This window comes from Dipteris shenzhenensis, chromosome 4 (genome assembly GCF_047967505.1).
Source record: "Dipteris shenzhenensis isolate YYH24624 ecotype China chromosome 4, Dip_SZ_1.0, whole genome shotgun sequence".
NCBI classification, from domain to species: Eukaryota; Viridiplantae; Streptophyta; class Polypodiopsida; order Gleicheniales; family Dipteridaceae; genus Dipteris; species Dipteris shenzhenensis.
In genome coordinates this window covers 29,193,540-29,265,628 of record NC_141599.1, presented here as the reverse complement: position 1 = coordinate 29,265,628, position 72,089 = coordinate 29,193,540, and the positions used below count along the sequence as shown (strand labels likewise).

Here is a 72,089-nt window from a genome sequence, read left to right as displayed (position 1 = left end):
GAGTAAAGGGCAAGCTGCCACATAGCATGGAGGAGATATCCCACATGTGAGCAAGCATATGAATGTAAGTACCCTCACCTATAAAAGGGAGGTTCATTTGAAGTAATATAAATCAAGCACTTTGCACTATCTCAAGATTCTCTTTATGAGTCCAAGCTAATCTATCTTGGAACCTAATTGACTTGAGCTACATGTCATGAGCACTCTCTTCATCATGTCTCCACATAGGTTCTATCCACCTTAGAGTGCTCCATAGATCCTGAGGCACACATGTTTTGTCAACATGACCCCATTTGGATTTGTAAATCAAAAGATACAGGACGTCGAAATTGTCATGTTTTAACGCACGACGTTAAAACATGAGAATTTCGATGTCCTGTATCTTTTGATTTACAAATCCAAATGGGGTCATGTTACATATCAAAACGAATGGCAAGGCATGATTTAGATGATTATCATGACCTTTTGCACCATTTAGTTAAACTTCATGCATCAAAATGTGAATTTAATAAACAGTTAGCCAATTTCTTGAGGAAAGTTTACCTAATAGGGACCATGTCAATATGTTGTCTATTTTGGCTTCTACCATTGATTTCTATAAGCAAAGATTGAATTGTTTTGGAATTTAATTCATTTTAAAGAAAGGGATGTATTTACTCTTTCGATTTTGTTGGATTGGTGGGATGTAAGAGTGATTCATTAGGAAGGGTTTTTTTGGCAAACAGAAAAACATGGGTTTTGTTCCAAGAGTGAATAGACTTTCAAAAAACCAAGCATTTGCACATGCATGTAATGTGGACTATTCCATTCAAGAAGTACTATGAAACTTTTGACTTGTGTGGAAGATTTCATTAGTGATCTCACTTATGTTAGTGGAGAGAGGGACCTTGATTATGGAGGATTACAAAAAATTGAATGAGTAAAAGTAAGCGAAGATAGGGTGCATCGTTACTAATGCCTTGGCAATGATATAAGTGCAACTTCCTCATGGACTTTTGAAGAACTTAGACAGTTGCAAAAATAAGGATTTGTCAACCTATTATTGTTTTTTTTTTATTGTTTTTTTTTGCTCGCTCACTTTTTCTTTCTTGCTTTTTTTGGTTCGCACTTTTCCTCACTCACTTTTTGGTAGTCCTCGCATGACTCCATGCCTTCCCTAATCATAAAAAAGAATCCATATTGTTAGGCCTTTCTATAAGAAGAATAAGATTAACTCATCTTTTGTATCTAATGCACTACGTGAAAATGTAGATTAAAGTGTCTAAAGCATTTGTTCAATGACAAATCCAATATGAAGCAACAAGATTACTTGAGATTGAAGTAATTATACAGGAACACTTGGTCAATAACAAAAAAAGGCAAGGTCAAAATACCAAGGTTATTTGCCAGGGTGGGGATACATATGTCAAGATCATGATTGTTAGCATGAAAGCCCAATAAGACACATAGCTTAACCAAAAAAAGTTTCTAGTCATATAATTATAAATTCAAATTGTTTGTTTTATGTGATACATCTCAATCATTAGTATTGATATGTAAACTTCGTATACATGCTACTATGTTTGCTCACAATAACATTGCAGTCTTACTTTTAATGGAAGAGGTTAGGAATGGCATGAATAAGTTGTGCTCCTTTGTAGGTATGCATCTTGGGTGTATCTATTTGTCACTAAGCTTGTGTATTTGAATGTAAATTGGTTAATTGTTGGGTGATCCTAACCCCACTTAGCCTTTTATACACACACACACACACACCTATGTGCGCTTGCATGTGTGCACACACACTACAAGCATGTGCATACTCATGCATGCATGCACAGGCACATGCATGCATGCGTTCATGCACATATACGTACTCGCATGTGTGCATGCACATGCGTGCATGAGCACACACACACACACAAATGAATCCTACAAACATTTCACGGATTCAATTAAGGTCAAAAGAAAATGTCATATGGTGACCATTTGATTGGTTAAGAGATTGTAGAAGGAACCAAGGGTTAGGGGGTAGTTCCCAATGGGGTTTTGGGAGCAATGTCCCTAGTGGTGGGGTTCAAGGACTACCAATTTTCCCCAATCTCATATGGTATGACCTTCATTGCATTTTCAAGAGTGCATAAGTGTGAATGTGCTTATTTGCACGTGGTTGGCGGTCAATGGCAAAATTAAGCAAACATATGCCACCATCCTCACCTTTAGTCGTGTGGTGGGCTAAGTCAAAATGTGCAACCCATAAGTAGGTGGAACTAGTCAACTAGGAAGGCTGATATAAGGAGACCACTACTCAAGCCTTAGCATCATACACCAATACCCTTTCCCTCAAGTCCTTAACCATCCAGAGTCTATCTAGATCAGCATCAAAGATCTGTTGGAAAGTGCACAGGTAGAAAGCACCATCAAGTGTATCTTGCTTGGTGATAAAAAATATATCCTGCCCCATTGTGTCTATTCTTTGGTTACCGTACTATCATTGTTGCCAGACAATTCTTTTTGCTTTTTCATATTTCTATAAGTAATACCAATGGTTTATTTTATTATCAAGTTTAGACTGAGACTCACCTTTTTTTTATAAGTAGTAGTCTAGTGTTATTGGTGGTAAATGTTTGTATAGTAGCTTTACCATCTACTAGAGGTATTAGTCAAACTACAAATAGTAGATTGCTAATTTTCCATTTTTAAGGCTAAGAAGATTTTTCTATCATTGCATCATTTCATGAAAAACATTTATATCTAAGATTTTGATGAGATTTTTGTTACAATTTATTGAGTATTTCTAAATTAAATTAATGATTTATGATGAGCAGTATTAATGGATTTGCATGGAGTAGGAACTTAATTAGAAGGCAAAATTTGTGCATGTCCTTTAAGTACCAAAAGTGGTGATGGAAAAACCTCTCATGGGAAGCTATGGATGAGGACTTGCGACATGGGAGCCATACTCAATTAGTAGAGGTCATTATTTCTTGTTATTGGCATACAGACCTAATGTTAGAAGTGAAATAGGATTGGACCTTGTGATTCATAATACAAGAAATAGATGAGGCGACATTAACACCCTCAAGGGATAAGATTATTATTTCAAACTTGACGATGTATGAGGTTAGTGAGAGAGGTGCCCTTTTCCTTATATGGCATCTTTTTTTTTTCAAGGCAAAAGAAAAGTGATTACATCTAAAAATGATATTTACAACTTCAGCTTTCATATCCTTGGAGTTCTAGAGGTCCGTAGCAAGACATACATCCTCCTAAAAAGGGATAGCATAGTTTCTAGGATATCATAATCCCTTTTACTGTCCATACAGCTAATCAAAAAATAGCAAACCCTACTTGCCAAGAAAAGCACTTCAAAAACTCTTATGAACATATGGAGGAACCTAGAAAGAGAAGCTCTTTTTAGCCTCATCCCTAGCAGCATCATTTCTCTGTGAGGAATAATCTGGAGCAGCCTGCATGGGGACTCTCTGCATAGCATCCAGTGAAATGTCTTGAGAAAAACCCTTAAACCCTTTCTGTGGAGTAGGGTACTGTTCAGTAGCTCCATGACCAGCTCTACTCTTAGATGAATGTCTTATAAGAAGAAAGGGTGGCAACTTAACCTGTTCATCATCAATGTCACACCAGCTCTTGTGGACAACCATCTCAGTAAACAACTTGGAATGTTCAACATTGTGAGCACTTATTTGGAAGTCAAGCCTCCTTTTTTCATGTTCCACCATTCAGCAAAAAGGGAATCATTACACGTTTCAATTTCATTAACTTGAAAGATGTTCCTAGATATCCATATAAACCATAATTCATGTGCCCTTATGAGAAACAAAAGCTCCTGTTTATTTTTGCAAGCATCACCTAAAAGTATGTCCTTCCAATTGATTGGCTCCCCACACTCAATCTGAATATACTTCCAAGCCTTCCTATCATGTGGACAAGAAACAAACAAATGAAAAATGTTATCCATCACTCATGGGCATCTTCTGCACTTTCCATCCCCCTTGCCAATTCTGAATCCTCTAGCATTAGTCCAAACTGCTTTGTGCAGTATAAAGGCATTAAATTTTTTTAAGAACCTGTTTAATCCAGAGTCTACCAAATCTTTCATACCATCTTTCCCTACTATCTTGCAATGATCATTTATCATTCAGGGTCCTGAACATCTCTCCCATGTCCTTAGCTGGTGTGGGAATATTAAAGATAGATGAACTACCTATCCAGCTAAACTCTTTGTGAAACAATAACACTAAACCACCCTTCCAATTAACATCTCCTTGCCAAAGATCCGATATAATCAATCTAACCTTAGGGATTTTGGAGTGTCCTCCTCACATCTACCCCACAGAAAGGATATGCACACTCTAATGAATTTGTGCAGCCAGCTTTTGGAGGGAGCCCAATAAGACAAATAAAAGATAAACATAGGGTAAATGCAATGGTTGAGAACCAACCTTCTCCTTGCCAGGTTTGCTTGTAATCCTCTCCACTTGTCAATCTTTTCTAAAATCTTTCCATAAACCATTCTCACCTCTTCTTCATGGTTATTTCAAACCCCATAGGTATCCCTAGTAGTTCGAAAACAGTAGCGTTTTTAATTCTATGGCATCCAAGGTTGTTTAAAGCACATTGTGCCTCTTCAATCAGGTGTCATACCCTATTTTTGCATGGTTAATCTTTGACCTATATGCTTGACAAAAGATATCAAACGAGTGCATTATACATCTGACTGTTGAGTAGCCAGCCAAGGGAATTAGCTATAATTGCAAAAACCAGAGGGGCAAAAGGACAACCTTATCTAATTGACCTCCTCAAAGGAAAATGATGGCGCATTACTCCATTAACATAGAACTTGGTTGAGGCATTTGTTAGCAAAACTTGAACAAAGGAAACAAAATCAGGCCCCAAGCCCATGTCCTATAGAGATTGTATAAGTAAGTCCCACTCTAGCCTATCATCACCTTTGTTAAAGTCTCCTTTAGAAAGTAGATGTCTTGTTTTGTCTCTTTGGCATATTCATACCCCTCAAAGAGATGATGACCCTTTATGAATCCTTTTTGTTCTAGCAAGATCCAATCTTTCATCTTCCCTTGTATTCTAATGGCCCAAAGATTTTGTAATCGTAGTTAAGCATTGTGACAGGTCTCCAATTTTTGAGCTCCCAAAGACCTCCTTAGGTATGATCATGATAATTACTCCATTAACATGAGAGGGCAGATCTCCATTGTGCGTGCTTCCTTGCCACAGTAGAAGCAAATAAGGCCCCACAATGTCCCAAAAAGTTTTATAAAATTCCACAGGCATCCCATCCCATCCCCTCCTGGTGTTTTCCCATTAGCCACATTACTATTACTACCTCCTTTAGTTCTTCAAGAGTTAGAGGCTTCTCAAGACAAGACATATCAAATCTCTTCATAGAACTATTTCTAACCACATGGCATAAATATCTGGCTCTTTGAACCTCCTCATCTGGTATCTCTTTAGAGGATAGGAGTGTTTGAAAATGACCTTGAATCAAACTAATATTTTCCTCTATAGAGGAAATTGTAGTATGATCAGCCTTCTTAAGGAGAGAGACTTCCTCATTATCTCTCTTCCTCCTCATAAGCTGAAATGTTTCCTTAGTGGGTCTATCAATCTTTCCTACACACCAGTGTAATGCACTTTGGAATCACTAATCTTATCTATTTCTAAATTCTAAGATCCTTTTTAGCATTCAAAAGATCCCTTTGGGCATCTTCATCTCCTAGCTTGGCATACTCCTCTAGTCTTTTAATTCTGACCTTGATGTTGTCCATTCTTTTAGCTCTAATTTTTGCCTTGCTCTTTCTAGCTAATTTCAATAGATTCTGAGTATTCTTTATTACCAAAGGCCAAGCCTCTCCAACAATTTTATCCTCACCAAAAGCATCCTCCCAAACTATTTTTACCATGCATTGAACACTCTTCATTGAAACAACTTTGGGTCTGCTTGAATCAAGAAGAACCTCTATGGCCATTGCCAAAATTACAAGTAAGAAGGACTAGTTTGTGGTCTAACAAGGTAAGAGAGGAAAATTTTTGAGCCTCACAGAGCTAATGTTACCCGACAACCCTTGAGAAAGAGAAATTCTATCTAATCTGGCTTCTCTTCTAAATTCTCCCATTTGACTATTGCACTAAGTAAAGTCACCCTCTGGACTAGCATCCACCCACTGTAAATGTTCTTTGAGATCATCCCAAGCTGTTAACTCAATGCCTCAAATTACAATACCCTTTTCCAGCCAGCTATCACATTTTCTATCTACCATATTGAAGTCCCCCATGGCAAAACAATTGCCTTCTGCACAAGTTAATGAATCCCACAGCAATTTTCTTTCAGCTATACTATGTTTGGGGCATATAGAGAGCACACATAAAATTTATTACTTTAATGAGACATTTGAGTAGCACCCATCTATTCATAACATCAATCATTACTTGAATGACTCCTCCCTGATAATGAGAGAGTACTCCAATAGTAGTCACTCCCTTCACTTCTTTATAGTACCAAGTTCTCCTTCTATCAATAGTCTTTAGTCTACTCTCGAAGTTAACTCCACTAGCCTTGACTTCTTGCAATGCAAGAAAGGTAGGAGAGAGAGAATTGGCCCTCAACCAATAAGCTATCTCCTCTCCTCTGTTAGTTATGCTCAATGCCCCACCCTCTTGGTAACCCCCAGTGGTCGAAGGTGCTCAAGTTGTAAGGCTCCCATATGAGGAGAAGCCAGGAATGAGCCCAAGACACTGGATGGATGCTGACTTGCATGTCAAATAAGGTCTATCAATGAGACCATTGATGGTAGAAAGGTGATTGTGTGGGAGCCCCTTATTCTTGCTGGGGCTTGGGGGCCAGTGGCCCCCCTAGGGGGGGTTCGGGGGCGAGAGCCCTCGAGGCGATGGTATAGGTAATATTCCTTGAATATTCCATGGACGACTAGGTTGACTGGTCGGCTTCACCGACTAGGTTGACTATTCGGCTTCACCAACTAGGTTGACTGGTTAGTTCCACCGACTATGTTGATCCAACTACTGCCCTCATAGCTATAAAGAGGCAACCTCCCCAATCCATTGCATCAGATCAGTTCAAATCAGACCAGATCTTCCAGCTAGTAGCTCTTCACCTAGTATTTGTCTAGATCACCATCTAAGCTCCACTGGGGGAGCGCATGGGTGGACGGAGCCATCATCTGTACTACATTAGCATTGAAGGAAAATTTTGTTCATCTCCAGTTTGCTGTGTACTCTCTATTCTTTGTTCAGTTTCTATTCCGCTGCGCCATGTAATTTAACATCCTCTACCAAGGTCCATCAACCCTCTAACATTGAGAGTCAAGAAGGAGATGCTTTTATCTAGCATTCTTTTTCTGCCCCTTCTTAGCCTTGGGGTTAGGGCTGCTCACTTGAGTAGAAGCTGCCTTAGATTCTCTTCTCTTGTTCTGCACCAAAGTGAAGGCCTTACCTTGACTTGCATCTTCTTTGTTTTCTGGGGTACCTTTTACTTGTTCCTCTTTTGAGTCTTCTCCACTTATATCCTCCCCTTCTATTGCATCATCTCTATTAACTTGCTCGAAGTCTTCCTAGCATCTACAATGTCATCTCTCGGGCTTTTTCCACTAGCTTTGCTTGTTGGGGTGCTATATGCTATTGTCCTACCATTTCTAGTTTGCTTGCCAGCTCCAGTAGTTCCTGTTTCATCGGGGAGTCTCTCCCACTGTCTGGGCCATGGTTGTGTCTTGTCTCTTGTGGGGCCAATTCCTCTATTTCTTCCTTCACCCTGAGAAGTAGGGACTCTGCTTTCATCAGCATTGGTAGTGGCTCTTGTTTCACCTGGATTGCTTGCACCTCTTCTAGGATGGGGAGGGTTAAATCACAAGCTACAAACTCGAGAGCCAACACCCCACCTAAATAGGCAAGGCCAAGAGCAGGAGGCGATCCTAAGGGGAGGCCAAAGAAGCACCCCCTTGGCTTTTGAGATGCATGTGCATACGAGGGGTGGGCAGATGACTTCCTCCTCTGCCTCTGCGACTACTCGAGAAAGAGACTCCATATTGAGGCAGGAGGGGAAAGCTTCCTTCGTTCTCAACAAACATGATAGAGCTTTTGGCTAGAGCTAGGAATGCTGTCTAATCAACAAATGCATAGTCGTCATAACCAGAAAATTGGAGAAAATCCTTGGCCGTAGTGCTTGGTCCTACTCATACACATCAAGGTGATGACCTTCTCAAGGCCTCCTCGCAAAACCTCAGGATCACCAACAGAATCATGCATACTGTACAGCTGATTGGGAGCTAGATGGGGGAAAGGAATGTAGTGACGGTGACTAGCAACTCTCTCAACTTCAATCCCACTACTGTATCCATCTCCATCCTCCATCTCCCCTTATATGGCATCTTGAGAAAGCAACTAATATGTACCATTCTGTATGTATATTAGCCATATGGAGGAGTTAACGATCCTTTGTAAGAACATACATCCACACATAATCTGGAGATCATGGAGGTTATATTGGAAGAATTACCTCTTTATTGAAATCTTGCATTTGTAATCCCCTATTTTAGATTGTATTGAGACCATGGTGGATGCATTGAGATATTTCTCTCCAAAAAAAAATCTACTCTTCATAATTAAAAAAATGGATTATTATGAGTCACAAATATTATCTCGTCAATCGATAATTGATAGGGCATCCAATGATATATATTTTTCTTTTATCATTTAATTATTTTAGAGTTCATACATTCTAGATCTAAATTGTATCTCTGAGCAAAGAACTAATTGAATTATTGAGAGAGAGAGAGAGAGAGAGAGAGAGAGAGAGAGAGAGAGAGAGAGAGAGAATGATTGATGATGATGTTTTAACATCCTTGAGAGGCCAGTGAGACATGACCTATGGGACCTAGCAAGAGCATTAAATAGCAATCTCCTCAAAGGAATCAGAGGGTTCAATCATGCATTTGGCACATGTTGCATTTAGAGACACAAGTCATGGCATAGGGTGGTATAAGGTAGGCTGGTGCAGAGGTAGATGCAATAATCAACCAATGTATCAAGTAAGGGCTTGTGAGCTAAAGGTTAGAGCTAGAGATACATTAGGAAACAAAGCTTTAAAATGTAGTGGGATAGTCAGGTTGAAGGGAGTTGTTGGGACTATGTCCTATAAAAGGGAAAAAATCATGTGTAGGAGGGAGTCATCGGGGATACGTGCTATAGAAGGGCAAAAATCAAGAGCTACCATAGAAGGTAAAAAAACATGATGTAGGGGTCGAGGAGTGGCACTAAAAGTAGCAATCAAGGCATTAAAAGGTTTATTTAAAGTTTCCACCAAAAGAAAGGCATAGGTTTAAAGTTGGTCGGTTCACACACATACAGTATATACATACACATGTAAAACACTTCTATTTGCTAGAAGCAAAGCTCTCCAAGATTATAAGAGTCTCAAAGAGACATATAAGAGGTCAACTAGACCAATGCAAATACTAGAAGACTGTTGTCCAATCATCAATAAGAATATTAGAATACCACTAGAAAAGTGACTGAAAAAAACATTAACATATTCAACCCACCAATTACTATAAGCATGTGTTTTCATATGACCACATAGAAAAACTAGCATGGGTGCCCATGGCTTTAGTTGTGCCAAAAAATTTGACAAACGAGTAGCTTTTTGTGCTAAGAGATGATAACAAATGTAAATTGTATTCAGCCCTTGATGAGATTCAGGTGAGTGAACCTACTGATGTTTGAGAAAAGGAGCTTCTTTTTTATCCACTATTGTTTTCCACAAACATTCCAAAGCCAAAGTCATAAATTGATCAATGTGCTTGAGAGATCAATACAATGAGTGACGGGAGTTAAAACTAAAGATAAGTTACAATAATAGGCTACATAATCCTCAATATTACATACAAAGGCCATGTAGACAGTTCCCAGTAATTAATCTTTCATCTAATTTTTGTGAGCACCCAAGAAATTCCATTGTTCGAATTCGCTAGCCCAAAGGAGAACAAAGATGTGTGACAATTTGATCAAGCTCTAAACTCACACCATGCTATAGTATTTGATGCTAGTCCTTACGTTTCAAAGGGAGTAACGTAGACTTTTTAAAATTTATGTTCAGCCCTACAACCAACCTATACAATGAGAGTACTCTCATGATTGTAACGGGGAAGGAAAAACTATCATGTGCATATGCTTGGGCAACAAATTAATCACTCGTAGGCATTCACACACACACACACACACACACACACACACACACATATTGTATCTTCTTTCTCTACCTTTGTCTCCATAGGCTGCACTTTCTATTTCTTTCTCTAACTTTTTCCTACTTTCCCTTGAAAATTTTATCTACCTTATCTCTTTTCTCTTTCTCTCTCACACAAACAAAACAAAACTTTTTCATGCTTTCCCTTGAATTTTTGAGTACCTTATCTCTTTGAAATTATCTCTTTCTCTTCCACATAAACAAAACTTAAATGAATATGTAAATATTGATTTCACTCACAATTTTAACAATCTGAATAAATACAAATTTTGTCAACATATGTCTCAATGCCTTATATATGGAAAAATTAAAAATGTTGCCCAAATTGGTCCACAGTCTAGCTATCATTGTTTCTTTTATAATTTGAATCCCCCCTTCTCTCTCTCTCTCTCTCTCTCTCTCTCTCTCTCTCTCTCTCTCTCTCTCTCTCTCTCTCTCTCTCTCTCTCTCTCTCTACCCATGCTTCACACATATGAGTGAAATCATTGATATAGTGATCTCATTCACATATTTGGGTATCGATACACCGGCAAACCTTGGATGGAGTACATGCATAAAACATTGACAAGATGGATGGACTAGCTACAACATGTTTGAATCTAAATGCAACTAAAGCAACCTACAAAGACAACAGACAAAGGCTGGACACTTCGATGCTCTAGGAGTCCAAGTTTTTCTTTATGGATGGACGTTTGCATGGGTAGCATATCTCAAGATTTCTAGAATGACATCGAGATAGTGCAAAAAATGTTCCTGCGGTGGCACTTAGGGGTCAAGGTAACTACCACTTACTCAATGATTCTTTTAGAAACTAGCATGTGTCCCATGTCCATAATGAGGGTGTACAAATAGGTGACTCAGGTTAATGGAAATGCATCATCTACCACATTGCACTTGGAATGCTAGTCACAAAGTACAAAAGACAAAAAAAAGGCAAGATTCTCTCTTCTAGTTGGGCACAAGATGCTCAAAATGGTTAAAGAGATGGAATGTGGAGAAACAATTAGACCTACCAGCAAAGGATATGCTAGTGCATACATTGAGTCATGTCTTCTGGATGCGCTTCAGCTCACTTGGGAAGAGAATGCAAAACATAGCAAACTAAAGTACTATTGCACTCACATCAATCCAACATATTGGGAAACTTATAGAGGAACATTCGGGCACACCCAACCACACATTGTCATTCCCATGCTATCCAAGGCAAGACATGCTATCACATTCCTTCACCAAAGCTCATGATTTGTCCATTGAATATTGGGCATGGAGTGGTTTAGGAAATTGAGGATGAAGAACACTTCACACTGACATGTCTAGTCTACGCTGACATTAGATTGTAGTTTCCATCATTGATCACCCAATGTACCAATCTATTTCAACTCCTTGAGGTTGGCCATAGTAATCCTTGTATCCTAGGCACCTTTCTATGATTCTTATTTGAGCATAGAAAAAAACTCATGACAAAAATGCATGAGTGAACCCTTTGATTCCTCGAAGAAGACTACTATGTAATGTGCTTGCCAAGTCCATAGGTCATGTCTCACTGGCCTCTTGAGGACATTAATAAATCATCATCATCTCTCTCTCTCTCTCTCTCTCTCTCTCTCTCTCTCTCTCTCTCTCTCTTGCTCTCTCAATATTTCAATTAGTTCTTTGCTCAGATATACAATATTCAAAGCTAGATTGTATGAATCCTAAAATAATGAAATGGCAGAAGAAAAATATATCATTGCATACCATATCAATTGGCAATTGACAAGATAATATTTTTGACTCATAATAATCCCTTGTTTTTATTATGAAGAGTATATATGTATATATGTATATATATATATATATATTAAAGAGATATATCTCAATGGCTCCACCATGGTCTCAATCCAATCTAAAATAGAGGATTGCAAAATGCAAATTTTCAATAAAGAGGTAATTCTTCCAATCTAGCCTCCACTATCTCTAGATTATGTTGGGATTTAAATTCTTACAAAGGATTGTTAACTCCTCCACATGTCTGACATACATACAAAATGGTACATATTAGTTGCTTTCTCAAGATGCCATATAAGGAAAAGATCACCTTTCTCAAACTAACCTCATGACACCGTCAAGTTTGAAATAATAATCTTATCCCTCGAGGGTGTTACTGTCACCTCATCCACTTCTTGTCTCGTATAAATCACAAGGTGCAATCCTTTTCCACTTCCAACATTAGGTCTATATGCCAATAATGAGAAATAATGACCTCTTCTAATCGAGTATGGCTCCCATCTTGCAAGTCATCATCCAAAGATTCCCATGGAATTTTTTTCCATCACCACTTTTGATACTTAAATGACATGCACACATTTTGCCTTCCAATTAAGTACCTACTCCCATGAAAATATAGGGGTGTACAATATGTGACTAAGGTTAAGGAATGGAAATGCATCATCTCCCACATTGCACTTGGAATGCTAGTTGCAAAGTACAAAAGAGAAACAAAAGCAAGATTCTCTCTTCTAGTTAGGCACAAGACACTCAAAAACGGTTCAAGAGATGGAATGTGGAGAGACATCTAGATCTACCAACAAACGATATGCTAGTTATGGAAATCAGGCCATGTCTTGTGGATGCACTTAAGATCAAATGGGAAGAGGATTCAAAGAATAGAAAACTAAAGTACTACTACAGTCACATCAATCTAACATGTTGGGAAACTTACAAAGGAACATCTAGGCACACCCACCCTCATTTGTCATTCCCATGCAAAGGCATGCTATCACAATTCTTTGCACCAAAGCTCATCATTTGGTCATTAAAAGTCAAGCATGGAGTGGTATAGAAAGAGATAATTGAGTGTGCACATTATGCCAAGGTCAAGAAATTGAGGACAAAGAGCTCTTCACATTCAATGTCTAGTATATGCCGACATTAGAGTGCACTTTCCAGTAGTGATCTCTCAATGTACCAATCTATCCCAACTCCTTGAGGTTAGTCGTAGTAATCCTCGTATTCTAGGCACATTTTTATGCCTCTTATTTGAGAATCTAAAACAACTCATGACAAAAATGCATGAGTGAACCCTCTGATTCCTCTGAGGAGATTGGTATTTAATGCTCTTGCTAGGTCCCATAGGTCATGTCTCACTGGCCTCTCAAGGATGTTAATACATTATCATCAATCATTCTCTCTCTCTCTCTCTCTCTCTCTCTCTCTCAATAATACAATTAGTTCTTTCCTCAGAGATACAATTCAGATCTAGAATGTATGAATTCTAAAATAATTTAATGATTTTTATTAAAAAAATCATTCCATGCCCTATCAATTGTCAATTAACGAGATAATATTTGTGACTCATAGTAATCCAATGTTTTTATTATGGATAGCTTATTAGTTGAGGGCCAATTCTCTCTCTCCTACCTTTCGAGCATTGCAAGAAGTCAAGGCTAGAGGAGTTAACTTAGAGAGTAGACTAAAGACTATTGATAGGAGAACTTGGTATTATACCTCCCATACAAAAGGGAAGGGAGGGACTACTATTGGAATACTATCTCATTATCAAGGACGAGTCATTCAAGCAATGGTGACTGATGTTATGATGAATAGATGGGTGCTACTCATATGTCTCATTAAAGTAATGAATTTTATGTGTGCTGGACTTCAATATGGTAGAAAGAAAATGTGACAGGTGGCTAGAAAAGGGCATTGTAATTAGAGGGATTGAGTTAATAGCTTGGGATGATCTCAAAGAACATTGGCAATGGGTGGATGCCAGTCCAGAGGGTGACTTTACTTGGTGCAACAGTCAAATGGGAGAATTTAGAAGAGAAGCCAGATTAGACAGAATTTCTCTTTCTCAAGGGTTATCGGGTAACATCAGCTCTATGGAGCTCAAAACTTTTACTCTCTTACCTTGTTAAACCACAAACCAGTCCTTCTTACTTGTGTGATTTTGACAATGGCCATAGAGGTTCTTCTTGATTTAAGCAGACCCAAAGTTGCTTGCAATGAAGAGTGTTCAATGAATGTTAAAAATATTTTGGGAGAATGCTTTTAATGATGATAAAACTGGTGCAGAGGCTTGACCTTTGGTAATAAAAAATACTCAGAATCTATTGAAATTAGTTAGAAAGAGCAAGGCAAAAATTAGAGCTAAGAGAACGGACAACATCAAGGTCAAAATTAAAAGACTAGAGGAGTATGCCAGGCTAGGAGATGAAGATGCCCTAAGGGATCTTTTGAATCCAAATAAAAAGGATCTTAGAATTCAAATTAGATAAGAATAAATGACTCCAAAGTGCATTACACTGGTGGGTAGGAAAGATTGATAGACCCACTGAGGAAACATATAAGCTTATGAGGAGGAAGTGAGCAAATGAGGAAGTCTCTCTCCTTAAGAAGGCTGATCATACTACAGTTTCCTCTATAGAGGAAAATATTAGTCTAATTCAGGGTCATTTTCAAACACTCCTATCCTCTAAAGAGATACTAGATGAGGAGGTTTAGAGAGCCAGATATTTATGCCATGTGGTTAGAAATAGTGCTATGAACAAATTTGATATGTCTTATCTTGAGAAGCCTCTAACTTTTGAAGAACGGAGGCAATAATAGTAATGTGGTTGATGGGAAAACACCAGGAGGGGATGGGATGGGATGCCTATGGAATTTTATAAAACTTTTTGGGACACTGTGGGGACTTATTTGCTTCTACTGTGGCAAGAAAGCATGCACAATGGAGATCTGCCCTCTCATGTTTATGGAGGAATTATCAAGATCATACCTAAGGAGGTCTTTGGGAGCTCAAAAATTGGAGACCCCTCACAATGCTTAACTGCAGTTACAAAATCTTTGCTAAAACTCTGACCCTTAGAATACAAGGGAAGATGAAAGATTGGATCTTGCCAAAATAGAAAGGATTCATAAAGGGTCATCATCTCCTTGTGACCATTATAAATATTGGGGAGGGGTGTGAATATGCCAGAGAGACAAAACAAGAAATCTACTTTCTAAAGGAGACTTTGACAAAGCTTATGACAGGCTAGAGTGGGGCTTCCTTATACAATCTCTATAGGACATGGTCTTGGGGCATTATTTTATTTCCTTTGTTCAGGTTTTGCTAATAAATGCCTCAACCAAGTTCTGTGTTAATGGAGTAATGTGCCATAATTTTCCTTTGAGCAGGTCAATTAGATAAGGTTGTCCTTTTGCCCCTCTGCTTTTTGCAATTACTGCTGATTCCCTTGGCTGGCTACTCAATAGTCAAGTCAAGGAAGGAAATCTCAGAGGGATTGAACTAGTGTCTGGTAAGCAGAGCTGCTATGTCAGTAATTTGTTGATGACAAAACACTCACCCCCATAAACACTAATCATGATGTGAGATGTATAATGCACTGGTTTGATATCTTTTGTCAAGCATGTAGGTCAAAGATTAACCATGCAAAAACAGGGTATGACACCCTGATTGGAGAGGAACAATGTGCTTTAAAGAACCTTGGATGTCACATAATTAAAAAGGCTACTGTTTTCAAACTACTAGGGATACCTATGGGGTTTGAAATAACCATGAAGAAGAGGTGAGAATGGTTTATGGAAAGATTTTAGAAAAAGATTGACAAGTGGAGAGAATTACAAGCAAACCTGGCAGGGAGAACGTTGGCTCTCAACCATTGCATTTACCCTATGTTTATCTTTTATGTCTCATTGGGCTCCCTCCAAAAACTAGCTGGACAAATTCATTAGAGTGTGCATATCCTTTCTTTGTGGGGGAGCTGTAGGGAAGACACTCCAAAATCTCTAAGGTTAGATGGTCCTACTACACTAACCCTAAGAAAGGAGGGCTAGGAGTTATAGATATGGTTATTATAGCTAGAAATCTCTCTCCCACTTGGGTTATGAAGGCTATTCTAAACCTAGAGAGTGACTCTGACCAACTTTTGTTAAGAAATATGAAACATGTCAAGACAATGAGTGCCTCCAAATGGAAAACTACCCTTTGCTCTCTCTTGAACCCTATAAATATAAAGGTAGTTCCCTCAGGTAGTCTATCTAGAAGGCCTTTGAGGAGATCAAGGCCTTCTTACATTTCTTTGGTAAAGATTCTTTTATGGCCAGAGACTCTATCTAGGTGTCCTCTATTCACAATAAGGCCCAACTCACTGAGGAACAATTTGTATTGGCCAACAATTTGTATATAAAAAAGGTTTGCAAACTTGGAGGCAATGATGGTACAAAGGTCAAACATGGCAAAAGATTAGGAGGAATTTTGCTTTAAACAACCAAAGGCAGGCACTTATTATGATTAGATTGGATCTTTGGCAAGGAGATGTTAGTTGGAAGGGTGATGTTAGTTGGAAGGGTGGTTTAGTGTTACTAATTCACAAAGAGTTTAGCTGGACAAGTAGTTCATCTATCTTTCATATTCCAACACCAGCTGAGGACATGGGAGAGATGATCGAGACCCTGAATGATAAATTAGCATTGCAAGATAGTAGAGAAAGATGCTATGAAAGATTTGGTAGACTCTAGATTAAAAAGGTTCCTAAGAAAATGTCATGCCTTTATACTGCACAAAGTAGTTTGGACTAATGCAAGAGGATTCAGAATTGAAAAGGGGGATGGAAAGTGCAAAAGATGCCCAGGAGTGCTGGATGACATTTTTCATTTGTTTGTTTTTTGTCCACATGATAGGAAGGTTTGGAAGTATATTCAGATGAGTAGGGGGAGCTAGTCAATTGGAAGGACATACTTTTAGGTGATGCTTGTAAAAATAAACAAGAGCTTTGGTTTCTCACAAGGGCACATGCATTATGGTTTATATGGATATCTAGGAGTAGCTTTCAAGTTAATGAAATTGAAATCTGTACTGATTCCCTTTTTGTTAAATGGTGGAACATGAAAAAAGGAGGCTTGACTTCCAAATAAGTGCTTACAATGTTGAACATTCCAAGTCGGGTGCTGAGCTAGCTATCCACGAGCTAGTGTGACATTGATGATGAACAAGTTAAGCTGCCACCCTTTCTTCTCATAATCATTCATCTAAGAGTAGATCTGGTCATGGAGCTGCTAAACAGTACCCTATGCCACAGAAAGGGTTTAAGGGTTTTTCTCCAGACATTTCATTGGATCCTCTGTAGAGAGTCCCCATGCAAGCTACTCCAAATTCTCCCTCACACAAAAATGATGCTGCTAGAGATGAGGCTGAAAAGAGATTCTCTTTCTAGGTTTCTTCATATGTTCACAAGAGTTGTTGAACTGCTTTTCTTGGTGAGCAAGGTCTGCTATTTTATGCTTACCTGTATGTCTTGGTGAGCAAGGTCTGCTCTTTTATGCTTACCTGTATGGACAAAAGGGAATTAGGATATCCTAGAAACTATGCCATCCCTTTTGGGAGGATGTATGTCCTATTATGGACCTCTAGAACTCTAAGGAAATGAAAGTTGAAGTTGTAAATATCATTTTTAGATAAATATATTCACTTTTCTTTTGCCTTGAAAAAATAAAAAGATGCCATATAAGGAAAATAGCACCTCTCAAACTAACCTCATACATCATCGAGTTTGAAATAATCTTATCCCTTGAGGGTGTTGATGTCGCCTCATCCACTTCTTGGCTTATAAATCACATGGTCCAATCCTCTTTCAGTTCCAACATTAGGTCTGTATGCCAATAACAAGAAATAATGACCTCTACTAATAGAGTATGGGTACCATCTTGCGAGTCCTCATCCATAGCTTCCCATGAGAGGTTTTTCCATCACCACTTTTGGTACTTAAAGGACACGGACAAATTTTGCCTTCCAATTAAGTTCCTACTCCCATGCAAATCCATTAATACTGCTCATCATAAATCATTGATTTAATTTAGAAATACTCAATAAATTGTAACAAAAATCTCATCAAAATCTTATGTTTTTCATGCAATGATGCAATGATGGAAAATCCTTCTTGGCCTAAAAATGGAAAATCAGCAATCTACTGTCTGTAGTTTGACTAATAACTCTGGTAGATGGTAAAGCTACTATAAAAACATTTACCACCAATAACACTAGACTACTACTACAAAAAAGAAGGCGAGTCTCAGTGTAAACTTAGTAATAAAATAAACCATTGGTATTACTTATAGAAATATGAAAAAGCAGAAAGAATTGTCTGGCAACAATGATAGTATAGTAACCAAAGAATAGACACAATGAAGCAAGAAATAAAGGTTATCCTTAAGGATGTCCCTTGAACCCTCTAGAGATCTAGGGGCTGCAAAAGAAATCAAAATACAAAAGAATACATTCCATTATTTAGCTGCTTTTCTTCTTGCAAAAGAGGGGCGTGGGCAGGGTGGGGGCCAAGCGGGTTTGCTTTGTGCGCTGAAAGCAAGATGCCCTTGTGACCCTCTGAGAGAGCCAAGAACCACCAAAAAACAGCTTCTGTCTGAGCATTATAAAAGCTAATAAAATGCAGTCCTTGCAACCTCATTCAGTCACATCGATCTTCTCACAAAGAAAAAACTAAAATAAAACTCTCCAGTATAAAACCCTCTTCCAAAAACACCACGTCTTTTGCTCCCTCACAATGATGAAGAGTATCCATGAAAAGACACTGAGATTATGAGATCCTCTATCTTTTTATGTGACTAGCAGGTAATCAACATTTTAGTTATGAAAGAGTACGGCATTGCCATGAGATAATGACTCCATTGAAATTTTATCCTCAAATGTAGAACGTCTTGACCCACATGAATCATAAGTAAAGTATGCAGTACTAAGAGACGGCTTGCATGGAAAGTCAACAAAATCAATTGAGGACAAAAATTTTAGCCTGTCACGAGGGATGTAGTGCAGGTCCGATTTCCAACCTCATTGGATGAAAGCAATCTGATTCAAACTAACTTCTGAAAATGAGCAGTCTGAAAACTACATCAGAGTCCACCAGGAGGCTTAAACTGATACTGAAGGTTGAATAAAAGAGAGGATAGAACATGCACTCTGCAGAAACTCTCTGGTCTTCTGCTCAGCATCCAAATTGACCCATTGTATTTACTCTGAACTGTTGCTGTTGAAACACTATTTTTTGTATCTTTTTATTTCGCCTATAATACCATTAGCTAGACCGTTTACATCATAGTTTTTACCAAAAAACTTCACAAATTCCATCTGCGGATCCATCAAATACCTGCAGACAGAAAAGACAGAGACATGAATTAAGAGATTCATTAAAATCCCTCCATTGAAAGGTGCAAATATGCATCTATTACAACAGCATCCCTTGTGTATTTCAAGGAATTTGCAGCAATTCAAGGATAACAAGAAGCTTTCCCACACAATAGACGCACATTATTATTGAATGATCAACTAGATAGTCTGATCCTTCCTCCCCAGTTTTCATGTAGTAGACACGATACTCCCGGGCCACCTGCCTGATGTCGTTCACATCACCTGTCAGCCCCACCAGCTTGGGATGGAATTCTGCAAAACATGGACAATATATGTTAAGAAGTATTATCAAGCACCAAACTAAACTATAAACCAGAGAAAGCATAAGGAGGCTTTTCCACTAGAGCCTCTAATGGCCAGAGAAAAAGGATCAAGGTAGAATTTCTAAGAAACTCAAATGTTCTGCACAGTTAGCAATCGAAATCTTTTAGGCATCAATAAATATTGTGCATGATCGGGAAATGATGCATAGTATTCATCCGATCTAGAGCCTTAACTTCATTTCCAATATGTGATCCTGCCAACAAACCTTTGACATACTCTCGAAGCTGCTCAACGTTGTCCCGTTCTGGATCAACAGAGATAAATACTGGTGTTATGCTTAAGCCTTCCCTCTTTTCTGCAAATCAACAACAAAGAACTGATGATGCCAGTTTCCACATTCTATCCTCTGAATAGGTGAATGCAAATTGCAATGCATGTCACCCATGATAAAACTAACTATCAACACGTCTATGAAATCCCTCATGATGAGTCTGTTTTTGGTTCTGATAAACAATTATAAAGTAGCAACACTTGAAGTACAGAGCTCACACACTAGAATTTGTAAAGCTCGCATGGTCAACAATCATGAGTACATCTGTGCTTTCTTAACATAATAGCATCCATGATTTAAATGGAGTTCCCATTCTTGATACATGCTTGTAAGCTCCAGATTCACACTCTAACCTATATGCAGTTTGGAAAAACTGATAACTTACATGCTGACATTCCAAAGGTAGTTGTTCTAGCTACACAAATCAGACCAGCCACTTTCTAGACGGAAAAAGACTGCCTGCATGCAAGTGTTCAGAAAATTTTCAACAAAGGCAACTAAACAGTGGAAAACTTAGAGATCCTGAGTTATAAATAAGGAGGTACAGATAATATACACTGGACTTGGGTGTTTGGGAACCAAGCTGTACCTATGACATCTATGGCCTCGACCATTTTTTGCAACTCATCTGGGCATATGTCCGGACAATGTGTAAATCCGAAGTACAAAAGATTCCATTTGCCCTTAAAATCATTATCAGTGACCTCCTTCCCATCATGATTGATAAGCTTGAATGGGCCTCCAATAGCTGCTTTTCCTACTGCAGGGCCGGTCTTAGCTTCTGTCTGGCGCTGTCGAAAATCTGCTCCATACAATGGCAGGTAAACATCAATCCCTGTACAGATGCTCACAGGCATCCATATCAACACACGCATCCACATGCGCATACAAGTGAAAATGCAAATGCATGCATGTGTGTGCACGCACGTGCATACGTGCGTGCATGTGCATGTGCATGTGCATGTGCGTGTGCGCGTGCGCGTGCGCCTGTGCATGTGCGTAATATTTTGAAGCAGAAATAAATGGAGAAAACATACAATAAGTCTCAAATAACTATCCAAATCAGTCAAATTCTGTCTATTTCAAAATTTGAACAGGGATTCTTCAATAGAGTGGGCTTTGAAAACAACCAAGGCACAAAGCTATCCTCTACTCCAAACTTGGTCAAGATATTCTCTTAGAAACCAAGAAAGTGATGATAGAAAGGTTGTCATTATCTAACATCATGAAACTGTCTCCTAGCTAAACATGATACATTGTCGCATAACATAAATCCCAACTGCTTTATGAAAAGCCTCAGGAAAGCAGAAAATGAGACCTCTCATGCAAGAAAAGACCCACAGGATTGGTCCCATATTTGCCAACATGTAGAAAGACTTCAAGAATGCATATGCATGGAAATGGAAGCTAAAATGTACACCCTATACTACATTGACCATGTTCCAAGAATCACAGACATGAATCCCTCAGTTGTGTGAGATGCCTAATTATTACAATGGAGCCCCTGTAGAAATCTATGAATTTGAGCAGAACTGTTGACTTATCGGTGATCCAATAGCTGACCAAGCAGCTTGAGATGAGGGAAATCATGACAAAGAGGCTTGCGATGACAAAATTGCTGGTGAAAAGGCTTATGATTGATTTAATCAGTGGTGAAAAAGCATACACAATATGCATGCGTGGATAACGGCATAGTGCTGAGAGCAATAGATATGTAGCTGACAACCATCACTGCTGGGATCGTCAATGCATATTACTGATGACAGCTGAAGGTCTGCAGCTCAGCATTCAATACTCCCTTAAGTAATTTCATTACTTTAATCCCTGCATAAAACATTGCCACTTGGGCTTAAAAAAGAACCCTATAGAATTTGAGGAGAGCTGTTCACTTACCAGTGATGCAATAACTGACCAAGAGATGAGGCAAATGAAGTTGAAGAGGCTTGTGATGAAGAAACCGCTGATGAAAAGGCTTATGATTGATTCAAATCAGTGATGCAAAAGCATACGTGATATAAGACACCACTACTCCGAGATTGCCCAATACATGTGTAGATAACGGCATTGCCAATTGGGCTTAGAAGCGCATTGCATGCAATCAATACTGAATCAAGCCAAGCCATAAAGTTGATGACGATCTTGCTTTTGGGTGCAACTGGGGCAGATCACTTGCACGATTTGTTATAATTGGTCATTGCAATAAAGTGTCGGCCATCCACCTTGTCCTGCCAATTAGAATCTCGTGCACCCTAACAAGACGCTACATGGACAGGAGTTTTGCACGTTTGGTAATCGGCTCCACTGCTCAGATACTAGGATTTGAAAATGGTTATGCCTTTGTTAAGCCAAAGACTATGCCTTCCAAAATATAAATGTAAAAGATTCCTCCGTCCTATGCATTGTTCTACAGGATACGTCTGTTGAAGTCCACCAATACCTATTCAAAACATTGTCCTATGGTCATACTGAATACGAATTCTTGAAAACTATCAATTGAAGCATTTTCTTTCGAGCTGAAGTTCATACTTGCTCAGTTGCTCAGATATGTAACCGTGGGAGTAAATTGATTCATCAACTTGATTGATTGATAAGTGTACTACAGCCTCATTACTTAGTCACGCACCTCGTGATTCTGTTGGTTGTTTCCGTACTTAACTCATAACAGACTCTTTTGCTTTATTTGATTACACAAATGAATGGGAGTGGGTTGTCATTGCTTGACAAATCAAAGATTTGCACTTAGAAGTCAGATGGCATTGATCCTTAGCCCGAGCTTACTAGCACAGGGTTAATAACTTTTTTATTCTGTGAGAGGACAGGGCAACAGCTAGCATTTGCAGATAGCCTTATTGCTCAAGTCAGTCAAATACATGGTATGTTTTAAATATCTTAACACACAAGGATGTGTTTTGAATTTTCCAAGCCAGGAATTTGTGTACTTTAAGCTCTCATTCACAGCTTAAATTTCCTTGGTATGACGTCTTGGTTTTCTCTTGATCAACTGTTGTTGTCAAAGAGGTAACCTAGGATGCTGCCCCAATGGGCAACGTCTATCTTCAAGTTTGCCCAGCCCCTCCATACAGCTAAACATCAATAATTCCATCAGGGTCTTGAAGGTCAATGCTCCACTCTCACCATAGCTTGAGCCCTAAATTCTAATGACATGGTGGGAAAATGGGAAATCGTAATTCCCCATGTTAAGTATCATAATTTGGAGAAAATGTGGATTTCATGTAATTTTCAACCCTGGGATGTTTCACAAAGTCTTTTTCCCCACAAAACCATTGACCTCGAGTGCTCACTGTTTTTGTGGGGAAAAAAGGTCAGGGACCACATGCCATCTTGGCATTCAATTTCCCATTTCCCACAAAATGACCACAATGTCATAAGGCCTTTAGTTGCGCACCTGTATCCATAGTCACCAGAAACGTTTCGAAACTTAAAGCATTCAAGAAATCAAATGTTTCAAAAAAGGGCTGAAGTTTTAAAAAATTGAAGTTTCTTTCAAGTACAGTAAAAAGATGCTAGATACACACCTTATATCCCATTGGCCATGGAAATGCAGAAGTGTAAGAAACAGAAACATGCAGAAAAGCATGCTTGTGGGCTGAAACTTGAGATAGAAAGCTCGAACTGAGACTTAGCGATTTGGTAGCAGATCATGATTCTTTGGCAATGAAACACCTCAAAGCATTTAGAAAAGTTTTGAAGTGCCGATTCAGTGACATAAGTTTTTTGTTTCTATAAGACCCCCAGAAGCCATGAGCATGTAGTTTAGGTGAAGTTGAGATGCATGAGCATGAGTATGCAGCCATCCATCATCCTGATGAGATGAGCTGCATGTGTAAGGCTGTCCAAGACATCTCTAAGGATGCAGAGCCACCCAAGATGATTATGTGGCATCTTGGCCACATGCACAACACCCAAAGAGGTGCTGATATGGGCCATGGGACACATGGCACTGTACAATACAGCACTGATGTGGCATCAATACGGGCTTCTTAGGTGGCATTCAGCAATGTGGATGTATGGTTCAAAGTTCCTTGTATTGACTGATCATCAGTCAATTAAGTATGTGTGTGATGGCTCAGAATTGAGAGGAAGGAAAGCTAGATGGGCAGAATTAATGCAGGATTTTGATTTCGAAATACGTTATCGTAAGGGTTCGTTGAATAGTGTGGCGGATGCCTTAAGTCGAGTTAAGTTTGTAAATGCTTTGTCATTTACGGAAATATCCTCAGACCTATTTCAATCCTTGAGAGGGCTATACGCAATTGATAGTCATTTCAGTTCTTATTGGCAGAGAGTCCAGGATGGGAGCTCCATGGTTGACCAGGACTCAGGGATTGTGCCACCTAGGATACACGCGGCGGGAGGTCAGTGGATGATTAGGAACGGCTTGCTGTTCCGGAATGAAAAGATTTGTGTGCCTGATGTTCTGGACCTTAAATCCAAGATTCTCTGGGAGTGTCATGATGCTCCTAGTGCGGGACATCCAGGTATACATAGGACTCTGTCTCTTGTGAAGCATCCCTTTTATTGGCCTAAGATGCGTGCATTTATAGAAAACTATGTAGTAGGTTGCCGGGTTTGTCAGGTTACTAAGGCTGAACGCCTTAGAAGCGCGGGCTTATTACAGCCTTCACAGATTCCAGGTAATAAATGGGAAAGTATTTCCATGGATTTTATTACTGGTTTGCCTCGAATGCGCAAGGGTCATGACTCTATTTGGTCATAGTCGACCGTTTGACAAAAATGGCTAGATTCTTACCTACAAGAACAACTATTTCAGCTGTTCAGTTGGCTCACGAGTTTGTGGACCACTTGTTCAAGCTGTATGGTTTGCCATCTGACATAGTCAGTGACAGGGACTCAAAGTTTACAAGTAACTTTTGGACACTTGTTTTTGAGAAGTTGGAAACTACTCTCAGTATGAGTTCCTCGGATCATGCACAATCCAATGGCAGTACAGAGAAGGTCAACCAGTTGGTTGAAGACATGCTTCGGGCATATGTATCCAAGAGACAGTCTTCATGGGAAGATTATCTACCTATGATTGAATTTGCTTACAATAGTGCAAAGCATTCTAGTAGAGGTTACAGTCCTTTTATGCTTATGTACGGGTTTCAACCTAAGTCACCAGTTATGGTTGGATTAAAAGGGATTCAAAATGACGCTGCTAAGAACTTCTTGCTAGATATGCAGGAAATGTTGCAGTTTGCCAAGGAGTCTATTAGAAGTGCCCAAGATCGGGACAGATTTTATGCTAATAGACATCGTTCACCTAGAGAGTTCTCTGAAGGAACGATGGTATATTTGCGAATTCCTAAGGAATCCAAGAGCCTAAGTACTGGTTTGGTTCCAAAATTATCCCCCAGATACTGTGGCCCATTCAAGGTCATTAAAAGAATTGGACTAGTTGCATATCGACTAGAATTGCCTCCTGATGTTAAAGTACATCCAGTCTTTCATGTCAGTAGACTGAAAGAAGTATTGGGTGCAGATGATCAACTTGTTTCTCCTCATGAGATTATAGAAGTTACAGATTTGACTTTTATTCCTCACGAACCTGAATCTATTCTTGAATTTCGTGAAAGACAGATTCGTAATCGTACTATCACGGAATACAAGATCAAGTGGAAGGATCGTGTTGAGGAGGATGCAACATGGGAGACATTACAAAACCTCCAAAGAACATTTCCAGATTTCTTAGCGAACTCAAAAGTGAGTTCTTAGAGGAGGGGGAGTATGTCATGTGCACGGATTGGTATCTGACATGTACTAGGTACACAGAACTAGCTCAGGTTAGCCTGGGGAGGCTTAGAGCTAGGCAGGCTTGATTCTCAGGTTGAGTGGCAAGGGTACGAACTATTTATAGGTCTTCGCTATTTTTGGCGCCGGGGCCCGAGTCTATAAAAGAGGCCCAGGGGGTTCAGTTCTCAGTGTGCAGTTCGGAGCAAGTCTCGTTCCCAGGTGCTAGGTCTGATCCTGGATTGAGACGCGGATGCGCGCCTGCATCTTAGCGTAGCCCAAGGCCCAGTGGCAGATCCAAGGCTTCACAGCGCCACTTGGTGGTATGGGACACCAGGCTGGTTTGGATCTGATTGGGAGTTCGTGCCAGTAGCTCAGCTCGTGGCTCGGAGGGGACATCTTCTGATTCAGGATCACATCCCGTAGATGTCACAGTTGGGTGGTGAGCAGCCTGCTCAGATCTGATGTTGTGTGTGGTTGTTTTGCAGATCAGGGGTTTCAGGAGTGCTGGGATGTGTCATTGGTGGTCCCATTTATATCTTTTACTTTCAAGAGCACAAATTGGATGCTAGCCTCTAGGGATTATTTGAGTCAGGTAAATTACTTTCAAGTCATACTTTTTGGTCTCCTGGTTTGGGCACCAGGGGGGAAACGTGCATTTCAGCCTTGGTGAACATGCAATTCATATCAGACTCTTTTCTTCCCTTGGTGGTAGGATATGGTACCATTATGCCCTAGAGCACAGTGGATCATTTTGTTGATTGGTGAACATAAGGTTGGTCTTATTAACCTCTATGTCTCCAACAACAGAGGGGACCGTGTCCTCTTCTGAGAGGAACTTCTTTCTTGGGCCCCCATTGCAGAGTTGTGAATTGTTGGAGGTGACTTTACATGGTGGAGTTGCCTTTAGTCAAAAACGGAAAAGAGAAGGTGGCATTCATTCAGTGGAGAGAGCAGCTTGGGATGCCTTTCTCTTTCAGTACAATGCCAAAGATACTTGCACAATAATGCCTTTCACACTTTGTCGCATTAAACTCATGTTCGCTTGGTTGAATAGGAGGTTCAGTACACATTGCACCGACGGTTGCCAACTCTGATCACTTTTTGGTGGTTTTATGAAATTTTGAAGCCTCATGAGAGGCGCCGCTCTACTAGTATCAGGCTTCCAGATGCATTGTATGCACAGGAAGGCCTCATAGAGGATGCTTAACAAATACATGTTTCTCATTTGCATGGTGGAGTACCCTCTCTTTCACATCTTGCAAAAACTATGTCTAGTGTTAGTGATTTTTACCATACTATTGCTAACACCAGGAGAGATTCTCAAGCAGGAGAGGGGCCCCCGTTGACAGTTAGCAACCGTACAGAGGGAAGAGCAGAAAAGGTGTATAGATGCTTGGATTCAAGAGCGCCTTGCTGCAGCAAGGGCTCATATGCAAACTTTGTTAGACCAAAGAGCAGACTTTGCCTTTCATGCACGAGAATCCTTCTAGATTCAAATGGGAGGAAGAGTCAATAATCACTTTTTCTCTACTCTCGGCTCGAGACATGGTAGAGGGAGTGTATGTTAGCTTATTGACTCTGACAGGGCTTTGCAGACAGATCCTAATATTGCGATTCGGATTGGTATGGACTTTTATGCCAGATTTCTGTTAGTTGCAAAAGTCATTTTGGAAGAGACTCTAAAATCCCTCAGGAATAGATAAATGTTTTTTTTTTTGGCTTTCTATGCACGGAGGGGTTGCAGTGAACTACTGGTGACTCCATATGTATTTATTGCCGTTCTGCTGAGGAGCCTATCAGCATTGCTTATGGGACTGCAGACAGGCGAGGATCATATCGAAACCTTCTTTATGACCTGGGGCTCAATATCAGGGTCTCAGGTGTTTTATGAGAGACATGATTCCTTCTGAGCTATTTCGGTTCGACAACATTTGGTTAAGTCATGTTCATTGGATGACATTCTTGGCTGTGCGCACAGACCTGCACATGCCTCTATGGATTCTTCATGGGAGATTCTCGCAAGCATAGCAGCGTGGCATATTTGAAGATCCAGATACACAAAGGTCCGTCCTACACACATATTGGCCAATATTTTGGATAGACACGGTGCACACTTTGATGGCCGTTTGGGGGAGTATATAGGGGTCTTCACAAGCAGCCTCTTCCAGAAGGACTGTTTTCTTCAGAGAATGGAGCTGCTCACCGTTTTTCTCGGAGTCCCCCATAGAGTTGAGATGGAACTTTCAGCATCCACCTTGGATTTTCTTTAGTTATTTAATGGAAGCTTGATTTTGCCCTGTTTGGAGCTTGTTTTCTCATGCTTGCAGGATGTACTTTTCCCTTGAGCTTTGCTCTAGGACTTTCCTTCATACCCAATAGAAGTCCCTTTGATATAAACCAATAGACCCACAATAACTTGAATGAATTTTACATATTGGGCAAACAAACATTATCATGACTACAAAATCAATGAATGACGGACATAAATGTGGTATTGTAGTCTTTCAATATCATACTAAAGATTTAAATAAAGTTTGAAACTACCATTTTCTGAAATCTGAACCAAATCTTTGAGATCCTAGGTTTTGCTAGGAACATACTTTGGTTCGATTGTTTACCCAAAAACAAATATGATGAATTATTACTAAACAGAGAAATCTCATACAAAAGCATTCTGGAATAGCACATTCATAATATCTGCTCTAGCAGTTTAAAGACACCGAGAGGAAATTCCGCACATGATTGCAGCTCAAGAGGTTTGCAATCTTTCAACCACTACCTTCAATGCGACGCTTCTTCTCCTGATCAAAATGAAAGATCAATCCGCCCCCAGTCGCAATCAAAAGCCCCAAACTTAACCATGATACAGGCTGCAAAAAGCATCACTATACCTGTTATATAAGCTTTGTACATGCTGCTCTCATGCACAAAACAATTTTACAAGATGACCAGAAGCACAAGTTCACAAATACGCGTCCATACAATAATATTGGACTATGCAAGTTTGTGTCATAGATTTAGGACAGAAAAAAGGCAGAAACATTTATTGCTTCTCATTTATAATAAAAATTTCAATGCCCACCAAAATGTATGTTAAACTTCAAACAAAACTGCACCAGAGTACACGTGCTTGGTGAAGTCTTAAGGAAGGTTTCTCCTGAAGTTACAAGTTATACCACCAAGCATTCATCACGTTTTCAAGAAGATCTGTGAAAAAGGGGGGGGGAGGGAAACACTGGTATTCCAGGTACTCATAAGGCTATGGAGATTATAACATCTCTTAACACAGTCACAGAACTGGTAAATTCTTGCGAGGTAGGTTTTGGGACGTTAGCCATCAAAAATGCACTTGACCAAGCTTGTGTCCAAGTTGAGCATAAATCTAACACAAAGATAATTTGAGTGTTTCAAACTTCACTTGATGCTTCCACGGTTCAACTGAGAAATAGATAGCATAATTTGTTCTCATAAGGGTCTGCTATTTAAGGTGATGCAGCTATGTATGTTTGTTGTTATTTGAACCGATGCTGCACAAAGTTACATACAGTACTAGTTTTTTATGAGATTGAAACCTTGATCTCTTATGTGGACCTATCAATTGATATTTTCTCTCTTGATGCAAGTATCGATAAAAATTGTAAGTATATCTGTTTGGAAAATGAGTAACAGACAATGAATTTACTCCATTGAATTATCCTTGGGGTAGTTAGTGGGTACGGTTATTAAAACTTCCAAGAGTAATAGGTAGGCCTTAGGGTCTAAAGGGTCATGTTATAGCATCATTCACTAATTTTAAGGGGCTACATGATGCAATGTCCCTTGATACATACGTCAAGGATGGCAGGGATTAGTGCCATGTGGGACTATGTCATTGGTTTATTATAGGTGGCTATGCCACATTTCACATGGCGATGCACTCTCCACTTACCAGGACCCCTCTCATATGTTCATGTGGTTTAAAGTGTTTTGACTGGGCCCAATGTGTTGATGTATCAGACCATGTTGAGCCTAGACCTATGAATCTCCATCACTTAGGCCATAATCTAGAGCCGCAAGTGCAGAATATTGTAGCTAGAATACTAGAGCAAGCAGAAGTGAAGGTTGCCAAGAAGTCTAGACAACTCCAGCACTCTCCACAAATCGCAATCACCGATCGCGAAGATGAATTGCTCCCACGCGACCCCTGAGAAGGAGGCTCGACCTTGCTTTTCTCCTGAAACTCTAGGTTGTTGAGGTCACCTCCGACAACCCAAGAGTCCACGTCTGGGAGACTCTCAATAAGTCACCTCCAGAAAACAAGGCATTGCTGTCTACAAGCATGGGCTTACACGTTCAGGATCCCAATCTTGAAGTTGCCCATCCATTATTGCTGGCCCTGCAATAAACTCGTCTTGGAGCTGAAATACAGACCCCGCTACTCTTGCCTACTGCAAGAGGCCAAACTTGTAGGCCCCTCCTTGGGAGAAGACGTCAGCATCTAATATATGTTGATGAGAACATGTACGCCTAAATCAAGAGGAAATCCACTCCCTATCCTACCACAGCTCTCTGCAACTCCCTAGCGAAGTATTATTTGTTTTGCCAACTCACCATGGTCCAACTCAAGGGAAGGAGGGGGGATGTATTCACCTTCAGCAGCTCCATTGGAAGCTAACCTGAAGGGTGTGTTTTCAAGCATTAATAGAAGGTTCCTTTTTATGCAAAGAAAAAGGGGAGGAGGGGGGAATTGAGAACGAGTCCCTCCTATGAATGGGAGTGAAACCGGCCTTCAACAAATCAAAGGATAGTAAACTACAAATAACCAGCAAGTATTATTCACAGCAAGTACTCAGCAAATACACAATTAACAAATTGGGAGCTAGAGTGCCCCTGCACAAAGACAAAGACACAGATTGGACCCAAACCTTGGCGCCCCTTTTGGCATTTCTTTAATTAAGTGAGAGACCCAGAATTCCAGACTACAAAAAGGATACATTCCTTCTTACATCCACATCCTATTCGGCATCCACATACCCTGCATAGCCTTTACTGTTCATTGCTCTTACCACTCGTGACAGTAGGTCTCCATCCCTAGTCCAAGAAGCTTGCACACAGCCCGGAACTGTCACTAGTGACCACACTTAGCCACACAGCTCCCCATAGCCGTCACTAGTGCCCAAAAAGTTAACTATCTGCTCAAAGCAGAAAAAGAAAGCATACACAACCTTTCTCTTCTATCCAGGATTGCCATGACCAATAGTCTCTCACCCTATGGGTCGCACATATCTTGATATAACAACTTGTTTCCCATGAGAAAACTGGCATCACAACACAACAAGCAATATGGCAGTCATACAAGTACCATCCCTCTTGGGGTTCCAGGGATACTCTCCATTCCAAGCATCGATTCCCGACCCTTGCCTTTTCAGCATCGAGGCTGTACTAAACATGTGCCCTCTACCAAAATCCACTACCTGCATGTGGCCCACCTCCTCGGGAAACTAAAGGTATGTTTCTACACGAAACAAGATACCTGCCAAAAGCTTTGGCATCATTAACCCATGCTTCAGCCCTGCTGGGATCTGCTTTCACCACTCCAAGAAATAGGCATCCACAACCATCTCGAGTACTTGCATATACCTCAAAACTGTTACTAGCAATTCTCTTTGAATCACACAATCCCTCTGCTTGCTAGAAGTACTTCCCAAGACACTGATGCATCCAAAACAATGGGTGATTGCAAACCTGACCAGCCAAGTCTAAGGCAATATTTCCCGCTCATACACGAGCTTATGCACATCAACAGGGACCCCCTGTTGGTGCCCAAGGAGGAAGTGGAGGTCAAAGAAGAGAGTTTGTCCCTAGTGGCCCCGACAAAGGAGCCAGATACTCTTTCGTCCACACCCGAGGAGGTGGCTTCGTAGGGCGGTTTACTCAACGTGCTACTGGTAACGGTGAGATCTCTCCAGGAGGCATTCTGGGAAAATTGCGACAAAATACTGAATCCCTCACCTCTTACGTGGGGGTGCTACAACAAATTAACCCTCTGCACTAGCACAAAAGTTGCCACCCAAATAAAGGCCAAACTCTGCCTGAGAGCAGCCCACTCCAAGGCTATACAAGACAGCAAGAAGGCATGCGTACGTCCCCACTCAAGGCTGCCCATACACAAGTGTGGCCTTTCGTACAGTCGTACCTTCAGGTGAGTGTCCTACAAGTGTCTTGCATCAGCTGTACACAGCGCCTATGTGGCCCATACAAAGCCTTTATACAAGCGAATAAATTCCATACACGTACGCAAACATAATTCGTACACCCACGTGACTGTTCATACCCACAATCCCTACACCAAGCATACGCATAGGTCTTCATACAACAACCCATACACAAGCGTGAACCCTCTATACATGCACGTGAATTAGCCCGTGAGCAAGCCATACAACCACAGCTACCTTTTGAACGACCGTATAGTACCGAACAGGCGTCCATATGTTGGAGAGACGTACTCATGCGCTTGTGCTTCTGTACGATGCCATATACATACCGTGAAGGCCCCGTACGTTTCCGTGTGTGAGCTCTTGTGTTCACTGCCGATCTCTCCCCCCGACTAGCCAATCCTAGGTGCTTCCTATGTTCCGATCGAATCAGAACCTCTTGGAGTTGGCTACATGCAAGTGCCACATGGCAACTTGCCACGTGGTAGTAGACCCAAGGCACCTATAACTCCAAAAATATGGGAGCTGCCTTTGGGTAAAAGGCATCTCATCATGCACATCCTCAGGCAAAGCCCGGTAAGAGCGTAAGGCATCTAAAAGCATATCATCAGTGGTCAATTGCTACCCATTTCCAGCATTCTGCTACATAGAAACCCCAACCGCCTACTAATGCACAGGCTGCGTCTAGCAAAAAGTGTTCACTGTCAGAGCCATAGAAGCATGCACTCCTGGCTAAGTCTGCCTCCCAAAGGCATCCCTTTGAAAAGACGGCACAATAAAAGCCTGAGACGAGAGCTGACCTCTTTCCTAGTTACGCTGCAACCCAAAACCACATCCGACATACTCACGGGTGCAGTACTGAACGGATGCGCATACCCATAGGTCGGCCCAGTATAGACGGCTCAGCCTGCGTGGAAGTAGAAAACTGAGAGCCAAAAGGTGGCCTGGCATCCGTCAAGTAAAAACATTGAAATCGAACCTCAAAAAGTCAAAAAACAGCCGTTGGACTATTTTTCTACTTAGCAAACAGGTTTCTAGCGACGAAATGAGGCATTCGACTGAGCTGGAGCAAAATGGCAAGTAGGAGCAATGGCTGAACACGAGGGGAGGCAAGGAGGAGCAAGATACCACTGTTGGGTGCAGGAAGCAATGGAATGGGAGTGGAGTGCAAACAAGCTGAAGCAAACGTGAGTACTTGCGAATCGATAATGAGAAGTACAAAGGGGTGGCTTATGTGGCCCCGAAGTTAACCATATGGTTGACCAATGAAGTCAAACTAAGACTAGCCTACAAGGCCATACCAGGGCTAAGTGCTAACAATTACCCCTACCACCTGATTAAATCATTGACCAGTTTTGTGTCTGAGTTCTACTATGTATCATATTTAAAAATCCCTCACTTAAAGTATGCTCTTAACACAAACAGCTTAAACTGCTGCACATCAAGATTCATGCATTCTATCAATCAACTAGGCTCATTCCATTAAAGTAATATCAGGTAAGCTATTAGTGAAATCCAGAGTATGAGATTGCATACACTCCCACATTTCCTACTTGCAAGATAAAACAAGCTTGGCTTAGGTTGAAAAGTGTATGTTCACTTTGTTGCCAATCTGAGTTTGACTTATTGTTTCACTGCCATGAACTCGACTTGATTTTTCCTCTTTTCTTTGAAGCCAGCATGGCCTGATAAAGTATGTGTGTCAAGTTAGCATGCTAGAGGTGGAGATATTTTTTTGCACTTGAATTAAGATTGTAAATTTTGTAAGGCAGCATCCAAGGCCCTTGAAAGCACAACCAGAAGAGATTGATAACACAAACTAATAACCAAAACAATAAAATAGGGCTTCTAGAAACCCCAGTATTGCAGGGGATCTCACACATAAGAAAAAACTTAAAAGCATCATCCAAAGGACACCTTTAAGCTAGCACTTGCAGCCCCAAATACAAAGAATGTAGTATGTCTTTGCTGGTACCATGAAGATCAAGGCAGGTCAACATAGCTTTGTCAATTAGGAAAACGAGTTCCTTTTGTCCAGATGTGTTGACAACTTAGTTAGGAAAAGTTGGTCTATATGTATATTCGTCCAGCATAATGCACTCACCTTACATTCCATTCAAAGATATGTGGAAGATTAGTGATACAGTAAGTACATCACTCACACTTCCTCTAATAGTCCTTGCATCTGGAGGGGGTCCAGGTGGGCTTTCTGAGGTCTTGTTAGCACTTTGTTCTGCTGTGTCATGTGCGCTAGGATTCTCTGCATTCTCTCCAATGTTTGTTGCCAAGCATCTTCTAGAACTGTGAAATGCTGACGCAAACCTCATAACAAAACAAAGTTTATGTGCATCCTGTATCAAGGCCACATAAACAGCACCATTAGAATCTTCAGAACATTTACCTTATAATGTATGCACAGCAAAATGATTACAAGCAAATTCAATATACTGTGGGCTTTTTCTGTAGGCAATACAAATTCAGAGAAATTAAAAACTGTCAGGGCACTACGTTAGCTTCTTCCACAAGATCCTAGATTAAAAACGAAAAAAAAACATGTATTTGTCTTCAAAACCAAGAGGGACCACTACAAAGATTTAGCCTGCAAGATATATTAGGAGCATCTTTCAAAAGGTACATTCCATCAGTAATTTGATTGTGACACTAGTATGGAATTCTCAATATTTTTAACATTCTCAACTAGAAATTATGCCCAAGTCTGTTAGAAGCACATTCCAAAAGGTATATTCAACATGACCAATATTGTGACACTGATATGGAATTCTCAACATTTGCATATGCAGGAGGTGACACACACTAGTATTGAAATATGCAACATCATTAGTCAAATTTACATCTCCCTAATTTTTATATCTCAGCAACTGCAAACATGGTATGCCATCACAATCCAGTCCTATCTTTTTTAAACATAAGTTCACATCAACCCATTGCAACACAGCTCAACTAACAATGGCAATCTTGTCCGATTTCTAGGGATCAACCTTGCATTTACAATATATTTGAAATATGAGGAATATCTTGAATTGTCAAGCATATACCTAGATGAATCCAGAAACATTCCCAAACTCATCCTCTAAAAATACAACATAGTGCAGTTTCAATCTCACGATAGTCACTCATAAGATTGAAAACCATAAACTCCATCACGCATAGCAGGGACTAGCTACTATGACATCCCCATTGATGTCATCAGCGCCCAACAGTGGGTGTAGACCATAGTATAAAATATGCTCTCACACATACACATCCACACACCCACGCATACTTAAGCATCCATTTATACAAAGTCTTCGTACTGAGTTTCTGTCGGCACTCCGGAGGTGAAGGGCAGACTCAGCCATGACGAAGGCTAGCACTGAAGGAGAAGGCTAATCAAAAAGTAGTCCAAAAATTCTTCATTCAAGCTACAACTGCTTGTGAAGTCTAAACGATTTCATTTTAGTCTCTCCCAAATGAGCATCTAAATCTAGCTGATAGGGCAACTTAAGATAGAAAGAATTATCGCAATATGCCTTTCACATGAGTAGGTAGATAAATTGATTTCTGAAAATCCAAGATGTGCAACATTGACAAACCACCCTAAGTACTAGTACTTGCTTTCCTTTTCTAACACCTATGTAAAGTTCTAAAAGTAATTTTAGGAGTACTTTTCGAGGACTTTAAGCCATAAAGACTGCCCCTACACTTCATTGAGCTACGTGGCTTTTATGCATGTGCCAAAACCCTCTTTCTCTACATGCGACCCCTGCATGTGCTTTTGAGAATTGCTGGCCACCTCTATCTAATTCACGCCTTCCCTGTTTCTGTCACGAGGACAACTAGGCCCAAATGCTAGGGGCAAGGCAAGGTTTAGAGGGGTTATAAAGTTAGGCCAAGGGAACCCAAAGTGTGTCATTGGTGGGAGGGTTAGAGACTTTAATGAGCCACGTGGAAGTCCGAAGTGTGGATGTGGTTCCAGGTGTTGACTTTCTCTCTCTCGTTGCTTTTTCTCTCTCTACCCTTAGACTTTGTTGGCACCTTGGAGAGTTACGTGAAGGAAGAAATCTGCACGGGATTTTTTTTCATCACGCATTCCGAGGCGGCTGGCTCGCAAAGCAAGGTTGCATGCATCCCAATTATTTTCTTGGCTACTTTCTGTACGGACTGTACGGTTGACTATACGGATTGATGTCTTTCAAGTTTCATCTGGAGGAGTGTACAGAAGTGTGGCATGCATATCGAGACACCCCAAAAGCTGTACGGAACTCAAATGTGCGCATCCCGAGGTGACTTCACAATTTGCTGGCTGTATGAAAAGATTTTCCAGACTGCACAGACTATTATACGGCTGATCGTACAATCTCTATATCGTTGTTCCCCACACTTCGGACAACTAGCCAAATCTCCATGCTCACGACGAAAGAGAATATTGCTCACACCCAGAGGCAGGTTGCCAACTGTTCGGTCTCTTTCTCCTGCCCGTGATTCTCATGTTCTCTTTCTCTCATCCCATCATGTTCCCTCTTCCCCTTTTGGCTGCTCATTTCTCCTGCTAGCCTGTGCTCTAGATCTATTGCCCTCGGGAGGTGAATTCTTCTTCATTTGCTACTCTGGTTCATGACTGAGGGTCACTATGCACTGCTTGGAGCCTAGACAAGGGATAGCTGCGAGGGTAGAGCTCGACCCTCTTCCAAGGACAGCAGGTACAGTCATTCTGACCCTCACTTTGGTTTTCCATTTGCTATTTTTGGAAGCTTGTTGTTGCTCTTTTGTTGTTGGAAACTCCCTCTTGGACAGTCAGGCTGTGGACAGACACTCAATTACAGAGGGTGTGCCTAGATTTGTGCCAGAGGGGCAATGTGTGAATTTCTTCCTGTTTTGAGGTCACATGTGCAGTTTAACATCTATGTTGATGCTATGTCGCCATGAGAGGCTAGACATTGGCTTGTGGGACTGCCACCCTATGTAGCAAGTTGGATGCCTTGTGGAATGCCTGGACATCTTTGCAATGGACACAAACAGCAGGAAAACGCCTAAGCCCTGGCAGATGGAAACTAGTGTGTGCACTGGAACTGGATGCAGGTTGAGGCCAAGTGTTGGCTCAGACAGTGGAGTTGCAAGAAATACAATACAAGGGTGAGCCTTTGTTGTAAAGCAGATTCCATTTTTGAAGAATGAAATAAATACCGAAAGGGGCACCAAAGCATTTATGTCTGGTTATTGAGCAGGGGCACTCTAGCCTTCCTTTCAGTGTTTTTCAAAGTTGTTTCTAAGTGGTGTTTAATTAATGGAAGTGGCTGGAAATGATACAATGTGGCTGTAAATGGTGTGAATGCTGAGTCAGTTAAGGTTTACTGCCCTTCAGTTTTCTGAAGGCCAGTTTCAGTTTCAGTTCTCAGCTATTTCGTGCAGCTGTCTAGCCTCGTGTCTCACATCAACATCAACCAAACCAGATTGCTCTTGACAGAATTTCCTGAAGAGTTTGCCCTCTACAATCTACACTCATCTATCCTTTGCTATCCCTTGTTCGAGAAGTTAGCCTTGGATCTTATTTTCACCAGCCTCTTTCCCTTCTGAAGCACATATTTTGCTTGTTTTTACTTGAGAAAGGAGCTATTGCATTTGCATTCTCTTCTTTTTCATCCTCTTTTGCGGATATCTTCAAGTACGTTGAGATTTCACTTTGCATGACAGAAGAAGCATATGTTGTAGCATGCATACAAATAGACTAATTCATGTTCTATTAAAAACTTCTCTGGAATTCATACATGTACACTTTTGAGAATGTGTCCTCAATATTAATTGAATCTTTGTTGTCTCTTGTTTGGGACAGCTTATAAAAATCAACATGAATCCTAGAGAAGGGGCACAGCCCATAGATGCTCTTGGACCTTCTACACCACTTCAGGTTGCCAATTTCCCTAAAAACACAATTATCTTTGTGATTGATTTTGCTAAAAATTACTCTTTTCAAGGATGAGATGAAATCCAAAGTACACACTGGTACAACAGTAGGTTGTCGAGATCGATGCTCAAGAGCTGCAAAATCTTTTCTAGCAAGTATAGACTACGCAACAGCAAGTTATTGTGCTGCAAAGTGATCCTAGCATTGACACGATGGGATGCCAAACTTTTCACCCGAAATTTGTTCAAGAGAAAAGAAGTGTGCACCAGAGGATGCGTGCTGCTGGTTGAGTGCGTGGGAAGCGCATTTTACTATCACCAACTATCCTAACCACATGTATGTTACATTTATGGAGATGCATCTCTGAGGGAAGGCCTTCTTGCTGGCAGGATTTGAAGAAAAAGCCCTCTGCTCCTACAACCTAGAACGAGTCTATGAGACCTTCACCGAATATTTCCAACCTGAGCCAAATGAGTTTGACAATTTTTGAAATTTCAAAACCTCAATAAGAGTGGGAAGCCTTGGATTCCTTTATTTAGGAGTTCAAGAAGATCATGGCTAAATTCCATGGGTTTAGCCAACAGACTCTTCGCCTCTATTTCCTTAGTCTGCCAAAAGGCTACCAAATTGAGACCAGGCATCATAAATTAGAGGCACTTGATCAAGCAAACCACTTTGCAAAGGTCTATGACAGTACCTTAACACACAAGGATGCAAGACTTTCCACAACCAGCCAAAGTGGAAGGCCAAAAAAGAAAAAAAATAGAAAAAACCGCCAAGCCAACAACTCCAACTCTGGACAGAAAACCAAGCCCTATGTGTAGCCACTCCTTGACGTAGTGATAATGTATCTCATGTGTTTGGTACATGCATTTAACACAAAATTAAGCACCACGGCAATGGCACTCTAACTTTTAGTGACAATTGGAGTAGGCTCCTCCTATGATGCATGTAGATCCACCAACAAACGCCTCAACAAACACATTCCATTGTGGTTGTAAAAGCTAAAGCTGCCATCACAAGATGAGGCAGCAACCATTGAATGTTTCTTACTCAGCCAAGAAATACATGAATGTCCAAGGTAGAAATAAAAATCTTCAACCCAAATAGATCCATTGTAAGCATGTAAAAGCAAGTTCTCCCGCCCTGGAAAATAGCAAACCCTGAGACCAAATACCTTGCAGGTATCTTAACACCGGTTCACAGCTTGCCAATGTAAAGTCTTTAGGCTATGCATAAATCTGCTCACCTGGGATACGGCACATTTTAATATTTGGCCATGTATTACACAAGTAAATTAGGCATCCCACAGCTTGGCTGTAAATGGTGGCATCAAACTGTTCACTGGCATCATGCATGGACAGCTTCATCCCTGGCTCTATAGGAGTTGAGATGGGCTTGCAATTCTGAAATCTAAACCATTCAAGCAGTTTCTCAATGTACTTGGACTGCAACAAACCAATGACAAAGTCTGGCATCATGCATGGACAGCTTCATCCCTGGCTTCATAAGAGTTGAGATGGGCTTGCAATTCTGAAATCTAAACCGTTCAAGCAGTTTCCCAATGTACTTGGACTGCAACAAACCAATGCCTTTGTCATCTTACAAAAAGTGAATGCCCAAGTAGTAATCTAGCAACCCCAAATCAGACATTTCAAATGTCTCCCATAATTCAGCCTTGAAATCTACGATTTTTGCAACATTTGTACCCAAGAGTAGCATGTCATCGACATATAAAACAATCAACCCCTTCTTTCTTAACATAAAGGGTGCTCTCATTTGGAATTTTTTATCCCGCAAAGAAAAGCACTACTATTAATGCCTGAAAAAACCAACCATACAAATCAAGCAATCCAGAAGGTGATGACTATGGGGAAAAAAGAAATAAAAACAACCACCACAAGAAAAACCAGACTATTTCTAGAGAATCCAGCTCACTGCCTAGGGAGTCTCTGGAACAAGGGCTAACAACAACTAGGATGCAGGTCTATACATCCAATGAATACCTTGTACGGTAATGACATAAAAGATACAAGCAGGCAAGGCCTAGCAGAAATACTCTCACCTTTCGGTGGTTGCTCTAAATCTTGAAGTCCCACGCTCCCAGATGCGTGTAGGGTGCAAATGATATCCCGCCAGATGGGGATGAGATGGCTTCCGGGAGAACCTAATGGCCTCCTATAACAAAATGCAGCGGGCAACCCAAATGTTTTAGGCAACGATGCTGGACACTATCTCCCAAACACTATATTTTGGAAAAGGCAAAGGCGTAGGCAAGAAGGAGGCGTCCCATCATGTGCCTCTATCCTGAAAACTTGCTGGCCCTAGATCCTGTAGGTTGGAGAGGCTGATCAATGAAGAAAGCATGACCTCCCTCCGTCAGCGACACAGCCATTCCCCAAGTGAAGTCTCGCCGCACTCTGCGTGCTAGCCCCAATCCAAAGGGCTCCCATCCAAATCCTCTGCGCTATTGTGCAGCCCCAAGGACAATGTGGGATCGTCTATTTATGCAACAATGGCATCTACCATCTACCATCTACCCAAACTAGGGGCTGATGGGCAAGCCTCCATGCACCACCATCCAAAACTAGAAACTCTTCTGAGGCCTACGGTGACACGACCCCAGCACTCCTGAAACCTCTGATCTACAAGCAAACACAAGAACACACCAAATGTGAGGAAACTAAACAGGCTGCTCACCACCCAACCACGACATCTACGGGATACGATCCTGAATCAGGAGATGCCCCCTCCGAGCCACGAGCTGAGCTACTGGCACGAACTCCCAACCAAATCCTAACCAGCCTGGTGTCCCATACCACCAGGTGGTGCTGTGAAGCCTGGGATCTGTTGCTGGGCCTTGGGCTACGCTATGATGCAAGCGCGCGTCCGTGACTCAATCCAGGATCAGACCTAGCACCTAGGAACAAGACTTGCTCCCATCGGCTCCCTGAGAATTGCACCTCTGGGCCCCTTATATAGATTCGGGCCCCATGCGCCAAAAATAGCAAAGACCTCTAACTAGTTCGTACCCTTGCCACTCAACCCAAGAATCAAGCCTGCCTAGCCCTAAGCCTCCCTAGGCTACCTAAGCTAGTCTTGTGTACCCAGTACACATCAGATACCAATCCGTGCACATGACATACTTCCCCTCCTCTAAGAACTCACTCCTGAGTTCGCAGAGAAAACCAGATAGTATGAAGAATTGAAAATTTGATTACTGTAGAACTAATACAATAGATGGCGCTGCCTTCCAACCGTACACTCCTGTGAAAGAAGCTTCGATGGCGAGCTGAAAACAGTAGAGGACGAAGGCTGGATGCTAAGGAATCAGGGTTGCTGTAGCCAGTGATGAAATGGGCTTCACGGGCTTGCTCTTATATAGCCACCAGTCATAGTCGGTTAGACCCAATTGGATGACCGACCCAATCCGCCCAAAACGGTCGACTGGGGATCGGTCCCGAAATAGGCCACCAACCACACGATAGAACTAGTGCGCAAAATAGAGCAACTGACCTACTGCATCCGTTCGGCCCAGAGCCATCCGGGATCATCTGAGGCTCCAAACGGACCCCGCAACCCGAGAGCGGGATACCTCGGGAAATGCTCCGTCTACCCTCAATGCGGTCAGTCATGGGATGCCTTCCCACACTTGCATGTAGCCTAGTTGACAGTGTGCCAACTCCGTCCAGCCATCACGCCACACATGGCCCCCATCTAGTGTCCAAACCAAGACCTACCGGATAACCGAGCTACTCAAATGCCTTCTCCTCATATGGGGGGCTTACAAGTAGAGTTAACTGGTTCCCGTGTAGTTACATGAGAGTGGAGCATTGATATCTAACACCCCCCCTCAATGTCCATCCGCAAGTGAACTTACTTTTTCGGTCCAATGCCAAGTCGATGAAGATGCCTCTCTAGCAAGTCTCTTTCAAGAGCCTTCGTGAAGATGTCCGCAACATTCTCTGTAGTCGGACAGTACACCAAGTCGACCTCTCCATCCATGATGAGCTCGCGTACAAAGTGATTGAATCTCAATGTGTTTTGTGCGAGCGTGGAACACAGGATTCTTTGAAATTGCCATGCAACTCTGATTGTCACATGATAACTGCGTAGGCTTGTTTTGCAATGCACCCATGTCCCCCAAAATCCTCCTCAACCACACTGCCTCGCAAGAAGCAAAGCATGCTGATTTGTACTCAACCTTGGTAGAATACTTTCCCATTTATTACTCGGGATTTGCAATGGCTGTAATGAACCCACGCTTCTAAGACGTTCTGCCTTAGTAACCTGACAAACCCGGCAACCTACCACATAGTTTTCAATAAATACGCGCATCTTAGGCCAATAAAAGATATGCTTCACAAGAGAAAAAGTCTGATGTATACCTGGATGTCCAGCACTAAGAGCATCATGACACTCCCAGAGAATCTTGGATTGAAGATCCGAAACATCTGGCACACATATCTTTCCATTCCTGAACAGCAAGCCATTCCTAATCATCCACTGACCTCCCGCCGCCTATACCGTAGGTGGCACAATCCCTGAGTCCTGGTCAACCATGGAGCTCCCATCCTAGACTTTCTGCCAATAAGAACTGAAATGACTATCAGTTGTGTAAAGCCCTCTCAAGGATTGAAATAGGATTTCTGTTAATGACATAGCATTGGCAAACTTGACTCGACTTAAGGCATCCGCCACACTATTCATCAAACCCTTTTGATAACGTATTTCAAAATCAAAATCTTGCATTAACTCTGCCCATCTAGCCTTTCTTCCTATCAATTCAGACCCGTCGCACACATACTTGATTAACTAATGATCGGTCAATACAAGAAACTTCGAACCATACAAGTAGTATCTCCAAACCTTCAGAGCATACACACCCATATTCAGATAATCTTGTAGCTATGAAGCTAACTCATCCTCCTCATGCTGACTCATCCTATAAGGTGGAACACTAATAGGTTGAGCCCCAGGTACTAAATCTATGCGATGATATAATGCCCGTTTTGGAGGTAAACCTTCCAGTAGTTGAGCAGGGAATACATCCATGAAATCATCCAACAACGTTCTCACTTCACGATGTTCAAACACGCTCAAATCATTTTTGTTATTAACAATGACAACAAATTAAGAAAGCGGAATCAAAACACTCTGATACACATCATAATGAGAAGTGTTTATTATATTCCGAAGCTGTATCGCAGATACAATAGGTCCCTGAGAAGAGGGAATAGTATCACACTGAATAGGGTGTCCTTATCCAAAAGAGAGAGTGTATGCTCTTTCCATCCAATCCGAATATCATGGGTTTTGAACCACTCTATTCCGATTAACAAGTCCACATGTTCCAAGTGCATGACATAGCACGTAAGAGCAGCTGTGTAGTCTTAAATCGGATAGAAAGTGCCTCAATCTTGCGATCCCAAAACTGCTTCCCAACCGGAAGCTGCACCTCATAGCTGTGATCGCTAGGTATCGTGGATAGCCCCATCCTCTCCACAAGTTTGTAATTAACAAAATTGTGAGAGCTGCCCGGGTCAAAGAGAACGTAAACTCTTTGGTCCCTTACTTCTCCATAAACTGGGAAAAGATCATGGGAACCAAATAACAAATTATTAAAAGTGCAATTACAAGAAAGTGGGCAAGTAATGACATTTGCAGAAATACCTATCATAAAAACTTGATTAGCTCCCTTAGCTTTGGTACCTGGACCCGCATGGAGCTTCGATCCTTTAACTTCAATGTGCAGAGGAAACGGACACGACCATTCTTCATCTGAGTCAAGTTCTTCTTGGAGGCGTTATCTATAGACTTCAACTCCCCGCCCGATACCACTGGTAGACTGGAAGAACTTCCTCTTGTTCTTCCCACTCGTGTCGGCAATGGTGGTTCCCTTTGCGTTGGCCATGGTATCATCATAGATGCACGCATCGTTCATGGCTTCTTTCAAAGTGGTACACTTGTTCTTAATCTGAAGCTTGTACAAATCAAACAAACCATCCACAAAGAAACCTAACAAGGTCACTGGATCCATCTTTGTAGCTCTAGTCTGCAAATCCCAAAACCTCTGAAGATAAAACTCAAAAGTCCATCTTGTGCCTAGGATAGGATCACCATCTAGCTAAACTAGCATACAACATGCTAGTTTAGGTCTAGTTCACAGCTAATAATGTAGAAATGGCAACAAATGAATGCAAATGGAAAGGACAGCATGTAGCTTGCAGAAATCCATCAGCTGAACCGTTAAATTACCTAGATTTGTGTGTGGATACATAGCTAATGAGGGGCAGCACCAGCAACAAGGATAGGAAGGGAGATTCCTAGGCTAGGAGTAAACATCCTAGTTCAGCCTAGAGCTAGTCAAGCTCACCTACAAATGAGCGATCACAAGATTGCATTAAGAATGAATTGGTACATAGTACAGCAAAGCCCCCTTTTATAGGTGTGGGCCTAGCATCAATTACAGGTTTACTTATGAGATGGCCAGCCTATGATGCCACGTGGCAGCTTATGGCTCCCCTACTAAAGTACTACTCAATTACAAAGCCATTTAAAAGGCCCACCCTTCTTAAAAACTAAGTAAATTTACCCTTTGTTGGGAGAAAGCCTTCAGTGGAACACTTTCGTGTCTTTGGATATATTTTGCATATGCCCATGTGCCTGTTGAGTTTCGACATAAGCTATCAGACAAGGCAATTAAATGCATATTAGTTGGGTATAGTGCAGAGAGCAAAGGTTACCATCTCTACAATCCTACTTCACGCAAGATTTTTGTCAACAGAGATGTAAATCTTTTCAGAAAATTCAGCACATACACAGGCTGAATTTAATGTGTCAGCTTCTTCTACATCAGATGATGTTTTTGAGGAGTTCATACCCATTGCTTTGGGTTCCGCATTTGACATCTCTGCTGAAAATCAGAATTTGCAGCAAGCTCCTCATGTTCCACACGCCCTGATTCAGCCACCGGTTGATTAAGTTCCTCCACAGGCAGTGGAAGATGTTGTCAAGCAAGAGATTACAAAAATACATGCAGCCAAATCTGTTCCCAGTTGATTGCTCCAAACTCTCAGGGAAAGTAAACTTGATGCTCCTTTGCCTTGCAGAACTCGTAGTGCAACAAGGCACGAAGGGGGGGCTCTTTCTGTTGAACCAGCTTATGCGGGTACTCTTCTTGATGAGGAAGAGCCTGATACTTTTGAAGAAGCTAAGGACAATGTGCAGTGGATGAATGCCATGCAAGATGAGTTGCAGTCCATTGAGAAAAATCAGACCTGGAATCTTGTGGATTTGCCACCAGGAAAGAATGCCATAGGTACCAAATGGGTTTTCAAAGTAAAAAGAAAGTCAGATGGGTCCATTAACAAGTACAAGGCACGGCTGGTTGCAAAAGGCTATGCTTAGAAGAAGGGCATTGATTACAAGGAGACATTTGCTCCTACTTCCAGGATGACCACTATCAGATCAGTTATTGCTATGGCTGCACATTTTGATTGGAATGTTCATCAGTTGGATATAAAAAAAGCTTTTCTTGATGGAGACTTGTTGGAAGAGGTTTATGTCAAACAACCTCCTGGCTTTGAAATTTTGGGTAATGCACATAAAGTTTGCAAGCTGAATAAAGCTTTGTATGGGCTGAAACAAGCCCCACATGCATGGTACTCCAAGATTGATGCCTTTCTGACCAGCAAGGGGCTTCATAACAGTCTCCAACTAAAAGTACTCTCTACATCAAGAAGGATGGAGGGGGTATTTTGGTCATCATTCTTTATGTAGATGACATGCTGCTCACACGGTCACATGAAGAAAAAATTGCAGATTTCAAAGCTGAATTGAAAGCTACATTTGACATGTCAGATTTGGGCATGTTACATTTTTATTTGGGGATCCTGTTTATACAAGAGAGACGTGGCATTATTATGTCTCAATCCAAGTATGTGCAAAAGCTCTTGGATCGGTTCAATATACAAGATTGCAAGCCTACAGCCAGTTCCCATGAACCAAGGCTGAAGCTTACTATGTATGATGCAGGTGAATCAATAGATGCCACACTCTACAGCCAGGTTGTTGGATGCCTCATTTATTTGTGCGATACACAGCCTGATATTCAGCTTGCAGTATCACAAGTGAGCAGATATATGCACAGCCCAAAGACAGCACATTAGCAAGCTGTAAAACACATCTTCCGTTACTTGCGAGGCACAAAGTCTTATGGCTTGATGTTTCCCAGGGGGGGTGACTTGCAGATGCATGCTTACAGTGCCTCGGATTGGGATGACACTAAGCAATCAACAAGTGGTAATTGTTTCTTTTTGGGACATGCTTGCATTTCTTGGCTAAGTAAGAAACAATCTACTATGGCTACTTTCTCATGTGAAGCTGAGTACAAGGCAGCTTTCACAACAACCGTTGTGTGTGGCTACGCCACTTATTTGCTGATCTTCACCTATCATTGGAGGGTCCTTCTTCAATTCTCACTGATAGTCATAGTGCTATAGCAGTTGCAAAGAATTATGTGTTTCGTGCTCGCACGAAGCACATTGAGGTTCATTATCATTATGTCAGAGAGAAGTTGCATGCAGGAGAGATCAAAATAAAATCTCTGTCTCCACAAATGACAATGTTGTAGACATCTTCACCAAAGCACTTCCACTCGAGAAGTTTGAGGCATTTCGCAATGCCCTAAACTTATCTTCTTTTGGTGATTGATCTTTTCCTTGTACATCATCACATTGGCACTGCAGGGGGGTGTTGGAATTATCAGCATAATTCATGGCAATGACCAATGTGTAGTCAGTAAGTGAGTTAGGGGCACTTTTCCCTTTTAAAGGTTTTTCCCCTAACCACAATTAGGATACCTAACTACAGTTAGTGGATAGGTTTAGGTTTTGTCAATTAGACAAAACCTTCACCTCTTGTATGTTTTTCTTTCTCTCTTCTATTCAGTACGTTTGTGGTTTGCTCTCCATCTCTCTTTTTGCTTTCAGAAAGTAACCCAGAGCCTATGCCACACGAAAAGGAAGAGAAAGGGAGCAAGAGGGCATCCCTGAAGCATTGAGCAAGAAAGAGCAAAGGCATCCCCGGTGTGACAACCGACAAGCATTTGGCTAGCACTCCTTGCATACATACCTGAAACCCCTCGGAATTCATCTGTCTAAAAATTCCAACCTCTACATGGCACCCTCTAGAAAAGACCACGTTGCCCTTTCATGAGATTTCTCGAAATCTAGAAGAAGGATCACAATAGACTGAGACTCCTCCCTAGCCTAATCAATTGCCTCCTTAAGGTGAAGATATCATTGAGGATGCTTCAACAAAACCTAGGAAAATCCTGGGATTGGAGCTCCTCACTACTGCTCCCATCTACCACCCAGGTGGCCCAACCCCCTAGGAGGGCTCTTTGGATCCTACCAAATCTCACACCGTCTATTGCATCTTCTCCTCCTGGAGTAAAGCATCAAGGATACAGACCCCTTCTGAGGGAGTCCATGACGGAGCTGCTCTAGAAAGAAGAAGCACAATCGGGGAGTGATCTGACATCATCGTTCCTACCAAAATACCCATGGCTCCCCCTCTGCGCATCGCCCTATCTCCACATAAAACCTGTCAAGACGCTCTAACAGACCATCATGCCTCCGCTAGCCAAAGGAGAAGCGAAGGCTGTTGGGAAGTCTAGAGCACTCCCTCTCTCAATGAAGCATAGTCGGCTAACATTCTTGTTCCTACCAAAATACTTCCTCTCTACTCATCGCCCAATCTCACACATAAAACTTGTCAAGATGCTCTAACATGCCATCAGCCTAGAAAGCTATCGAGAAGTCTAGAGAGCTCCACCTCTCTTCACGAATGGCCGCCACTGATGGCGTAGATGAATTGCTCCCGCGTGCCCCTCTCATCCACATGTATCCCTAAGGAGGCTGCTCCACCCTACTCATCCTCCTCAAACTCTTGGTTGAAGTTACCTCCTACAACCCAAGAGTCAACATCTAGGATGGTCTTAGTAAGATGCCTCCAGAAGGCATTGCTGTCTATAAGCAAGGGCGTACACATTCAGGATCCCACTCCTGAAGTCACCCATCTGTACACCAATTCAAACTACACACCCTATGAGGAGCTCACCCTAATTGAGCACATCTAAGGCCAACGCCTGGGAAACATAAATGTAGACCCTTTCACTTCTACCTATGGCAGGTGACCAAACCTCAGGGAAGGCGGCATCAGCATCTGATATCTGTTTTTGAGAACATGTGCTCCTCGATCAAGAGAAAATCCATTGTCTGCCCTATTGTTGCAGCCCGGGCAAAGTATCACTGGTGTGATTGCTATGGTGCAGGATCAATGAAGTCCATGTACGTTTCAACTCACCCTGGTCCAACTCAAGGGGAGGCGGAGTGGGTGCAGAGCAAGGCCTCCTGTGGGTGGGAGCCTAAATGACAACCATGGATTTCTACAACCTCGACATGGGTATGGGAGGAGAATAGTCTGTGTCCGTGCAATGGTGCATCAAAGGCATGATAGGCTCGATGCCTACCTTGAAGGCCCATTGCAACATGAAGGAGTCTACCTCAAGTCGGCTAGCACTGTTGTAGCATTCAATGTGAAACTTGCTTGAGCTTAACCTCCCGTCCCAAACGGAGCTCCACTATTGCAATGCCCAATCCTCGTCTCTGTCAGAAAAGCCAACTAGAAGATAGACATGTTGCCATGGAAAATCCATAACTCCCTCCGCTGGGGTCCTAGCCACTCCATCATGTGAAACATTTAGTCCCTCATCATAAGATCAAAACATATGGAAGTCCTTCTCCTCTCCCGTGGAGCCATAGTTAAAACCCCCAAAAAGATGAGAGGGGGTTTCAATTGCTCAATGGACCCCCCCTTTCGGGCCTACAGGATCAAAACCATCACCTCCAAGGTGGGGCTAATCATCCGAGACATTGAGGTAGTTCCACGGTCCAAGCCTCCAAAACTCACACGGCAAGGGCTGTCCTAAGCAAGGCCTTAGACCTAGAAGCTGATAAAAGGGGCCATCTACCTCAATCTGCTCCATAGATCTGTGTCTTGTGCCGGAAAAGAGATGGGCTAGGACTGAGAGGAAGAAGCTACAAACTGAGAGAAAGAAGTCGGAGCCTTGCCCTTGCCCGAAGTCTTAGGCACCAGAGAAGGTTGGGACTTGGGGGGGAGTGGGGGGACGAAGCAGACACAGGCGGAGGCTGGGTGGTGAGAGTGACTGTAGATGGAGGGATGAGAAGGGGGAGGGGTGAGGAGGAAGACGGAGGGGAGGGGGAGGGGGAGGCAAGGGGAGGGCAGGAGGGAGGGGGCGGACAAGGAGGCAGGGGGTTGGTGTAGCGGGCTCTCCAATGGGTTGTCACTAAGCCAAAGCTTGTGTACTCCGAGCACTGACTATGGCAAGTCTACTGAGAGATCGAAGGAGATATCGCCCTCGAGTTTGAGGCAGACTCGAGGGAGATCCACCTATTTGTTCCTCTTGAGGAGAGAAAACTGTTGCCCGGTCTACCATCACCCCACTGTCTAAAGGTAGCTCACTGCCTACGATTCTTTGCAGCCCTCTTACCAAGTTGCTTTCTCTCCACCACGGTCCAAGGCCCCCGAAAGACTTACCCAAGGAGTCTAGGACTCCTACGACTATCTAGATGGTCGTTGTACTATATCTGCTCGAAAATTCCTATGTTGCCCCTAGCAAGCTTGCGGAGGGGGAGCCCAACCCTATCCCTTGGGACAAGCCCGTGCCAAGTGGCATATCTACCTGCAACCAAGACGCTAACCTAGCCTCAACCCTCTCTCCCATCAAGAGTCTCAAGGAGGATCTCCTCCAAACGAGACTCATGGGCCTCAACACCCTGAGTCGAGGGACCCCATCATTTGCCACAATCGAGGCTGTTGAAGTTGACGGGGACTCTAAAACTATGCCAAAACAGCCAACGATGGAGGGAAGGATAGACCAGTACTTCTTTGGGAGCCCCAAGAAGTGGAGCGTCATCGGGAAGCGTGGCACATGACGTGTCGAATCCATGTCAATTGTGAACCCATGGTACCAAAGGATGAATTTCACAAGGTGTGGGCCAAGGAAAATGAGACTTTGCTCCACTCATGCCAAGGTGGCATCGGGGGAGCTCAACTAGAGAAGAAAGACTCCTCTCCCATATATGGTGAACTCTTGGATGTAGTCGCCCTCTAGCACTAAACTCGCCTAAATCCAATCCTGCCCACCAAAGCTCTATCCTGGAGTGATTGTCTTGCATTCTGCACCTTTGTTTGTCCTTTGAAGAAAGTAGAACCTTAATGGCAAGGAGAGTCAAGGGAGTTGCCACACCAAAGGTCACCACCAAGATTCTTTCCCCAGAGACTAGAATCAAAAATCGTTGCGCTGCAAAAAGGAAAGGGGGGGGAGGCTAAAAGAGGACCTAAATCTCACAAAGGGACGAGCCTGAGAACTCAGGCAGAAGAGGCTGCTCCAGTCTCAAAAGGAGGCTGGCCAGCTTTCTGGAAAAAGAACCACTGGGGTAGAAAAGGGGCTCGCAACAAAGTGCTAGCCTCTAGGCACTACCAAGAACGGGCCAAAAAAAACCCTACGAATACACTAACAAACAACTAGTCTGCCGAAGGCTGTTCCTAGACAGCAAAGCAATAAGAAAACTGCACCACAAGCTCCCAACGAGCTGTCAACCTCCTTGGTACAAACACGAAGAGAGTTCCAGCTACAGGCATGAATGAGGGGGAGGCCACAAAGATCTCCCAGGTGAGGCATGAACACCCTGAAGCTCCTCGTTCAAGCACGGCCAACAAAGCAAGCCACCAGAAAAGGGTTGAGGTGCAGCTCTATGGTGGAAGGGGAAAGGCAGTGCATGAAGCAGGAAGAGCAGCTCTCAGGTCGCAAGGTCATTTAAAAATTTGTGTTGTTCTTCTTCTGTTGTATTTACATTCATATTTTTTTTCTAGTAGCATGCTCCCATATGGACTATTCTGCTTTCCCTGGCTGGCCAAAAAGGCATAAATCTTTGCATACCAGCTATAGGAGCCTACTTCAAGCCACAAAATTCACATTTATTGAGCTTTGGTAGACCATGCACTAAATAAACTTCTGCATAAACAGAATGATTGGAAATTCAAGTGTTAGAGTCTTTGATGCCACAAATTTGTTTCATTGTGAGCAATTGTGCATATTGTCCTACCAAGTTGCATCAATACCAGTCTGTATAGTGTTCCATTTCTTACAGGATGTGCAAAAATTCCATCCTGATTAAGCAGTATACATTTATTGTTGTCAAAGAGAACCTTGATCTTTTAATCAATGATTCTCGACATGGATATTAAATTCTTGGCTAGTATCGGTACATGTGAAAGATGTCTTTTTGTGATGCGTCAATCGGATTCGCTATGATATCTCTTATGCCCTCAATTGGTAGCTTGCTATAGAGAAAGATGATTAATCACTGATTCTCGACATGGATATTAAATTCTTGGCTAGTATCGGTACATGTGAATGATGTCTTTTTGTGACGCATCAATTGGATTTGCTATGATATCTCTTATGCCCTCAACTGGTAGCTTACTATAGAGAAAGATGGAGTTTATCCAATGCTTAATTGAATTGAACCGATCTTTTTGGAACTCATGTGCACAGATGCTCCTGAATCTATGTCCAAATGCTATCACATTTCATTTCTTTTGCAAATCTTCCTTTGTTCTTTTGGATATGCCTTTCAAGTCAAGCCATCACAATAGTGCTATAATTAGATAGATAACTCTAGAGTTAATCCAATGCTTGATTGATTTGAACCAATCGTTTCTGATACTCATGTGCACAGATGCTCCTAAATCTATCTCCGCATGTTGTCACATTTCATGTCTTTACAAATCTTCCTTTGAGCTTTTGGATGCCTTTCCAATCAAGCTAGCATAATAGCTCTAAAAGTCAACCCTTTCCCAAAACAATTCTTCCATAAATAACAAGTCTAAGTTAGTTCTTCAAATTATCGCACAATTCCTCCATATAGAAGTTTTTCCCATTTTGTTTTGCAATTAAAAATTTTATTAGAGACCACAACCGCTTAACTAAGTCAAGTGTGCGCTGAATAAACTCGTGGTTTCATTACTTCACTAAAGTAAAGTGTGCCATAGACTCAAAGACTTGTATCTGACATCAGACCTCAAAGCCAAAAGATATGTCTATTTAGCTACATATCTGCTCAGAAGCTTGACTAAATTATTATTTTTACTCCGTTTGAGCATAAACTCTTTGCTACAAGGTATAGCTGCGCTACAAAACTTGAGGGGCTTTTCTTCATTTTGTACTAAACAATTCTATGCATGTTCCTCAAAGTCTTGAAAGTTTTCCAAACTAGCCTCTGATAGTGGAGCAATGACCCTAAATTTTTCAATGACGTACTTTTTAATCTTAGCGTACACTTCACATCAGCTCATCATTGTACTCGGATTTCATCAGCGGTATGTACAAATAATTTTAACAAATGTACTTATCCCTTTGCTAATTAACACTAGATAAGAATGGTGTCGTACTCATGTTCGTTAAAAGCTTTAGATAAGGGACAGATTTGATCATAATATTCTAGCATCTAGGGAGAACGCTGAATCAAAAGTCAATTCCTCAACTGTGTGGTCATTTACTGCATTCCTCGTCATTAAAACAGAATCCCCCCTTTAAAAACATAATGCAGAGCCGGTCATACTTGGAAGACTAGCTTTCATGACAGTTTTGTGAAAATGGCTGTGCTGCTAGGCCGTGATACTGACGAGAGACATAAAAAATCGTATTAATGCTAAGCAGTATATGTTAGGGCGTTTATTTTCTTATCAAGTGGAAATAAATCTACGATCTGTGCTTGTTTAAGCCGAATGCTGGCGAGAATGAGTCATGCCTGATGATAGCTGGATAAGGGAGCATGAAAAGCGAAACACTGCAGCACTCTTCCATCTACCGCCGCTGTGTCACTGACTGTATCTCTTCCTAGAGGTAAAGGCGATACGCAGATGCAACCCCTCTTCATTGAAGGAAGGTGGTAGCGCTTGAGCAGGCGAGCCATGTCTCCTGCTGCTGCCTGCAACAACAGACAACCTTACGACGCCAATATAGTAACTCATAACCTTTTGGAATGCTCGCTTGACAAATGTGCATTTACACTTAACAATTGTCCCTCAATTACACATCTTTTCCCCCTCCTTTTAATAAAGTGTTCTTCTTTTACTCGGAAAAAAAAAAAACAAAGTTGAATGATGAGAATCATTCATAAGGCCTCCCCAAGATTGAAAAAGAAAACGAATTGGATACATAGCATGGAAAAGACGGCTGAAAGCAGAGAGAGAGAGAAAGGGGGGGGGGAGGGCAGGGGACGAGAAGATGAATTGGAGAGAGAGAGGGGGGGGGGGGGAGAGAGAGAGAGAGAGAGAGAGAGAGAGATTCTAGGGTAGAAAATAGAAGTGAAAGTTGGTGAATGTCATTCACTAGGCTTGCCCGAAATAGAAAGAAGAGAAAAACAGGGAGGAAATGGTGGATATCACATGGTCCCAACAAATCATAAAAACAGCAATGAAAATTTATAGAAAAATGAATTTTCCCTTTCGCAAGGGAGGTTGCCTTTACTAAGGCCTTCCCTAGAGGGCGGGCCAAAAATTTGTACATCGTAAGGGGTAATTATATGGTGGGAGTTCCTCTTGTATTCTTTCTTTTTTTAGCATTATAATATAATTTCTTTTTCCCGAAAAAAATTATATGGTAGGAAATTGGGAACATGGGAAAAAAGTAATATTTCCCACCATTCCTAGACTTTCCTATGATGTGGATATCTTTGCATGTCATAAGGAGGAGGCTGTCACTCTTTTCCCACGAATAGACCAAAGGTCAAATGCTACAGGGAAAGGTGGGAAATTAGAATCTACTACATAGGATGAATTTCCCACCAATTTCTCAAAAAAAACCTTCACCATATGGGAAATATAATTTCCCACAAAACCCCTCCCATGTCATAAGGACTTTATGAGGCATTATGTGCCAAAAACTTCAACATATATAATGTGTGTGTGTGTGTGTGTGTGTGTCTGTGTGTCTGTGTGTTTGTGTGTCTGTGTCTGTGTGTGTTGAAGTTATATATGTATATATATGCACTTCAACAATATATATGTTGAAGTACATACATACATACATGCATGCATGCATGCATACATAAATACATACATATATGTGTGTGTGTGTGTGTGTGTGTGTGTGTAGTATAAAGGGGCTAGTAAAGAGGCGGGTGCCTTTAAAATGTTAGCATCCCCCCTTTTTTCTCCAAGGAAAGACCCAACAAAGAGGCATGAAAAAGCTTAGGTGTCAAGCTCTTATCAAAAGTTAAGTTAGTCTACATGTGGCATAGTATTGGCCCACCAATGCCTTTAGTGTTGGGTATTTGGGTTTTCCACTAAGTTAAATTGTTTTCTTCTTTTTTTCTTTAAAAAAATATGTTCTCCCTCTATGGTCCTTCGTGCGATGCCTTTACATTTTGAAAAAAGTCAAAAAATCCATAGGCGCAACCCTTTACACTATGAAAAAGATAGGGCTACACAAGATTGGCCCCTTTACCCTATATCTTAAGAGGCATTACACACTCATTATAATTCTCCACGTTCAACCTCAACTTAAAGGAGAGTGCAAATTATGTTCATTATAATTCTCCACGTTTAACCTCAACTCAAAGGAGGTGAAAGGAGGATCTATTGTGGGAGAGGGGTCCCCTAAATGATGTTTTGCTGGAAATTTAGCAGGTCATCAAAGTGCCACTTATCCAAAAATTTTGAAAATATAGAAACAATGTGATTTATAAGAGAGTGAGAAATAGGGGTTTTCAGTATCGAGGACTGGAAGAGTCAGTGGGAGCTTGAAGTTTTCTAGACTAGCTCTCCCTCTATCTATGTTATATTCGGAGAGGGACAAAGTGTTTAGAGAGAGAGACTAAATAAGCCTTTTCTTGAGGTGAGAGAAAAGAGCCTTCTATTAAAACTTTTAAACAAATAGAAAGAGTTAGCATGCATATTTTCTTATAATAAGGGCATTTAGTTATTGCTTTCAAATTTTGATTTCTTAACTGTGCATCTTGTGTGTCGGGGGGGTAGTATAGGGCGTGAGAGTATTGGAGTTGCTTTGGAAGACACACACAAACATACACATCATCTGTTAAATGGGAGAAAGAAAGAAAGAAAGAAAGTTTATTAAAAGTATTTGGAAGGCCAAGGATCTATGAGACTAAAAGAAACCTGATACAACAATCTAAGGGGTGGGCCTGCTAAGTAGACATCAATACCCGTGATGAGTACAAAAAAAAAGTTCATAATCATGATCATAATGGCACCAATACATAAGGAAAAGCTCTCTGAGGGTGAGGCACCAATCCTGAGAAGGGGGTGTCGCTGTGCGGAGATGTTGTGGTGTCATAAAACCTGTGATGGACCGTTGGCGACGGCTGTCATCATGCATGGCCTACCATGGTCTTCGAGCTATAGCCTTGCAGCAGCGAACAAACGCCCCTCTCACTCATGTGGGTTGTGTTTTCGGTGTAGTAAGCATGGAGGGAAGGTCCCCCAATATGATCTATGCCTTAGTCCATTGGCCAGTATGTCGTATCTCTTGCTCAGGTCCTTGCGTCTATCATCTCCGTGAGTGCTATTGGTCAGTGCTATCCAGCTAGGAAAAACTCAATGATCGTACTCTAGGAGGAGTCTAGTTGTGCACACTGATCTCTCTACATAGCAATGACTCCCTGTGTATGGGCCTCATGAATGAAGGCTGCCAAGCATCTCTGATCTAGGTAGGAGAGGAGACTGGATAGTTTCCAAAACCATCCCTGAAGAGGTAGTGGTAGGGACTTTGAATCTCATAGTACATGAGGCACCTAAGGGCAAAGTGCTCCTTGGAATCAATGTCCCGATGATTGCATAGAGTGCAAATGCAAGCCTCTCTGGTTATGCCCTCCGTCAGACCACTCTCAATATGGAGACAGTGTGATGAAACATAAAACTATCCAATCGATCTCCTCAAGGAGTCTGGGGGTAGATCCCTCATAGATCCATGTGTATCTTGGTGGATCGATGAAGCCCTCTGCCAAAATACACAGGCATTAGTCTCTATAGAATTTGAGCTTAATAAGGAGCTCCTGAGGTACCAACCAAGTCCTAAATGTGTGTACCTATAGGGGATCCTCCCAGATCACCTAGTTCATCTCATGATATGTAAGGAGGATGGAGGGGGGCCCGATGCTTTATTGGAAGGGACATAACCTGTGTATGTGGAGTCCCAAGCTCTCAAACCATCTGCATGTGAGTGCATACCAACATCTCTGATCTCCCTCTACCACCAGTGCCATAGATGAGGACAAGGACATCCAAGGAAGCCTACCACAAGAGCCATATTGTCTAATGCGGCGATAAATATAAGGGATAACGTGAAACATCATGTCAAGAGTGGGGATGCTTCAAACTAATCTAGGACTATCTGTTGTGGGATTGAGGGTTTAATATAAATGATTTGTGAGAGCATGAGAACCTAAAGCCTCTCCACTCCTCTCCACTCAAGGCCAATTTGTCTCTAATATGTCTAGCCCCCAACAAGGGCTGCCATACATACCTGCTCGTTGAACCAAAGAGTTAAAGAACAAATTTTGGATCTTCAAGGGAAGGTCATTGGTAAAGGTACATGGCGCAACAACATCTACGAACTCTCAGCTTTCAGTGCTCGAGCCAATGTGAAGAACACTAAGCTGTGGCATGAGAGGTTTGGTCATCTAAATCTTAGTTCTTTAAAGGAGATGCATAAAAGTGGAATGATTGCAGACCTACCAGAAATTATAGATCTGCCCGATGTATGTGAAGCTTGCATGATGGGCAAGCAGCATTGGCAACCCTTTCCTAAAGAGGCCAGCAGGGCAAAGGCTCCTCTAGAGCTCGTTCACACGAACCTCTGCAGAAAGATGGAGACTGAAGCTTTGGGTGGTTCTTACTACTTCATGACGCTGATCAGCGACTACAGTAGAAGGATATGGATATACTTCCTGAAGACTAAAGATGAGGCTTTTAGTAAGTTCAAAGAATGGCATGTAATGGTCAAGAAAGAATTAGGGAGGAAGGTGAAGAAGTTGAGATCAGACAGAGGTGGAGAGTTCACATCAAGTGAATTCGAAAGTTACTGCAAAAGTCATGGGATCAAGAGGCAGAAACCCCCACCACATACATCACAACAAAATGGAGTAGCAGAACGCAAGAAGCACGTCATCTGCGAAATGGGCAGGAGTATGATGAAAGGGAAAGATTTGCCAAAGACTTTCTGGGCTAAAGCATGTAACACGGCAATTTACATTATGAATCATAGCTACACGAAGGCTGTGAACATCCCATGACTCCACTGCAGGCCTTTTCTGGTAAGAAACCTTCAGTTGCACATTTCAGAGTTTTTGGATGTGACTGTTTTGTGCATATCCCTGATGCTAACAGGACCAAATGGGAACCAAAGAGCCGGAAGTGTATTTTCTTGGGCTACAGTGAAGAGGCAAAGGGTTACCCTCTCTATAACCCTGTTACCAAGAAGGTGATAGTAAGTCACGATGTGGTCTTCTCAGAACAGCCGCATCAATTGGAGGAGGATGCTTCCTTCCCAAACAACCAAGACCAGGATATCCATCCAGTACAACCACCAACAGCAAACCGAACTCCCCCAACGGTGCTTGGGAGGATTCAAGATAAAGAAGAGGAAGAAGAGCCTGCAAAACCACAACGGCAATGGCCATTCCCGAAGTGGGTAAAGTAGATTTTGGATGGCAGAGAACCTCCATCCATTGAGGAGGAACCATTCGAACACCGCCGGTCCAAGAGATTAGAGGAGCAAAGAAGGGCACAGGAACACTTGGTCAACTACACTTTGATGACATAGGTGATCCGTGCTGACGAACCCAAGTGTCTTGAAGAGGCACAGGGTGATGATAGGTGGATGGAGGCTATGCAGTCGGAGTATGGCTCCATAATGAAGAACAACACTTGGGACCTTCTGGATCGACCACCAAAACGCAAGGTAATCGGCACCAAGTGGGTGTACAAGACCAAGTACAAGTCCGACGGCACGTTGGATAAGTACAAGGCTCAGCTCATGGCAAAAGGATTCGCACAGGTACATGGTTTTGATTATCAGGATACTTTTGCTCCCACAGCTCGACTAACCATAATTCGCAGTGTTTTGGCTTTAGCTGCCAAGGGAAGTTGGCCCGTGTTTCTAATGGATGTAAAATCTGCCTTTCTGAATGGAGATCTCAAGGAGGAGGTATACGTGGAACAACCACCAGGTTTTGAGATCCCCGGTTCAAAAGGTAAAGTCTGTAAACTGAAGAAGGTACTTTACGGGCTGAAACAGGCCCCACAAGCATGGTACCAGCGGATTGATGCCTACTTTCTGCAAAATGGGTTCAAGAGGAGCCCATCTGATGCAAATTTGTATATCTTTAGAGAAGGAGGCAGGTGTATGATCGTGGTCCTTTATGTGGACGACCTTGTCATAACAAGGAACCATGAAGAGAAGATTTCGCAGACAAAGCATTTGCTAGGAAGAGAGTTTGAAATGAAAGACCTCGGACTGATGCATTCCTGTTTGGTGATTGAAGTTTGGCAAGAGCCAAAACAGATCATCTCATAGCTGAAGTATGCTGGAGAGATACTAAGGCATTTTTGGCATGGCTGAGTGCAAGACAGTTGGCACCCCTATGGAGGTTGACGTGAAGCTCTCAAACGAGGATTCATCACCACTGGTGGACGAAGTGAAGTACAAAAGGCTTGTGGGCAGCTTGATTTACTTGTGTAACACCACGCAGCCGGACATCAGCTTTGCGACTGGTGTTCTAAGCAGGTTTTCCAATAAGCCCCGGGAGAACCATTGGAGGGCAGGGATGCGGGTGTTGAAATACGTCAAAGGCACACTTGATTATGGCATCACCTATACCAAGGGCAACATCTTGACTGGATTCTGTGATTCGGATTGGGTAGGAGACGTGGACAGTAGGAGATCAGTGACACGTTACTGTTTCTCACTTGGATCTGGAGCTGTGTCATGTGTCAGCAAGAAGCAACCCACAGTTGCTCTTTCTTCTACCGAGGCTGAGTACAAATCAGCATGCTTTGCTTCTTGTGAGGCAGTATGGTTGAGGAGGATTTTAGGGGACATGGGTGCAGTGCAGAACAAGCCTACATAGTTATCATGTGACAATTAGAGTTGCATGGCGATTGCAAGGAACCCTGTGTTCCATGCTCGCACAAAACACATTGAGATTTAATATCACTTTGTACGCGAGCTCATCATGGATGGAGAGGTCGACTTGGTGTACTGTCCGACTACAGAGAATGCTGCGGAGATCTTCACGAAGGCTCTTGGTGTACTATCAGACTACAGAGAATGCTACGGACTTCTTCACGAAGGCTCTTGGAAGAAACTTGATGGAGAGGCATCTTCATCGACTTGGCATTGGCCCGAAAAAGTAAGTTCACTTGTGGGTGGACATTGAGGGGGGTGTTAGATATCAATGCTCCACTCTCGTGTAACTACGTGGGAACCAGCTAACTCTACTTGTAAGCCCCCCATATGAGGAGAAGGCATTTGAGTAGCTCGGTTATCTGGTAGGTCTTGGTTTGGACACCAGATGGGGGCCATGTGTGGCCTGATGGCTGAACGCAGTTGGCACACTGCCAACTAGGCTGTTGGGATATCTCAAGGTGTATGCCTCAGGCACACCTTATGTTTCTATGTGTGAGTGCTAGAGGCACAGTTAGGTGGTGGAAAAGCCACATAGGATGATTGAGTGAATCTAGGAGCAGATTGAGGAGATGATTGAGGAGCTTTGAGGTCATCAGTGATGTCAGTGACCTTGTATGAGGTGCCTACTTAAGGACCTCTTTCTTCTTCATTCTATATGCAAGTATTCTGATTTTGTGTCAACTCTACTCTTTCCTTTCAGTGTTCCAACATGGTATCAGAGCCATTTGATCCCCCTTGAGCCCATTTCTGTCACATCATCTTCTTCTTCTTCTTCTTCTTCTTCACCATCTCTCCCTCTTCTCCCAAAAATTTGCTTGAGCTTGTTCTCCTTCAATCCTCAACCATTTCCCACGCCCTTTCTGCTGGAGATCCCTCTGGTTGGGGCAAACTTTGGGCTGGAAGGAATCGACGAAATTCGCGCGCTGCTCGTCGCCATTGTAGAAAAGTCGTCGAAATCCTCTACTGCAAGTTCTCTGCGCCTGCTCTGTCTTTTCCTAATTCCTTCCAGAGCAAGCTTCTCCATACCTAGAGCTACCTTGTGCTGAAATCTGAGCAGCAATGGCTGCATATTGAAGGAGAAAACAGAGAAAAACCAGTCGACTTTGTTCATGAAGGTGAAGGCGACCTGACGCATATTTTCGCCTCTTCTTCCCAGAGGATCTACTGTGGTATACCAGCTTTCTTTTGAGAAAGCCCTCTTTCTTTTGCTTTGAAGAGTGTGATATGAGCCCTCCAAGTACAGCTCTCTAGTTTTGACAGTTTTGACATACTTTTGAAAATGATGCTACATAAAATGCTACTCTAGCATTTTTGGTCTTTTGAAGTTTTTAATAACTTCACTACAAGTGTTGCTTCAGCTTTGTTTTGACTTGCTAGACTTGGATGTGATTGGAAAGTGTTTGTTTCATTCACTCCTATGAAGCATGCAAAAGTAGCATCATTGTTTGAAAACTAGTCACTACTATTTGCTACATCAAGTGGCTATACTTTGGAAGTATTTCAGTTCCTTTTGCCTTGTAAGAGATAGACACTGCCCAATATCTGGGTTAGACCCTCTCATGGCTACTTTATATAATCTTGAGAAGTTCAATGGAAAGGGGTTCCATACATGGCAAATGAAGGTAAAATTTGCATTAATGCGAGAGAACTTATGGGGACTTGTCAAACCTACTCCTACCGCTTCTTCTACGGCCTCAAATGCTGGAGAATCTTCAGCTCCGACACGACCGGCAAGGGATCCAGCAAGAGAAGAAAAAGCATATGGTATAATTGCTTTAGCTTTGGGTGATGATTACATACATCATATATCTGACTTGGAGTCTCCATCGGAAGCATGGCAGAAGCTAGATTTGATTTTTGGTGCAAGCTCTCATATTTCTAAACTATCACTTAAAATCTCTTTCTTTGAATTAAAGATGGCAAGTGATACTACTTTAGCTGCCCATGTCAACTATATGCGGAGTCTTATGACTCAGTTAGCTTCTATCAACTCTCCTATCACCCCTGATGATGCTATGGCAGTACTACTTAAGAGTATGCCTGAAAGTTTTGATCACATTGTTAGCACTTTGAAGAATCTTCCCAATCCTAACCTTGAAGGCATTATCTCAGCTCTCCAAGAAGAAGAAAGACATATGGAGCTAAGGAAAGGCAATGACACTACTTATGTTATGAAATTCCAGAAGGGCAAGTATACTCCTTGCAATCACTGTGGAAAGACAAATCACCTTTCAAAGGACTGCTTCAAAGTTAATCCATGTAAGCACTGTGGCAAAAACAACCATAGTGAGAAGTTTTGCAAAGCCAAAGCAAAGACAGAAAATGCAAATCTACTTACAGTGAATGAGCCTCCACAAGATGAGGCATCCTTTGAAGATTATGCATTTTAAGTCATCTCTATGTATGCTCCAGATCTCTCTTTTTATGTCAAGGTACTCAGCCTGGATAGTCCTCCAAAATGAATGAAAATAAATTATTGTGTGTTGTGTAAACACCTCTGGTCACCTTATGATGTAGGCCATGTGTATGTTTTGTTCCATGGTACCTCCTGTAGACATTGTGTGCATGTACATGCAGGGGAGATAACCATTGGAAGGTCTTTTTGTATCCCTTTCTGTTTACCTTACACCCAAGGGAACCCTTGCTAGCATGAGAACCTAGCCATAGATTTATCCTTGACCACCATGAGATGGCATGAGAAACTATGAGACTAGATGTATCCATGACATAGCCTGAGGCATTTTGAGGTCATCAGTGATGTCAGTGACCTTGTATGAGGTGCCTACTTAAGGACCTCTTTCTTCTTCATTCTATATGCAAGTATTCTGATTTTGTGTCAACTCTTCTCTTTCCTTTCAGTGTTCCAACATAGGCTACATGTAAGTGCAGGAAGGCATCCCATGATTGACCGCATAGAGGGTAGATGGAGCATTTCCCAGGGCAGCCCACTCTCAGGTTGCAGGACGTGTTTGGAGCCCCAGATGATCCCGGATGGCTCTGGGCCAAACGGTTACCGTAATGATAGCCCTCAAAGTAAAGATGTGATATAGGGTAGAGTGCTGTCTTTGGAATCCTGCTTGTCCTAGTGCCCACTGCCCTCGAGCCTCTTGTATGACTGCTGCTAAGTTCCCTCTTTAGAATTGATTCATAAATCTTGGCGAGAGTGTGGCCAATCTTAAGGGTCCGATAGTTCCCCATCTCCATAGGGTCCTCGGCTTTGTGTATTGGTACAATGGTGGTGATACTCCAGGAAGGTGGAAATCTATGACAAATAGCCCGGTTGAACATCTGTGCTAGGACCTCCTATCCATGTGCAAAGTGCTCAGTCTAGAGGCCCTAGTGGTCTTGCGCTCTCCGATTGTGTAGACGGCAAAGTGCAACCCGCACATTCTGTGTGGTGAACAGATGACAAGTGGTGGGCCTGGGCGTGGAGGACATATCCGGCAACGTTTGCATCTGGGCATCATAGAGGGAGAATACATACGTGTGCCACACATCTGGGTCAAAAATGGGGATAGGTGGCTTCCCCTTTGATAGAAATCCCCATCCAGTGGTCGGGTCTCCTCCTCGGAACAATCTGACAATCTCATCCATCCTATGTGTGAGGAAAGCCCATCTCTTACAGCGTGTCAGTCATCGATAGATCCTCTATGCTTCAGGTGGCATCAGATGACTCAAAGTCTACTGCTATGTGAAGTGGGCTCTTGCCTCTCTACACTCGTTGTTGAACCAAGGGTTCTGAGGCATCTTCCCATCTCTGGCCCGCTTGGATCAGGTAGTGGGAAAAGATCTGATAGCAGCATCCTGTACCACTGAGACAAGGGTGTCGGAGGTGCTGGTGAGGTCTATGTCATCTCCAAGTATAGCCGGGATCTCCTTGGCTAGATGGCTCATGTATATTGGGTTAAGAGCACGGCCAAAGTGGATCTAAGTGCGTGGGGGCATGGGGAGAGCTCTCCTTGTGGTTGCCATGGTGGTGGCGATATGGAAGGTCAAGTATGAGTGATCAGCTTTGAGTGGGGGCGGGGGTATGGCGAAGTCGTGTATCCGTGAGATAAAGTCTAGTGGGCCTAGTAGATAGTCCACTGTACTAGATCCACCACCATGTGGGAAGCAAGTGAGTCTTCTAGAAGATGGACATCTGTGAAGGCGATTAAAGATGATCAAGTCGTGGATTGCCCCCAGCTCAAGTAGATGTTGTCCATACCCTGTCCCCTGTGGGGTATCTGCAGAATGCCTTACTATCCCAAGCTTAGCTGCATCTAGTTTTGGGACCATGTGTGGGTCTCTGTCATCATCTGAGAATTGAAGTCCCCCAGTAGGAGAGTGTCTCCTTGTCTGGAAAACTCTGTGATGTCATCATGGATCGTCTCATATGGACTGTGTCCAGTTGGACTTTATCCTCCTTATCTCCTCTTTCTCAAATAATCACCCTACCATCCCTATATACAGCCCATTTCCCCGCTTCCCTTGCTACCATTACTTTTGCCATACCTTCCCTGCGATGTTCCTGTTGTAAGAGTGTGAGGTCATCATCCAAGTAGATCCTTGTTCCCTTCAAAGTCGCCCTTGTGCTCATGAGGGTCTTCCTGTCCATGGCTGTCCGAAATTTTAGCACTAGTGTCTTTGAGGGTGCCTTAGGTTTACCCACCCTCCAGGCTGTCTCACAAGTGAGATTGACTCCCATTTTGGTGAACAGTATTTTGGCATCTCCCATCGGAGTGTCTCCCATCGGAAGCCCCCTCACTAAGACATTTAATGCTTTGCTGGTCCTCCTTTTTTCCTCCTCAAGTGCTTCGGAGATAAATTCTTTTTTGGGGGCTATTGTGCCCGTTTTGACCACATCCTTCCATTTCAACATCTTAGCTTCCCCTTTGCTGATTTGTTGTTTGAGCTCAGCATGTGTGCCTTGCATTGTTTCCTACATGGTGGCAATGTCCTTCCTGAGAGTGGCATTTTTTGTTTTCAACTCCTCCATTGCTTTGCAATTTCCTTCCAGGTGTGCTTTCATGTCCTTTATTTGCTGCAATTCAATCTCCAAAGCATGTACCCTATCCTGGAGCTTGTTTTTCTCGCACATCCATTCACCCTTTTCATTCTCCAATTCCTCCTTTTTGCCCCTTTCTTTCCTCCATTCCTCCTACATTTTCCCTCCATGCTTTTTCACTTCAGCTAGTGATTTATCTACATGTGCCTTCTCCGCAAGGAGGGCCACATTAGTAGATTCCAAGCTATCAATTCTGTCAATCAATGCGAGGCATATCTTTTGGAGGCTGGTGAGGACATTGGACATAATGTTTTGATTGGTCCTTGCTGTGTAAGCTGTCATGGCATTTTCAAGTGCTTGTTTCCCCCAAATGTCCTCCACACATGCTCGTGTAGGCATTGTACAATGTAAGTATCTGCCCTTGTTTATTTGTTGCTGAACTGGAAAATGCAATAATAGAGAGAATCTTCACATGTTTTCTCTGCTTCTGCACTTTTCTGTCAAGTTGGAGCCAATTTGGTGGGAGCCCGTGTGACCGCAACAAGGGAGCCCTGATGTGCTGATGTGGCACTGCCACATGTCAACAGTGACATGGCATGCATGTGTTGTGCCATGTGTCAGAGCAGTGATGTGGTAAGCATGCATTATGCCACATGCTACTGGCATGGCTTGTGGCAAGCGTTAGGGAGATGGCACAACCAAGAAGTCGCAGGGAGTTGCAAGAGGGCTGGGTGTCGTCAGCACCTGCAAAGGAGGGCCCTTGTGCCCCTCCATGTTCTTTGGTCATAGTAGCTAAGAAGTCTCATGGAGATGGTGCAGCCAAGAAGCCCCATGTGCTACTAGGGAGCTATGAGAGGGCCCATGTGCCTTGGGCACCGTCGACAGCAGTGAGGAGTGCCCTCCATGTGCCCCAAATTCGTGGAGCGATGGAGATGAACGATGGGCAATGGAGCGTGGAATGATGGAATGTGAGCGATGGAGCGAGGAGACAAGTGTGAGCGATGGAGCGTGGAGAGGGAGTATGGGGTTGACGGGAGCTATGACGAGAGGGTTACAAGAGTGATGGGTTGGAGCTACGAACTACCTATGGGAACATAGCATGATGGACCTACGACGGACCAGAGAGGGAGCCAGAGTAGAGGCATTGACGTCAATCAACGATGACGGACTTCCACTTTAGCAACGATTAGCGACGGACCTACGACTAGAAACATTAGCGACGGACCTACGACCTACGACCAGGGCATACGGACCTATGACCAAAGAGAGAGACGGACCTATAACCAGTGCATACGAACCTATGACCAGAGAGAGAGAGAGAGAGAGAGAGAGAGAGAGAGAGTTTATTAAAGTCTCCAAAAGACCAATCCAAAGAGCCAAATGGGTGGAGCCATTAAGCAGGCATTTGCACTTGAGATAAATACAAAGATGTATGCTAAATATTTGAACATGGGGAGTAGGAAAGATATGTAGTGTGGTATCAATGTGGCAATCCTCTATATGCTACCTAAGGAAGCCAGTCCATCAATCGACTAAAAATGTGACATTAAGGAATCTCACTTGTCCATTATGGTCTCCAAGGAGTAGCTCTCTGTCGGACAAGTGCCACTATCATTGCCGTTGGCTATGCCCCTAGTCTGGGGAACATAAAGGGAAGATCTCCAAGCCTCATCTGTGCACCAGCATACTAGTGGGTCTATCGTGTCTCTCACTCCAAGTCTCAGTCATGCTGTCTCCTTGGGTACTGTTGGTTCATGCTATTAGAGTAGAAAAACTCGGTGATCGTGCTTTGAGTGGAGTCTAGTTGAGCCCCCTAATGTTGTCTTTGTGTCTTGAGCAATTGGCCTCTGTACTGTATAGACTCATGAATGAAGATAGCTAAACAAACTCTAATTTCGATGAACCGAGGTTGGAAAAGGGTCTCATAGTACACAAAACATCAGACGACAAAGTGCTCGTCTAACTCACTATTATGTAGATCAGAAAGTGCAAATCCATCCCTCTCTACATATTTCCTTAGTGCATCTAGTCTCAATGCATAATCGGTGTGAGGAAACAATCAAAATCCTCAAAGAGTGGCGGAAATGGATTTGGGTGTAGCTTGAATGGTCAATGAAGCCCTCCTTTGATATATGTAGGTATAGAGCTATGTAGAAGTTGAGCTTCACACATGAAGCTCACTATGGGCTAACCAGGTCCTATATGTGTGAGCTATATGGGATCCTCTCGAATGACTTGGTTAGCCTCATGATAAGTGAGTAAAATGGAGAGGGCCTCAAGGCTATACAGAAAAGGAGGCTATTTGTCCACGTTGAGTCAAAAGCTCGCAAACCATTTACATGTGCCGGCATACCAACCCATTTGATCACCCTCAGCTATACTAATGTCATGAATTCAGATAGGCCATCCATGGTAACCTTTGTCAGCCTAAGGTTGAGAAACCAAAATCTCTACTCAATGGAGGTATGTGATCATCTAGAATGCTATGTCAAGCTGGAGTGGGGGACCCCAAATTCAGCCAAATTTATTTGGTGTGGAATTGGTAGCTTATTACGGATCATTTGTTCCAATAAGAGAGCTTGGACCTCTCCACCAACCCTGGCCCAACATGGGCTACCATACATACCTATTGGGTAGACCAAAGACAAGAGACTTGGTCCAGGGAGAGTGACAGCACTATCACTCAAGCTTGGCAAGCTTGGCACACACCTTGCTCAGTCAAGCTTACATCATTGGTCTCATCAAGAAAATAAATCTAGAGAAAAGTACTCCCAAATATGTGTAGGTAGCGATGATCTCCACACTGGTAACCCATCAAAGGTGAGTGACCCTTTGTATGAATGCCCTAGATGTTTGAAGATCAGAACCTTGATGTTACCAAGATTGGCCTTCAAATCATGTGCCTTGCAAAAGGTGTGGATCACATCTAGGTGTTGTTGGAGGCTCTAAATCGAAGAGGACAGTAAGAGCACAACATCTACATAGAGGATAATCTAAATCAATGAGGGATGATCTACCACTCCTTGTGTCTCGATAAAGGTCTTAAGTCATCGTTCTAAAGGCCTTGTAGAGGCCAAACAGAGCTGGTGATAATGGGACAACCTTGTTTGATCTTGATAGTGCTCTTGATCATCTCTATCCACCCTATAGGCATCCAAATCTTACGTGAGACACTCTCATAAAGTGCCATGACATCCCAAATCATCTCCTAACTGTATCCCAAATCTTGATACTATATCAAAAGCCTTTTGGAAATCCACAAAGCAGTAATAAACCCTATGTCTTCATGCTCTAGCATCCTCAATGACCCCTTGAAGTGTGAGTATGTGATCTAGAATTTGCTTTCAACAAGTCTTTGGATTCTTTGAATGCATAAAGAATAGATCCAAGTCTTTTTAGGAAAAGATGATCAATAAAGATGATGGAATATAAAGCTCTATTTCAGCACAAAGTTGCCATGTAATGCCAAATATCTAAATGATTAGTTTTGAGAATGTTTGAACTACTAGACCATGAGAATTGCCATTGTTGTTTGAGCAACATTTCTCAAGCATGCACAATCTATAAGCAATATTTACAGCCTATTGAGAATACTTTTGATCTGCTCAGAAGCCTGCTTGTCCCATCAACTCTAAGTCTCAAACTGGCTAGCTTGTGTACTAAGCACTAAGGCATAAACCATGACATGCCCAATTATAATGGCTCTATAGTTTTTTGAGCTCATGAAATTCCCTACCTTGTGAATGGAAGTGATAATGTTAGGGGTCCAGGTGTGGGGAAAACTGTTGGAGACCGTTTTGTTAAAAAGATTTGCCAAAGTCAAAGCTAGGGTACTTAGCCCATATGCAATGTATTTATTACTTAGTAGCCCCCTTCATATGTTCAGTACATAGCCACAAGATACTTAGTCTACATGCAATGCATTTAGTACATAGCCCCTCATGAACTTTGGATCGGAACTTTGGATCGACCATAACATAGATCTAGAGTTCTGGTGGGTGAATACTACATTGGAGGTGCGGTGATGTAGATATGAGAGGTTAGGTGGTGGCTAGTAGGGAATGTCATATAGTATGCATGCATAAGAGTGCCAAAGTTTGATGTCACTGAGAGGAGAGGGGGCCTGTTGCTTGAGAAACTTCTACCAAATTTCCTTGGAGTTGTTGACAAATAGGATGTTTAGAAACTCCTCACTCTAGCAAATGAATGCATTCTTCTTTCATTGGACAAATGTGAATACTCATGTATCATCTATGTCTTGCTGAAAACATGATGCTCAGTCTCAAATCTGAGTTGACAACATAGTGCCTTACACTCATCATCATACCAACTATTACATGAGATTGAGATGAAAGGTGGCAAGCAAGTGGAATGGGCGGCGTGTGGAAAAGTGTGCATGGCGACTTCTTGCAGGAAACAGGCAATCAAAGTAGATCGATCTTCTAGGAGTTGAATGTCCTTGAGATCTATGAGTAGGGTAGAAAGATATGCAAAGTACTTGGGGATAGGCTATGATCGAAGTGGACGTCATGATACGTGGTGCATGTGGATGAGCATGGTTGTTTGCCATGTGGTGGTGGATGGATATACTAAAGAAATGATACTTGTGATTAGCTATGGGGCATGCAGCGGGTAGAAAAATAAGTAGGGATGCGTGGATATACTAAAGAAAAGATAAGCGTGATCAGCTCTGGGTCATGTGGAGGGGAAACAAATAAGTTAATGATGTGTGAGGTGAAGGTAGGGGAGCCCATGATGTAGTCCAACTTGAGGAGAACCATCTGTCCAAGGCATTGTACATGATCATGTATCATGTCCATATCACTGCCCATTGTGCCTCCTTGCAGGAGGCAATGTCCCACTACTATAATAGGGTGTGCCTCTCCTCCACTTATAAGGGTATGAGGTCCTCATCCACAAGGGGCAAGGTAATGCGAGGGAAAGGGTGGCGCAATGGTAGGGGGAGGGGCAAGGCGATGCAAGGGGAGGGGTGGCACAATGGCAAGGGCAAGGTGTAGGGAGAGTTGGAGGGTGCACAAGAGGGGCGCAGAGGGTGGGAGGGGTGGCACAATGGTAAGGGAAGGGCGCAGGGAGGGCTAGAGGGGAGGCAAGAAGGGCTGGAAGTGTGTAGACGAGGGAGGGGAGCAACAAGGAAGAGCTATGGGGAGGGGACCACAAAGAGAGAGAGAGAGAGAGAGAGAGAGAGAGAGAGAGAGAGAGAGATGAACATGGATTTTAAAGCAAGGCTTGAGCATTTAACACCATAAAACTCTACATATGACAAGCCAAAAGATGTTTCACAAACTTTACAAAACACATTTTCATGGGATATTCTATGCAAAAAATTTGCATTTGCATGGGATATTCTACTCAAAAAATGAACATTACATCAAGATAGGAAGCCATAGTTATCCTATTTAGACTTCATGTATAGCTAGCTGGTCATGTGCTTAAGTAATCAGTTTTGATTTTTTTAATTTTTTGAGAAATTAAGAATAATACAAAGATTAAATAAAGTTATTACTTTGGTGGGAAGGAAAGTTCTATATATTTTATGTGGTGATGCTAGTTCCTAGCCAGGGGTTGAACTCATGAAAGCTCTCTCGCGCACACACTCCCACCTCAACCACCAAGCAAGGGTCCCCTTGGCAAATGTTTCATTTATTATTAGCCTCACCTTAGCTATTTACAAAGACTATAAGGGCACCTTGGCTTCTATAAGCTAGAGTTATACTTTTTAATACTTGTGAATCAAGGGAGACCATAGGTACTTTGACCCTTGAATTAATAATTGGTAAATAAGTTAGCCCATGAACAACGTATCAAAATTTACACAATGCCTTTTTTGTGGTAAAATTTTCCAAGTGAGCTTTAGGCAAGGTCTTTACTGATAGAAACCTATGAAAACAAAGTCATTGTGAGGTGAATTGCATTTCTCCTTAGCATAAGCGTTCAAATATGGACTTTAGTGACCATTTTTTAGACACAAACAACGTGATTGTGAGGCATCTTATTTCTATCAAGAAAAAAAAGTAAGGATTTAATGATGAGCTAGCACAGTGAAGTGCTGAGGTACTTGTAGCTGTTACTTGGAAACAACTAGAATTTTCCCTATGTATAGTAAGGTGAAGGGAAAAGAGATCAATCGTAAAAGTCAAGGGTCAATTAATGATAATCAAGTGTGAAGACCATAGTATTACACCTAGTGGTAGAAGCAATGAGATGGGGACAACAAGGAAAGGGCCTGAGTCGGCCGGGTTGAATAAGCATGATAACCACCACTAGGAAAATTTCTACTACGATAACAATTATAATGTAGCCTAGATTTTGTCTTGGATCCACAAAAAGCATGATTTGAAATCTAGCCTCACTTGTATAAAGACGACTTGACTTGCCTTGAGAAGGGACTTTTTCTCAACTTCTTTGACTTAACAAAGCTTCAAGTTCTACAACTAGTGTGTGAAACCATATAAGAGCAAGAGATGTAAGTTGAGATGAGCATATGGAAAGATGTCTTTCTCCTCACACTATCGGTATAAAGGCAACTTGACTTGCCTCATTTGTGTAAAGGCGACATGACTTACATTGTAAGAGGACTTTTTCTCAACTTCTTTGACCTGACGAAGCTTCAAGTTCTACAACTCAAAGAGCAAGAGATGTAAGTTGAGATGAGCAAATGTCATGATGTCTTTCTCCTAGCTCAAACTATTCCCTTTGATGGCATTGCTTACCTCTCATCCTACAATTAAATTTAGAAACACATTTTTGCCATGGACTCCTGACCATGGAAATGGATGCCCCGTTCATAGATGAGGAGCTCCTGGAGGAACTTAAGGCCCTCCCACCACAGAATTGCCTAGGGGATAAGTCACGAGGGCCTACCCTTCTTCAAGTGCTTTTGGGAGTGTATTCATGCTCTCTTGTGGTTGGACTTCTAGAGGAGATCTTCAAATCTGAGTTCATTCATGCTCCCCTGAACTTCCATTCCACTTCCTCCTTGCTAATTTCCTTGTTGGCTTCCTCTTTCATCTTCTAAGTCATTCCACTTCCTTCTTATCCAAGCCATCTCTTTTGGAGCAGGTTGCTTCGTTCATTTTTTTGTCCACTTATCTCATCTAGAAAATGTATAATGGCTTTAGCCTCCTTCATCCCCTTGATGAGGTCCTTTTTCTCCAAGTGTAAGGTAAATCTTAGAAAGGACACAAACTGTCCTGGGATATCACCATGCACATGTTCCAGTTGCATGTCCTTGCATGTGCAAGGGCATTGACTAGTACATGTGGTCTAGTTTCCTTCTCTGAATAGCTTGTCTCACTAGATTAAGAACTCCCAATGCGTCTCTCTCTATCAATATAAGTTCCGTCCCTAGAAACCCCATCACTCATAGTCCTGTCACTTATCATATCCACCCTTCTCACTTTCTCATTGTGAATATTATTGAACATAGTAATGGTTCATTATCACATGTATTTTGCAATGAGGATATATAAGTAAAAAACATGCCTTGTTGTAAGATTTATATGCATAAATTAGTCATTTATTGTATTAATGCACCCATCTCAGTGGTTTCTAGTCATTAAAGATGGATTAGTCCTCCATGACTCCAAGACACCCCTGATGTGCTCGCAAATGTCTACATCCATTTTGAAGCCCCTAATACCCTTCTTTCTTGCAGACACAACTTGCATTGGAAACTTGATAGCTCTAGCTAAGTGAGAGTAGACAAATGTATGTAGACAAGCTTGAGAGCAGTCTATATTTATGGCCTTTATTGGATGCTAGCTATCTCCAACTTCTCATAGGTTGGTTACCAATGATCTTGAAAAGCATCCTTGACCTTATGTTTGGATTTGATACAATACAACATAAAGTATGACACATATTCCTTGTTCT

General features: G+C 42.2%; 1 protein-coding gene across 1 annotated transcript; it reads right to left on the bottom strand.

Moving 5' to 3' along the window:
• Positions 1-18,927: 18,927 nt before the first annotated feature.
• Positions 18,928-53,069, bottom strand: LOC147902690 (cytochrome c oxidase assembly factor HCC1-like). Its single transcript, XM_087373309.1, has 7 exons — positions 52,809-53,069; positions 34,166-34,354; positions 28,589-28,679; positions 20,645-20,857; positions 19,990-20,079; positions 19,580-19,712; positions 18,928-19,419 (listed from the first exon to the last, which is right to left on the bottom strand). Exons 1-7 carry the CDS (start codon positions 52,971-52,973, stop codon positions 19,311-19,313), a joined length of 990 nt encoding a protein of 329 aa, XP_087229435.1. The 5' UTR covers positions 52,974-53,069; the 3' UTR covers positions 18,928-19,310.
• Positions 53,070-72,089: the final 19,020 nt, after the last annotated feature.

What these genes read in the sequence shown, in the direction of transcription:
- LOC147902690 (XM_087373309.1), bottom strand. Translation starts at nt 52,973, where the DNA reads ATGGCTCGCCTGCTCAAGCGCTACCACCTTCCTTCAATGAAGAGGGGT. An exon ending in GAAGAAGCGTCGCATTGAAG is followed by an intron (nt 20,858 to 28,588) that starts GTAGTGGTTGAA and finishes TGTATGGAGCAG; the next exon opens with ATTTTCGACAGCGCCAGACA. An exon ending in CGAGGCCATAGATGTCATAG is followed by an intron (nt 20,080 to 20,644) that starts GTACAGCTTGGT and finishes GTTGATTTGCAG; the next exon opens with AAAAGAGGGAAGGCTTAAGC.